This window comes from Neomonachus schauinslandi, chromosome 1 (genome assembly GCF_002201575.2).
Source record: "Neomonachus schauinslandi chromosome 1, ASM220157v2, whole genome shotgun sequence".
Lineage (NCBI taxonomy): Eukaryota > Metazoa > Chordata > Mammalia > Carnivora > Phocidae > Neomonachus > Neomonachus schauinslandi.
Window position 1 is genome coordinate 65615386 of NC_058403.1, and position 72089 is coordinate 65687474.

Below are 72089 nucleotides of genomic sequence, written 5' to 3' on the forward strand. Positions count from 1 at the left end.
ATTAAGGAGGGCATGGGTGGTGAGGAGCACTGGGTGTTAACACACAACTAATGAATCGTTGAACACTATATCAAAAACTAATGATGTACTATATGTTGGCTAATTGAACATAATAAAAAATAAATTAGTTTTAAAAATAAAAATAAAAAATTAAAATAAAAAAAACCCTTAAATTATAATTAGTTACCAATACTTAAAAAATCTGGAGAATTCACGTAAATCAGAATACCCAGTAACGCTGGGCCCACATTCCCATATGGTAACAACTGGTGAATCTGGAAGAGGCTGCTTAACTTCCAGTGGGGTATAAGTTCTCCTCCTATGCGGCCTACTTTGCTCATTGATTTTCATTACCTGCCAGGACCCTGCAGGCCCTTGAGTCTAAAAGCCTTGGCCTAGATAGTGAAGCATCAGCAGGTGGGAAGGAATAACCAAATGGAATAAGACAGGTGAAAGCTGTCTTTCAGAAGCTAGGGGTTTTGAGAATGTGAACCCAGCAAGGCACTTCCCCCAGGGCACCAGATCCTAAGGCAGAGAGCATTACCTCTTCCCTTCTGACTGGGCTGGAAGTGGTCCCAAGATCATTGCTTGGGGGTTGGAAGGAAGTGGATTGGTAGAGAGAGGGGAACTTGAGTGAGGGCTCAGTGGAGAGGTGGAAATTTGAGGGACATGGAGAATTTAGACAGCAGGGAGCGGAATAGTTAATATGTCCATGCAGTGGCTCACCCAAGATTCTGTTTTCAAGAGAATTCTCTGGCTTGTCAAGTGTTCATGGTTGTCCGGGAAAAAAAAAGTTAGAAAACAAATGCAAACTCGGTCTCTGTAATGCCTCTAGTTGTGTTTTCACACATACGGGCAGGGGGATCCCTTTGTACACCACTTAGGTATTGATCTGAGCGTCCTATTTAGTTCTGGGGGACCTGAGGAAAAACATTTCCTTGGATTAAAGGAACTTTGGGCAGGTTACTTGCTTCTCTAAAGCCTGTTTCTTCATCTGTTAGAAGGTTTAATAGTTTCCAGTTTTCAGAGGGTAAGGATTAAGTGAGTGAATGGAGGAATATGAAGTACATGGCTGAGAGCAGGAAGGAATAAGTGATTGCTGTGATGAGCAGCATGGGGGCTGGGAAGCTTATATAGGTGTTGTCCCTGAATCTTTACAATAACCATATAAATTAGGTATTATTTTCCCCATTGAAAAAAAAATGAGGAAATTGAGGTTTAGAGAGGTTTAGTAACTTACTCAAGGTTGCAAAATTAGTAAAAGGTAGAGTGGAGAGACTTACATAAAAAGAGCCAAAACCGCACCAAAAAAGTACACTGACATTCTAATCATATTCATATAGCATTATCAGCTAGAAATGAAAACAGATTCAATTCTATATCTTGCTAAAACCTTGAGATCACCAGCTGTGTGTCCCTAGGCAAGTGGCCTAACTTCTCTGAAACTCAGTTTCCCTATCTGTAAATCTTTGTACATTTATTATATAGATTAAATGAAGTAATGCACTTAAAGTACTCAGCAGAATAGCTAGCTTATAAGTGATCGGTTAACAGATATTAACTTTAATAATGTTTACTGGACCTGCACTAAGTATCAGGAATGCAGAAGGAATTAAACATGTTCCCTGCCCTTGTGGAAGTCAGGACAGGACATCCATATGAGCAGTGAAATTTTAACACGAGGAGGGAACTGTTATAATGAAAGAATAAATTATGTGATTTGGCAGGAGGAAGATACAGATATGGTGAAAAAGGAGGGAAGGATGGCAGGGAAGTTTCCAACTGTGAACTGTGGAGTGATCTGGATCTCAAAGGAACAGGGGAGTTTTGCCTACAGAAAAGGCAAGAAAGGCATCCCAGGCAGAAGGAATAGCTTGTGCAAAGGCAAAGAACACAAAAAGTCCTGAAAGGTCAGGACAGTGAAACAGTTCAAGTGTGACTAGAAGGTAAGTTATGTGGGTTGACTGATAAAAGCAAGAGAAAAGTTGGATTCAGGCTGTGAAGAGCTTTGTGTGTCTTCCTAAGAATTATGACCACTAGCCCATGAGAGAAAAGGGAGCAAGTCTTCAAAGCAAGGAAGTTTCATAATCAGATTGCTTTTGGTGAAGGGTAATGATGGGGTAAAGGATAGTGAAAGGGAAACAGCCAGGAGGTTATTGCAGTAGTCCAGACAAGAGGTGACAGAGACCCCAAAATTGGCCACCAAAGAATTGGAAGTGGGTGGTGAGGAAGAGGAAGTAGAGGATGACATAAACACAATGTGTGAAATCCAAGGTATGAAAAAGGCTTGCTCCCTTATTTACCACAGTCATCCCAAAGGACGAAAACAAAAACACAGAAAACCTCTTGTAAAAATAATCTCTTTTGTTTGTATGCAAATAGGCCACGCACAGTGAAAATGCAACTCAAGTATGATGACAAATACAATATTTTGTCTCCAATACGTGAATCGCAAAGATTGGTTTACAAATGCTGTCCTTCTTAAGAATTCCAACTCCTCACATTAAAACTGTAGCCAACCAGTACAAGGCTTATTTGAGATTATTTTCCATCTTAAACCAGATTTGAGGAAAGCTATTTAAGGCACTTTTCAAAAGAAGCTGTCCTTTACTCACATGGCTGAAGAGTAGGAAGAGCGACATCTTGTTTTACTGGAAAATTTTTCCAAGTAGCAACGTGTCTGTGTGGTGGTGGACCTTCAGAATCTTCCAGACAATAGCATGTGAAGGGCGCTGCAAAATTACATCTCAATGGTTTTGCACCATCAACTTGAAAATTGCAAATCCAGGTTGATAAATGCATATTTTAAGCATTCCCAGAAGTCTTACATGCATTGCTTTTGGTTATGGAGATGCCGCAGGGAAGTGAGCCTTTGAGCGTGCAATGCCGCCTCCCTCAACCCTGTTGTGAAATGGAAGCTTTAAAAAAATCCAGTGGTTTTTGGTTTGGTTTGGTTTGGTTTTTACAGGCTTAGTCATATTGGCTGTGTTCTATATGCCCCAATATATTTTATTTTACTTTGCAGAGCACATTTTATTTATGCTCTTATATAAATATTTTGCATAAAAAGGTGCTTTCACAGGGCATGCTTCCCTAAATTTGAAATATGCTGCCATTTGTTAAAATGTGTTAGTTTTGTTATGTATTATATTCCCTCCTCTGCACAAATAGGAAAAAGCATATGGACCGGATTCTTCGAGCCACTTTTACATTTAGAATACTACCTCATTTAATTTCTTCTAACTAAGATTTAAAGGAAATGGCAAATGTCAGATGCTGTGTGAAAGAGCTGACGGTTTCTCAGAATGTGTAAGCAAATGGGCCACTTTGAATTCAAAGATCACATTCTTCTGAATTTGGGTTTAATGTTCCCAGGTAACACTAAAGATTGAAAGGATAATACATTTGGAATCATATGTTTACTTTGTTGAATTCCACCATCACTGATGTTGGTAGTTTATTGGTATCAATTTTTAAACTTGCTGCTGTATGTGTTTCCTTTGTCTTGGAAAGATTTTACATCGTTTTGTTACTGGTTAACTAATAGGCCATCTTTTGTGTAAACTCTTCGAAGTTCTGAGATTCTATGATTGTATTGTAAACATTACTAGATAGCTAGAATATAGAATTATTAAATTAGAAGTATCACTTTAGTATCACTTTAGTTCTTTACTGTGCCATCCATGACTGATGGTCATGCAGACACAGTGACCATTTAAAATATGAACTGAAGAAGAACCAATATTTTTTAGAGAAGCCTATTCCTTTTTCTTAACTGTGACCTATACAACCTATTTAGAATCTACCACATGCTCTTAAGAAGTTATTTAATCATTAGGACATCCTACGTAACTGAAGTTTTCATGTTGAAAATCATTCGGTGGCGGGTCCCTTGACATTGTTAGATTGGTCTAGGTCTCCTGCACTCACCTGCAGGCTCTGGCAGAGCAGGGACCCTCTGCTTTTGCTCATCTTGTATCCTAGGACCAACGCAAGGCTTATGCTAAATTCAGGTGAAGCATTTATTGAAGGGATGAGGGCAAATTAAAAAGTAGAAATTCCAAGTGGTGCAATTATATCAGTGGATTTTAAAGGATTATTGGAAAATGGGAAATACTGTTCAGATACAAACATGGGTAGAAGCAAAGGTGAAGCATAAAATACATGTATTTGTTTGTCACGAGAGTCTATAGTTATTACCGGGCCCCATGGACACCCTGGAACCACCTTGAAGCTCTGCCCAGTCCCTTTTATGATGTGTTTGTGCACATAGCAGGCAGGCCCGGTGGGAGGCATGCACTGGATGTGGTCTTGCTACCATAATTCTGATCTCTAGTGTCCAGGGGGTGAGTTGTGATTCCCTCAGTTCCCCAAGCTGTGGTCCTTCTCCGGCTTGGCTTGTTTCCTGATCTGTGGTCCAGTTCCCCATTGGCCCCTGGGGCCTATCCGCCAGTGATGGGCCTTGTTCCACAGGGAGAAACAATGAAGAGTCTCCACCCACCACACTGTAGATATCACACTTCCCAGAAACTTCCGATACTGGGTGCCCCACCGCACATCTCTACCCCACTCTGCCGTGTCTCCACCAAATCCCCGACCCTTCTCAGAGCCTGGGTTTGGGATGGCTGGCTCCTTACCTGCCACCAGGGTTGCTGTCTTTAGCCTGAGTTCTGCGTCGTGCCACATTCTTCATCTTCCCCACTTGCTCATACTGCTAAAGTAACAGTTCATTTAAAGGTCACACCCACCCCAGGTACAACAGTACTTCTTTTTCTAAAATGTGCACATCCTGGGGCACCTGGGTGGCTCAGTCGTTAAGCAGCTGCCTTCGGCTCAGGTCATGATCCCAGGGTCCTGGGATGGAGCCCCGCATTGGGCTTTCTGCTCAGCGGGGAGCCTGCTTCTCCCTCTCCCACTCCCCCTGCTTGTGTTCCCTCTCTCACTATATATCTCCCTGTCAAATAAATAAATAAAATCTTTAAAAAATAATAAATAAATAAAAAATAAAATGTGCGCATCCTGATACTTGCCTTTTGACAACTTTTCCTTACCCACCTTTCACTACATGCTAATGTTATCTTCAGTCGGAATAAATGTACCTTGTTGCTGAAGTTCGGGTATGTTTTATTAAGCCACCATTTGGTTTTGAGAGAAAGTGCAGACAAGGATCTTTTGCATTCACTTGATAGAATCTGGTAAATAGCTGTTAGTGTCCCTTGCCTTTCTGATTCTCCTTAGAGGCCATCTAGGCAAAAATGTGTCACTGAGTCCTAGTTTCTGTGCTCAGAAGTTGATTGAATTTACATTAAGAAACAATACATGTTCCCTCTTTCTTAGCATGCATGAATGATGGGTGTGAATTTGCATCACGAGAAAGTGAATGAAATAAGACACCCCAGGGCAGCTAGGGACACCAGCCCAGGACTAGAGAGGGGCCGGTGCTAGAGGTTCTAAGAGTGAGGGTCTCTCCCTACCTTGGTGACCCCTGTTCAAGGATGTAAATACAGAGGCTGCCAAACTTTGCCTTAAAAAAGAAGGTTGAGAAGACTCAACCTCTAGTGCTTAACTGTATAAAATTGCTTTTAAATGTAGGCCAACACTGTATCTCCCCCTCAAAGAAAAAAGAAACTTACTACGTTTCTAAGAATGTTCCTCCAGAAACATGGAACTGAAAGCTATTTTTTATTGATCTGGCCCTTAGAAAACAATGGGGACTTTTTAACGTACCTAAGGAACTGATATAAAAACATAAAAACGTATGATTCTGCACCAGAAAGATGCAGAAAATGTCAAAATAGAGGGCAGAAGTACAAAACTAGAGATGTTTTGCAGCAATGTTTTATATATGGTATTTGATTAGAAGTGTGCAACATGGAGAAGTGAACAGTGGGCTGTGAAATTGATGCTAATTTTCTTACCCACTGGTGTAGAAGCCCTCTAAAATACCACGTTATTAACTTAGTTGCTTTACCAGGAATTAGTGCATGTGGTTAGTGTGTGTGTATGTGTGTATGTGTGTTTGTGTTTAATTAATAGACTTTATTTTTAGAACAGTTTTAGATTTACAGAAAAATTGAGCAGACAGTACAGAGAATTACATATACCCTCTCCCCTGCACACAGCTTCCCCTATTATTATGATCTTGCGTTAGTGTGGTATATTTGTTACAATTAATGAACAAATATTGTTAATTAAAACTCATACTTACATTAAGTGCCCCTCTTTGGGTTCTATAGTTCTGTGGGCTTTGACAAATTTAAAACACATATTCACCATTACAGTATCATGCAGAAAGTTTTACTGCCCTAAAAATCCCCTGTGCTCCGCTACACATCACTCCTCACATTCCGTGGCAGCCACTGATCTTTTCACTGTCTCAATGGTTTTGCCTTTTCCAGAACGTCATCTAGTTGGAAGTATACAGCAGGTAGCCTTTTGAGGTTGGCTTCTCTCATTAAACAATATGCATTTAAAGTTTGTCCATGTCTTTTCATGGCTTGATAGCTCATCTCTATTTATCACTGAATAATATTCCATTCTATGGATGCACCACAGTTTGTCTATCCATTCATTACTGAAGGGCATCTTAGTTGCTTCCAGTTTGGGGCAGTTATGAATAAAGCTGCTATAAATATTCATATACAGGTTTTTGTGTGGACATAAGTTTTCAACTCATTTGAGTAAATACCTATGAGTATGACTGATAGATAACATGGTAGGCTTATGTTAAGTGTTGTAAGAAACTGCCACGATGAGTTCCAAAGTGCCTATAACATTTTGCATTCCCACCAGCAAGGAATGAGAGTTCCCATTGTTCCACATCCCTGTCAGCATTTGGTATTGTCAGGGTTTTGGTTTTTTTGTTTTTTTCTTTTTTTTAGCCATTCTCATAGCTGTGTAGTAGTAGCTCATTATTGTTTTAATTAGCAATTCCCTAATGACATATGATACTGAACATTTTTTAATATGCTTATCTTCCATCTGTATATCTTCTTTGGTAAGGTGTATGATCAGATCTTTTGCCCATTTTTAGACTAAGTTGTTCTTTTTCTTGAGTTTGAAGAGTTCTATGTATAGTCCTTTATCAGGTATGTGTTTTGTAAATATGTTTTTTTCCACTTTCTGGCTTATCTTTTCATTTTCTCATTAGTTACTGTGTTTATGCTTTCAGGAGGAAGGGTTTTAGAAATACATTTTACAACAGCAGTAAAAGAAAAAATTTACAGCAGACGTTTTACACTCTCTCATCAAGAGGTATCAGGGAACCCTGTCTGTTAACCCGAACGAGTTTTGTTAAAGGGAAGAGGCAGGTCCTGGGAGTGGTGGCTGGCTCTCCTGTACTACGAGTTTGTGCAGCAGGGCTAAGAACAAGAACAGAACCACCCTGAGCTGCATGACTGCTAAACTCAAAACAGTTTAGGAACTATGCGTAGGGTCTGAATTTCTGTCCATGAATCCAAGTATGGAAGAGATAATCACTTTGCATATTTCCTTTATTTCAATCTAATCTCACCTGTGAGACCCATTCTGCCAGTTGGATAAGAGATTCCATCTTGATCATACAGGGGCGCCCCTCCCTTCCTGCAGCCCAGCCAGAATTCAGGAAGCTCACCTGATGCCTAGAAATTGAGGAAGGGCTTTAAATCCTAAGTCTGTCTTGGTTGCCATTGGCAACCTTACCATCTGAACCATGGTAGTCTGTGAAGTCTGGCAGCTCTCTTCCCCCAGGCCACAGTGGGGAATGAGGTTATCAACTGAGGCCCATGAGCCAAGTGCACTGCCATCCCTCCCAAAGCTTTTACCCCCTTGGGAGCACTGAGAAGGGGGTGCTTGGATCCCACTGCTCACAAGACCCAAATATCTCTGCCCTTCCTTCCTCTTGCATCTCAAAAGCACTCTCTTTTCTCTTCCTCTCTAGGACACCTGTATCTCTTCCATGGGCTTTCACCAAAATCCAAAAGTGCCTTGACTTTAGGTGTCTTCTGCTTTCTCCACTGCAAAAAAAATTATGTGTCAGTAAATTTCAGAAAACAGGGGCGCCTGGGTGGCTCAGTCTGTTAAGCGTCTGCCTTCGGCTCAGGTCATGACCCCAGGGTCCTGGGATCGAGCCCCGTGTCAGGCTCCTTGCTTAACAGGGAGCCTGCTTCTCCCTCTGCCTCTGTTCCTCCCCCTGCTTATTCTCTCTCTCTCTTTCTCTCAAATAAATAAATAAAATCTTGAAAAAAAGAAATCTCAGAAAACAAACGCTAACATTTCAATAAATAATGCTGCTACAATTATTTGTGGAATCCATCTTGTTCTATACTGGAACCACCACAACCTAGAATATTTTTAGATTGCCTCTTGACCAGTGACCACAGGAAGCCATTTACGTATAGCAAACAAATATATGGCTGGAATTGGAAAATTTGGGTGTTTGATCTTTCCAAATGCCCACAAATTTTTAGCTCTGCCCTTTCCCACCCCCAGAGTAGATCCTAGCTATGTGGATCCCAGAGGAATATCTCTTGGGCACAGTTGAGCAAGAACATCAGGAAGGTATCTATTTCCCTGACCCAGCTACCATCCATGGCCACTACCCTCCTGCTGCTTTTTCTTGTAGCTTTGGCCTCCTCAGACATGAGAACATCTGGGAGTGAGACATGGAGGAAGCAGCCCCACACAGAAAGCAGTTTTCTGGGGTTACTAGTAACTTCCTCCTTACTAAACACAAGGAACTGAGCTTCTTCATTTTGCTTAAACTCATCTCAGCATTTGATACTGTTGACCACCATCACTGCTGAACCCCATCCATCCTTGGCTCTGATGACCCTTGGGTAAGGCTTCCTTATCAAATTTTTGAGTGGCACAAGGCTTGGTGGGATGACTAATACAATGAAAGGCATATATGGGATTCAGAGTAATTCTGATTGGCTGAACACTGACACACAAATAAGATGGGGCCAGGAGGTGGTGATCTGACATGACATTTGAAAAAAAATCATGGTCAGCCAGTCCAATACAACTGTTTATGGGCTTATGTGATCTCTGACTCATTAATGAAAGTGATCTTATCACTGTCGGTTCCATTCCATGAGCCCTCTCTGCAAAGAGGTATATTGATAAATTCAGGGAGTCAGGTGCCAGTGGGAGAATCACAAGTTGATTAGAGTTCTAGAGACCACGTCATATGAGGAAGAGTTGAGGACACTGATACTATTTAGCCGAGAAAAGAGACTATTAAGGAAATTTATATCTGCTTTCAACTATTTGGAAGGTTCTGTGTAAAGGGGTTAAAAATGCATATACCAGTAGTCTTAGAAAACAGGACAGGAACAACTAGATGGTACTTACAGGGCTGGGGAAGGAGAGGTAGGAGATGTGGGATTATTATAAAGAAGACCTTTCTCTTATAACTGTCTTATCAGGTAGTGAGTTTTCCAACATAAGTGAGAAAGCAAAGGCTGGATATCGATCTACTAGAGATAATATCGGAAGGGTCTTTCCTTCACAGTGAGAGACAGGGATGACTTCTGAGGTCCCTTAGACAACCCTGCAATGCTAATGAAGTCACAGAGTAAGAGAATTCCATGGCACCATGTTATCCTTTATTTCTGCTGCTGACCTCACCCCTTATCTCCTATTAATTCGATGTTGCAGTGCATTTCACCCTGCTCTAAGCAGGAGCTGAAACGAGGAGCTGAGAGAAGATATGGAAAAGAGAAAACAATAAAACAACTGTTTTTAAAAGAACCTACTGTATGTCAGGATCTGTGTGAGGCACCATATATATGTCTTCCTATTTAATCCTCATAATAAAAAAAAATCCTCACAATAAGCTTATGAGATACTTAGGATTACTTCTGTGATGAAACTAAGGTTCAGAGAAGTTAAGTGACTTCCCCAAGAACACACACGTATCAACTGGTGGAGCCCGAGTTTGAACCCAGGTCTCTGTAATTCCAAAGCCCTATGTGAGGTGTTATTTTTACTCACCCTTTATTTATGGTAAATGATACTGGTTTTTAAAATTTTTCATATTGATATAAAGATTCCTTTTAAGATTAACTGACTCAAAGTAAGTGGAGAGAAAAATAAGTGTATAAAAAATAATACAGATTTGAGCTAGAATGACTGAAGTTTGGGAAATAATATTCCAAATATTTTGACAGCAAGACTTTCCGATTTATTCTATTTTATATTTGGACGGCTGAGTACAAGGAAAAGAAGGAAACTTGAAAACTGAGTGGACTGTAGATTAATTCTCCTGTGCCCTGATACATGGGTAATTTCATGTGTTACAATAAAGAAACTAAATGGACCCTTTCAAATAAAAAAAATATATATGATTGTAAAATCCAGAGGAAAACCCCAGGTGGGGCCTATCCAAATAAAGGGTGACGTTTCCAAGGTATGCACACAGAATGGCTGAGAGGAAGTGAAGACCCTGTGAGTCAGGGGCCAGGACCCACACAGGAGTTCTATGGCTTTGAGAGGCCCTGGAAGGAAGGTGAAGGAGTTGACAGGCCAGTTTGGGGAAGAATGACCATCACCCTTCCAGTGGTTAAGGATAATCTTTGTGGTCAAAAAAGGTCAAAATGAGAACTGGAAAGTCTGAAAGGAAGACAGAGAAGTAATAATGAAGACTAGGTAGCTGCATGGCATGCTCTGTGCCAGGCGATTTACATACAAGATCCCATCGGTCTTTCAGAACAATGCAGCAAGGATGCTGGTCACCTTTCCTGCGTGAGAAGACTGAGATGGGGAGATGTTTAGTAACTTGTTCAGGGCCCAGGGGTCAAACCATATTTGACTCTGGGGACCAGGTCTAAACCCATGCTATGCTACTTCCCCTGCATCACACGTCCTTGCTTGGGTGCTCCTTCTCAACCCAGACAACAAACAGCTTTCCCTTTGTTACTTTTAATTTCTCCAGCCCTGCAGGGCACCGCTAGCCTCCAAGAGACTGGAGGAGGCATGCTCAGAGGGAGCTGCTTCTCTCCTGAGTGCAAATGCTGCAGGCTCAGAGGCACATAATTGCCCCCCCCCCGCTACCCCCCATTGAGCAGAGGGCTTTTTAGGGCCTAATTGGGTTAGAAAAAGAAGCCATACATTTGGGGCAGGATTATTATATGTGTGAAGCCTGTCCCTGCGGAAGCACTAGGTTTGGAAAAATCCACTTGGCATTCACACAGCTTTCACTCTTCTGCCTGTGACTTGTTCCCGGGCTCGAGAGTACCACACACTTCCAGGAATAGGAGCCAAGGTAATAGAAACATTCTAGATTAGGAAAATTAGGATTAGATTAGGATAATTTAAAAACGGGCCGTGTATGTTAATTGGCTTCTAACAGGATCCATGGAGGTATACTCAAATGAACGGTTTGGGCGTGGGGGGTGAGAAGAGATATACCCAGTCTCTGGGTTCTTTGGTTGCAGACCATCTGCCAAGCCAGAAACAGTCCGGGGTATGTGGCTGCCCAATAAAACACTCATTAAACTGAGCTGAACCTTTACCTTCGGGCCTCAGAGGTTGCACTCCTGGATCTCTGTCAACCTTTGTCATGTTTGTGGCTGGGCTGTCTTTGGGGAGTTTCCTCAGGGCTTTACATTCACTCACTCTCCACCAGTGCATTTGTAGTCATTTTCATCGGTGGAAATGCCCACCTGCCATCAGAAGTTATCTGGAACCAGCCCCTGTCTGTGGTGCTATTTCTTTCTTGTCAGTTCCCCTTTCTGCATTTGAGTTCTAGCTTCAGCCCTGACATTATTTCTTTGTCTACAAGGAGTGTTAGGAGGTTATGGGGAGCTCACAAAGGCTCCTTTTCGTTTATTCTTAGTACCTTGCTTCTGTGTTCCTCGGGAATGCCCCTGGGCTTATGCATCTGGTCTCTGGGAGCTGCGGTGGATGGGCACTTGTGACAGGTATGTTCTCATGAAGCTCGTATGCCTGGGGAGCTTGGTGTTCGATAAAGCTGCGTCTGGGGCAGATGTTCAGAGGTGGGGCTGACGGCTGGCAAGGGAGTGGGTAAGAAGTGTTGTGGAGTACATGCGTAAAACTTTTGAGCATCAGGCTTGATTCTGAGACTGGCTACGGTGGAGGTAGGACATTACAAAAACGTGTCTCTTCCAGCCAGATCCCTTTGTCTGCTTTGGTGAGCTAAGAGACAGGACAGGCAGGAAACAGAAGGTGCCACTTACCAAACAACCAGCAGCCACCCTTGGCCTCAGGGTGCTGGGGGCTCCAAGTAGCTCTGCTGCAGGAGAAGCCATCCAAGGATCCTGGCCCTGCCTGAGCCCCTTGTGCCAGTGAGAAGTTCAGAGGATGGGAGCAAAACCCACAGCCTCTGCAGTGGTCTCTGTTTTCTTATTTGGCCTTTCTCTTCCTGTCTCTCTCTCTCTCTCTCTTTTTTTTTCTCTTTTTTCCATTTCTTCTTCCCATCTAAGTGCCCCATCACAATATTGGCTCCTCTTGGCACCAGAGACCAAGAGTTCATTTGAAAAGCAAGTCTTAGGTCAAAAAAGAGCCCAGGCAGTGGTTTCTCGTGTTCTGTATACCATGAACATATTTGCATTTGCAAATAGGCTTAAAATAGTGCCTCCACTAATAGTTATTTAAGGAGAGACAGGTGAAAATAATTTTTGGCCAAGGGAACTTCCCACTCCTCTCAAATTGTAATAACTGAGGAGATCGTCTATTCCTCTGACAGGCAACCTCCATCTTGGGACTAAGGCTCTGGACTTAAATGAGTCTAACTAAGTGCACAAACTCATAGTTCTATATTATTTCACCTGTTTGCTGTTGCGGGTACCATTAATGCTGTTTATATGAACTATCCTGTGTGTAAGCTTTTATAAATCTCTGTTCACTGGTGTGTTCTAAATATACTTATTGAGTGCTTAACTATGTCACAGGTAGTGGGTTTTTAGCAAGGAGCATAAAAGACATGGCCCTTGTACTCTTGAAGCATTTAGCCTAGTGGGAAAACAGTACTATTAGATAGTCACACTAAAATGATTGTATGGCAACAGTGCTTTGAAGACAAGGAAATGGCTCCTTGTGATTGTGCTCACTGTTTAATAACTATGTCTTTGACCTTGATATTTTGGTTACTCTAATAATCCTGGATAGCAGATGTCTCTTCCTGGTGGAGATGAGGATTGGATGTTATGGAGTTGAGGTTAAGGTGGGAGAGGAAAAAGCATAAAAGGTGAAAAGGTAAGCCAAGTCAGATTCTTTAGGAGAGAATCAAGATTCAAATACCATGTTTCAAAAATTGGATAGAGGTGGGAGGTAAGTTTAAGGATCTCTGGACCAGGAGACTAAAGCTGTGAAGAAATAGAACAAGAACAAAACATGTCTGAAACAAGCAAAGAGGGTAGTGGGAAGGTCCCTGAGTAGTTATCCAGAGTCCAAGCAAATGTTGACAATTCACCTTTCTTGGTCAGGCAAATAAGAATATCTAGGGGACAGGACAGAAGGATAGGGTTATAGGCTGAGCACACAATCCTTTATTGGACCTTTATCCTCATCTCTAACCTAATATAGAGACTTGTTTCCGAACCATAGATTGGAGTATACTCAGGGTGAGGTTTGGGAAATAGATGCCATTTCGATTATGTATAGAAGAAAAACGTGTCTTCAGCACTTTCCATCTCCCCATCAGAATAGGAAGGCTCCCATTCACTATTCTCCTTCTTTTTATGAGTATGATTTCATTCTGAGTTCCTTTTCTTATTCAGATAAATTAACTTGAACTTAACAGCTAAAAACAAAACAAAAAAAAACATTGCTCCCTTCTAGCTACCATTTGCATTTTAATAGGGGCTTTCAAAAATGCCTTAACCCAAGGAATGAGTAATTTGGGAATTCCAAGCCCCAGGGTAGGGTTGGTACACAGAATGGGGAGAGGGGACGTCCCTCAAATTGTGCCCTTGAAACATTGGCTTTCTCCCTTTGACCATGATTCTGGTTCTGAGAGAACAGGAAGGGGCCCTCTTACAGGGCCAGGATTGGTATAAATGCCTTTTAGTGAGTTCTATGGGTCTTATTTGTGGTAGGTGGAGCCCTTGACCAGATGTGCACAGACTCACCTGTAAACTTCGCAAGATGCTTACCCATAGGCACTTTTTGGAAAAGGGATGCTCCTTGACTCAGAAAGATCTGATTCTAGATATGACTAGGAGAACTGGACATCTTTCTTGTACACAGACGTGCTATAAGGAGACTGGAAAAGCTAAATGCTCTCAACATGTTATGCTCCTTCTTTCGGGTGAGTGAGGGGAATGGACTCTTGATTTTAATACTTAGTTACCTACAATAGCCGGGAAAGACTAAAAGCAGCCTCTCCTCCTTATGAGTCTACATAGACATTTCTTCTTTGTACCTATGCATCTTTGATGCTGCTCCCCTCATATCTGTGTGGAAACACCATGCTCCCAAATGGGTGAGGGGAAGGACAGCTAATCAATGTAAGGCAGTGTTAAGTATGAAAAACTCTCCACAAATGGGGGCCCAAGAGGATTTGCTCCAAAAAGAGATTGGAAACCAAGTCAGACATATGATCCAGCCTGAGTTAGAAAGAGACATGGCTGCTAGGGGAATTCAGTTAAGCTCAAGATGGGTGACACACATCCATAGCCAATCATCATCTCCTGTGTCCATCAGACACCAGGAAGTGTTCACATTTTCATCAAGGTGGCACTCATGCTCATCTCTTTCTTGTCATACCCACTTCCCCATGCTGACTCAGCCTCTTCATCTCAGGTCTATGAGACTTTAATATTGGCTTTCTTGATCACCCTAACACCAGCCCTCACCTCCTTCCTCAGGTCACGGACAGGCTTATTTTCTTTAAACTTTCATTACATAATTTTTCTGCTCCCAAACCATTAATCCCAAACTCTCAATGTTCTATCACATTAAATACAAACTCATCTGACATTCCAGGCTCCATTAAGTTATCCTACTCTACTTACAGAAATGAATTTCCCATTATTGTGCAAGTGAAAAAGTAAAAAAGCCCTGTAGCATCCACTGTGTTAGTCTATTAAACAAGAGTGATTCCTGGCACTCAGTTGTTGAATGAATCAATGAATCAATGAATCAATCAATCAATCAATACCTTATCCTCATCTTCACATCCTGTTGATTATAATCCTAAATATTGCTTGAACCTATCCACTTCTATGTCTGCTACTACCAACCTAGACCAAGTGACTATCTTCTTTCATTGAAATGACTGTAGTAGCCAACCGATTGGTCTTCTGGCATCTGTTCTGGCTTCCCTACCATCCATTTGCTACACAGTAGCCAAGTCGTCTTTTCAAAATGCAAAGCTCATTATGTCACTCCTCTAATTTCTTCAATAATTCATGTTGCACTCAGAATAAACACCAAAATCCTTTGCTGACCCCTAAGATAAGTATGGTCTGGCCCCTGCTGACCTCTGCAGGTTTGTCTCCCCACTCCTCTAGTCATTTAAGCCACATCAACCTTCCCTCATTCTCCCTCTTGCCTCAGTGCCTTTTCACCTGCTGTTCCTTTTGCCTAGAATCCTTCCAAGCCAATCCCCTTCACCTATATAACACTTATTCAATCTGTTCTGTTTACCTATTAGTGCATAATAAACTGCTCCCAAACTTAGCAGCTTCAAACAGTGAATATTTACTCTGCCTTACAATGTTGTGGGCCAGAAATTTGGGCAGGCTTTTGAGTGATTTTTCTGTTCCTCATGGCATCAACTGAAGTCACTTTGTGGTTAGTATTAATCTAGTAAATGGGCTAGTCTAGAGCTGCACTGTCCAATTCAGTAGGCACTAGCCACATGTGGCAACTGATCACTTAAAATGTAGCTCATTTAAGTGCTATAAGTGTAAAATACCTACAAGATTTTATAGAGAAAAAAGAATGCAGAATATCCATTAATAATTTTATATTGATTATATGTTGAGATTATAATATTTTAGATATACTGAATTAAAGAAAATATATCATTAAAATTAATTTTTATGTATTTCTTTTTAATTTTTTAATGTGGCTACTTGAAATTTTCAAATTACATATGTGGTTACATTATATTTCTATTGGACAGTGCTGACCTAGATCAAGGGTCAGCATTTTTTTCTATAACAGGCCATATAGAAAATATTTTCAGCTTTTCAGGCCATATCATTTCTAACATAGCTACTCATCTCTACTACTGTAATGGAAAAGTGGCCATAAACAATAATTAAATAAATGGGTATAGCTGCATTCCAACAAAACTTTATTTGTAAAAATAGGTGGTGGCCAGATTTGGTCTGCAGGCTGTAGTTCGCTGACCTCTGACCTAGAGGATAGAAGATTTTATTCCTATGTCTGGTGGCTTGGTAGAAATGGCTGGAAGGCAGGACTCAGGTGGGACTGTTGACCCAAACGCCTGCACATGGCCTCTTTGGCCTGGTGGTCTCAGGGTAGTTCCCATGATGTTTCAGAGCCCAAGAGAGTATTCCAAGAAAAATAGAAGCTATAAGCCTTCTTATGATCTAGCCTCTCAAATCCCAAACATCCTTTCTGCTGCGTTCTATTGGTCAAACAAGTCTCTGAGGCCAGCCCAGATTTAAGGAGAGGAGATTAGACATCACCTCTTCATGGGAGGAGTAGCAAAGAATACATGTCCATCTTTAATCTATCACATCATTCTTCAAATCTCAGTTTAGACTAGTCCTATAATAGGCATTCAAAATACCACGGACCTCTCCTTTGTAGCACTTGTCATCATTACAAGTTTACACTTATTTGTGTGATTATCTTGCTTCTCCACTAAACTATAAGCAACCATGTGACAAGGGGCTGTTCCTGGTTTTGGTCGTCATTATAGTCCAAGCACCTAGCAGGATGCCTGGCTCAATAAATCTTTGTTGAATGAATGAATGATATTAGGGCACTGCTTTTCAGCCATTAACTGTACTAATACCAATCCCACATTTCTCCACATTGCTCTCAAGTGTATCACAAGACACCCTGTCAGAAGCCTTGTTAAAATTCAAATACATCCCATTCCCAGCAACCTTATTATTTTGTAGTTCCAAAACTTCATAAAAAAGGAAACAAGCCTATCCTATCCCTCCCAGGACCTCAAAGGCAATGGTGGCTGCTCTAAGAGTATAGCTTCAGGTTCTGGTGCTCTGAGAAGTAATTCATGCAGCATGTCAACCAGAGGCAAGCCAAGGCCACGGGCACCTTGTGGTCTTCCCAGACCTCACTCACAATGCCAGCCCAGCAAGCTTGGCTTGTCCAGTGACAGGATGAACTGACAGAAGGCCCTGAGCACTGGGCTGAGGCTGACCTAATCCTCCCTCCTTGGAGGCTGTAGCATCATCTCCTGCTTTGCTTAAAGCAAGAACTCTTAAATGTGTCAGGAGGAGATATGTGTTGCCACCTTCCACACTGATCCTAGAGCTTAAATTGTAGTTATATGTGTACACCCTATCGTTCTTTTTAGTACTGGGTGAGGGAGCAAGGCCCACACATCCTTATTTCCCCCACAACCTGTAGAACAAGCCTGTCACTGAGTAAATTCAGTAAATGCTTGCATGAGAGCCGGTCTCAATGAACAGTTTTCCTAAGACATCAGCAACTTCAGCACTTTTTCTGGATCCCCTGATCCCCACTAATATTCTAGACAAAGTTGTGAAACAGGGACCATTTTTCTACCTTGAATTCTTTTTAAAAAATTTTTCTATTGTTATGTTAATCACCATACATTACATCATTAGTTTTTGATGTAGTGTTCCATGATTCATTGTTTGCGTATAACACCCAGTGCTCCATGCAGAACATGCCCTCTTTAATACCCATCACCAGGCTAACCCATCCCCCACCCCCTCCCCTCTAGAACCTCAGCTTGTTTTTCAGAGTCCATAGTCTCTCATGGTTCATCTCCCCCTCCGATTTCCCCCCTTCATTCTTCCCCTCCTGCTATCTTCTTCTTCTTTTTTTTAACATATATTGTATTATTTGTTTCAGATCTACCTTGAATTCTTGATCCTCAACTTCTACCTTGAATTCTTCTCTCCCTTCCTGTGTCACAGTATCTGCACCCCGTCCCACCCTCAGGCTGGCCACCCCCACCCCACATCCCTTCATACCATCTGGTGCCTGAACTAGATCCCACAGTTTCCTTCAGATCTGAGACACAAAAGATCCCTTCTTTATCCTCTTCTCTTCCTGCCTGAATTACATGTATTTCCCCAGAGTCCTTCTAGTTGAGACTTGCTGAAACACACTAATGTGTGCCTGGAGCTAGGTCCATGCTAGAAAACTGATAACCTGTCCAGGGCTGGAGTGGAGAGGAGCATTCTCTGCCTGGCACATAAAGGGTGCTCAAGTAATATTTGTGGAATGAATGGAAGCTTAGGACAGAAACTCCCCTGATAAGGAGGGACGCTTTGACTCCTCCTACCCCCAGCGCAGCCTCTTTCCCTTGAATGTGCCCTCTGATCCCAGGAGCCACTGTCACACTTGGCCTTTGGGATGTGCTGCTCCCCGGCTACCTTAAGAGTAGAGTAGGTAGAATCAGAATCCTTTCTCCTTGCTCCCACAGCCCAGTCGGAAACTGGCTGGAACTTTTAAAGGAACGACCCCAGTGTTAAAAAGAACACAATAGGGCGCCTGGGTGGCTCAGTTGGTTAAGCGACTGCCTTCGGCTCAGGTCATGATCCTGGAGTCCCGGGATTGAGTCCCGCATCGGGCTCCCTGCTCGGCAGGGAGGCTGCTTCTGCCTCTGACCCTCCCCCCTCTCATGTGCTCTCTTTCTCTCATTCTCTCTGTCTCAAATAAATAAATAAAAATTTAAAAAAATCTTAAAAAAAAAAAAAGAACACAATGAAGCTGTGTGGGTTTAAACCTCAACTCTATCATTTACTACTGGGTGGCTAGGGCAAGTTCCTTAATCTCTCTGAGGCTCCATTTCTTCATCTGTCATGTGGGGGTAAGTAATCCCATTTTGTTGTGAGGGATAAGAGTGTAGTCATTCAGCTGCTTCTCACTCACGGTCTATGATGGGCCAGGCATATATAGTAAAGAAAAGTGCTGTACGGTGGGTGCTCTTTGGTTTCTGTAGTGAACCTTCAGGTACATGGAGGCTACTTGCTTTAGGTTTTTGGCCAGTTCACCCACATACAGACCTTATTCTGAACACAGCTGACAGAAATCTCTTCTCAGAGAATCCCCCCCATAAATTCTTAGGTTCTTTCCTCTCCCATTCCCCTTTTTGCTCCCTCCCTTCAAAAGCCAGGGTTTCTACTTCTCAGGCCCTCTGGAGAAAGCAATGACTCGTGGTTGTGGTTGAGAGTTCATTCCTGAGGGAACAGAGACATTTCTGCTCTTCTTCAGAGCCAACAACATTGAAGAAACTGGTTTCCTAACCCAAGTCCCCATCTTCACACATATGCCATGGCTAGAGTTGAGAGAAATTCTTCACATGGGGTATAGAGGATCATGTCAATCTCAAGTATTTTAGCACCGTATTTTATTAGGGTCTCTGACAAATGAAGTGTCCAAAGTGTTGCCCAGGAAAGTGTCCAATCTTCAAATTAATGTTAGTAAAGTTTACTAGAAAGACTCCTTGCTGGGCCAGGGTTTTGAGGAGGGATGTGATCTCTGTCCCCAAATTCTTAAAGGGCTTTGTCAGAAGCTCCAGAGAATGACACCAGTATCAAGGAGAGGAAGTTACAGAGGGGCAGTTTCTTGCTCAGGGGAAGAGAGAATTTCCAAATAGAGAAATTAAAATGGTATTGATTTCCTTGTCATACCCAGTGCTTCTCCCTAGTGCATGAATTATAGGGATCATTTGTCCAAGCTATCGTGGGCCATACTGATTCATGTAATAATTTGAATTAAAGGTGATTTGTTAAATTTATAGTGAAATATAATTTGATTTTGTGTCCCTGTTCAACACATCACCCCAAGGAAAAACAAATCTTTGGTTAGGTAAGCTTGCTGATTTGGGGGGTTTGCAAACAATGGGAGATTCCTATATTAGATGGAAGTTCAGACTCCAAGGATTCTCAGTCCTCAGATTCTAGGACAAACAGGATGCTGGTGGTGATTTAGTATGAAGAAGTGCACAGGAATCAAATAGAGCACCCTCTTTCCAGGCTCTACCACTGAGTGCTGTCAGCTTTGGCCCAAGAGTTAATGCCCAAGCTCTGTAACCTATTGAAATCATTGGAAGGGAGGAAGAGAGTAATCAGGAGTAAGTGTGAGGTTCATATACTGAACACCTACTATGTGATTCAGCAACTGAATATATGTGTAACTCATTGTCACAAAGCACTACCTTTCTAAATAGTTACTAATTAACACTAATTTTTTAAAGATTAAAGAGCTCCTACAAATTAAGAAAAATTTGTAAAAAGTCCAAAGACTCACATTAAAAGTAGGTAGAAGAAATGTATGGACAGTACATGGAACAAGAAATGTTATCTCTTGGGGCGCAGGTGACGCAGTTAGTTGAGCGTCCAGCTTTTGATTTCATCTCAGGTCATGATCTAAGGGCTGTGAGATCAAGCCTGAGTCTGGATCCACCCTATGCGTGGAGCCTGCTTGGGATTCTCTCTCTCCCTCTCCCTCTGCCACTCCCCCCATCTCTCTTCCTCTCTCTAAAAAAAGAAAAGAAAAAGAAAGGTTATCTCATACATTTGAAAAGATGTTCAATCTCATAATAAAAGAAATTCATTTTAAAATTACAGTGAGCACCACCTCACATCCGTTAGGATGGATACCATAAGGAAAAAAAATAACAGGTGTTGACAAAGATGTGGAGAAATTGCAACAGGGCAATTGTGCACTGTTAATGGGATTAAAACATTATGCTGCTGCTGTGGAAAACAGTATGTCAGTTCCTCAAAAATTAAAAATAGAATTACCATATGATCCAGCAATTCCACTTCTGATGTACACCCAAAAGAAATGAAAGCAGGGCCTCAAAGAGCTATTTGTACATCCATGTTCACAGCAGCGTTATCACAACAGCCAAAAGGTGGAAGCAACTCAAATATCCATCAACAGATGAATGGATAAATAAAATGTGGCATATATATACAGTGGGGATGTTACTCAGCTTTAAAAATGAAGGAAATTCTGACACATGCTACAACATGAATGAACCTCGAATAAATTATGCTAAGTGAAATAAGCCAATCACAAAAAGACAAATTGATTCCATCTATAAGAGGTAGCTAGCGTACTTAAATTCGTGGAGACAGAAGGTGGAATGGTGGTTTCCAGGGCCTGGGTGGAGGAGAGAACAGAGTTAGTGTTTAGTAAGTAAGGAGTTTCAGTTTTGCAAGATGAAGAGTTCCAGACATGGATGGTGGTGATGGTTGCACAACAATGTACTTAATAACACTGTACACTTAAAAAATGAGTAAGATGGTAAATTTTATGTTATGTGTATTTTACCACAATAAAAAATACTTTTTAAAAATTACAATGAGATGTCATTTTAACTTTACCTATTGGTAAAGATCACAAGATAGAAAACATGCTATGTTGCAAAAGCTATGTGAAAATAGGCGTGCTCGTGTTTTGTTGCAGGGGAGCGTAAACATATAATCTTAGGGGAGAACGATTTTTCAATGTCTTTGAAAATTAAAATTGCAATTACCCTTTGACCCTTTGGTCAAGCCATTTCTACTTCTAGGAAGATAGCTTATTCCCACATACGTGTTTTGGCATATGATCAAGGTTTTTCATTGCAGCAGAATACTGGAAACAGCTAAATGCCCATTGATAGAGGCTGGTAAAATAAATTATTGTCACTCAATAGAATACAACAGAATATGCAACTGTTAGAATGAAGATACCCAGCATATGCGGATACAGAACAATCTCTAAGGTAGTGGTATGTGTGCAAAATTGTGTATAAATTGCTACCATTTGTGTTTAAAAATAAAATGAAAAAAGAATATGGGTCTATGTTTTTCATTTTGTTTTGCCTAAAATAACTGCAAGTAGAATCAAGAAGCTGTTAACAGGTAACAGTGGTTTCTCCAGTCATGTCTGTGGGGGAAAACTTGATAGCTAGGGCCCAGGGTTGGAAGAAAGACTTGCTTCCCACGATTTATCACCTGTACCTTTTTAATTTAGTACCACGTGCAGGTATGATCTATTCAAAATTTTTTAACTAAAAAGAGAGGTTATAGTCTAGAAGGGAAGAAACCTAACAGACACTTTTAGCCCAAAACCCTGCACCGAGTGCTATGGGAGTAGAGAGGAAGGGTATCTAGCAGAGCCCAAAGGGATCAGGAATGACTTCTAGACAAATCACCCCCAAGGAAGAAATTTCTGCTATTGGATCACAAATTGTTGTGCATCTTCTCCTGAGCATTGGTTTGTTTTATCCTAATGGACAGATCTGTAAGTTAATTCACTGATTAGGTTTTCATTTTCACTTTGGCTGTTAAAAAGATATAGGTCAAACTTGTGACCTGAATTATGCAGGGTGGGCAGATTTCTAAACGGTAAACATTTAGCATTGAACTCATACCAGGCTCCACTTTATATTCTTGCATTTGGTTTGCTTTTTGGCTGTTTCTATTTTTGGTCATTCTCCCTTATTCTGTGCTTCCCCGTAAGCCACTCTCCAGCCTTTTTGGTCTAAGTTGGAGTAAGTGGGTGAGTGAAGAGGGAGGGAGGGAGGGAGGGAGGGAAAGGAAGAAAGAGAGGATAGACGTTATAAAGCAATGCCTGCTGTTTTCCTTGGCTCATCATGTTCTCAAAGTAGGGTCCTTAAACCAGCAGCACAGCATCACCTGTGAATTTGTTGACATGGGTTTCACCGAGTCTACTAAATCAGAATCTCTGTGGACAAGGCCCAGATAACGGCTTTAACATGATCTTCCAAATGATTTTTATGCACAGTAAAGTTTGAGAATCACAGGGAAACCAAAGGCAAGTTGATTTCTAAACATAAATACTCTCCATTTGTCCCATCATACCCATTGTCTCGGTCAAGATAAGTAAGCTAGCTCTTCCAGTAAACAATCCCCCAAATTTCATTAGCTTGACACTTTTAGTTTATGTTTTGCTCATGTCACAGTCCAGTATGGATCACTTTAGGGCAGAAAGAGCTGCTTTATTAATTTATTCACCAATCCAGCTTCCTTTCATAGTGAGGCTTTGCCATCCTCTAGGGCCTTGGACTCCTCTGAATTCTCTGCATCCAAGAAGGCACGAGAGGGAGGAAAGAGAGAGAGGCTTTAGTGGCAGGTCTGGAAGTAACACGAGTCTTTTTTGCCCACAATTCCATTGGCCAGAACCCAATCACATGGCCCACCTAACTGCAGGGGAGGCTGGGATGTAGGGCGTATCTGTGGAGCTAGAAGGAGAAGGAAATGGCCTTGGTGAACACATAGCATGGTCTCTGCTACACGCATGGGCCTAAGTGAATCCCAAGCTCCACTTGTCATGTTTTGGTTTTTAGTCATTTTCTAATCAAGTTTTATCTTTTCTTTTTTTAACTCTAGCACTATGGGACTGAGTAACACTCTCCTTGTGATGGCCCTCCTGCTCTCTGGTAAGAACCTTTTGGCTTTATAAAGTCCTAGAATCCTTCTCTGTCTCCCAATGAACTGGCCACTGCAAGCCTAGGCCTGAGACTTGGTGGGTTTTATTTATTTCTATCCAGTTTTGCATAATATCACAGTAAAAAAAAAAAAGACTTTCCTGGAGAAGAAAGAAGCATCATGATAGAGAACAGGTATCTCAGCTGATGGCAGGCAGGTCTAGCCTGGGATGGTGCCCCACCCCTCTGTGCATCCTCCCCCTTTGCCATCTTACTCCCATGGTACTGGATGCACAAAGTAGGGTAGACTGGTCTGTCCAGCAGCACCCAGGGAGCTAGGGGAAGGCCCCTGCTCTGACACCCCTGAGGCTTAACTCTTTTGCTCCACACATACTTCCTCTGGTCTTCTCTGTTCCCATTCCTGACATTCTTGGGCTTTTAGAAAACAGCGGATGGGCTTCTAAAAGCCTTCTATTGGGGAGCATTGGTTTCCATATTCCCTACTGTCCTCTCCTTTTCCACACCTTCCCTACTAGTCGAGGCCCATAGATCACAGTTGCCCCTGCTTACTGGGAGGATCAAGAAGCCTGGCCCTGCTGCTCCCTACTTCAGTGACCATCAGCTAGGTGCAGCAGCTGACTCACCATAAAGTGAATGAAGCTGAGCTTCAGGGTTTCTCACGTACACAAGCCCTTCCCAAAGTCCCCTCCGAGCCTCCATTAGGGGCCCTAGCAGTGAGGTCACATGTCTTATTCTTTGGCAAAGTCTTCATAAGTATGGTATTTTAGCCACAACAGTTAGGACCATGTGTCTTTCCACTGTGACTTCTCCCTCCATCACATTCTCCTGTTGGATGGCACTGTAGTGGCCACAGGCATTTTGTATTTGAATTCTATATTCTGTCTCTTAACGAGCACTCCACACACACCCCCCCCCAAAAAAAGAAGTTTTAGAAAGGTCAGCCTCACAAAACTTTTATGTTCCCTGTTTGCTGCTCCTCTCTGAGTTTCAGTTTCTTCATCTATAACCTGGGGTTGGCCGAGGTTCCTGCCACACATCCTGTGACTGGGTGCCTTTAGTTTCTCCTCTCCCGCTGCCCCTTCCTGCTGCACATCGTCCCCACCCTCAGTACTGAGAGAGAAGCCATCCCAGTCTTGATATGGGGCACATGGGAGTGGGGGGGTGCGGTGAGCCTGAGCTTGGCCACGGCAGCAGGCAGGCTGCCCCTGACTGCCTGGCCTGCCCACGAGTTCACCTCCTCCAGATGGCCACGCGCCAGGCCCTCAGCCACTGTCCTCATGCCTGCTGTGTGTGGCAGGGAGTCAAGGCTCTAGGGGGAGATGCCCCCTCCGACTGATGCTGGTTGGGACAGGCCTTTGGTGATTTCTGTTTTCTGCTTAGCCCCTTGGAGCTTGTTGAGTCCATGAGTGTGAGGTCTATAGATGCGCTAACTGACCGCTCCACTAATATAGGTCAGAACAGAAGCTTCTACTTCCCAGGGTCAATAACCTGCTAACTGTAGCTCTTGGGGAGGCAAACTGTATGTGTGAGGAAGGGGGTAGGACAGGGCTCTGGAGAACATTGTCCAGCAGAAAGCCCTTTCCATTCTACTTCCTATTCTATTTACTTGACAAATACTTAAACATATCACCTACTTTGTGCCAAGTACTGTTTTAAGCGTTTTATAAATGATAACTTATTTAAACATCACAATACCTTGCTTATAGATGTAGAAACTAAAGCCCAGAGAGGTTAAGTAATTTGTCTAAGATCCGCATAACTAAGGAGTGGCAGAGCTTAGATTCACCCCACGCAGTGGAGATGCAGCATCTGTTCCCTTAACCTTGACATTATACTGCTTCTTCCGACTCCTGCTCATGAACTATTCATAAGTGGTAGGATTTGTTCTGAGACCCAAACAACTTTGGTAGATAGTGTCACTTCTGCCTCAGCCAAGTTCACAGGCTCCTCACGAGCACGTCCATCACCTTCCCTGCAGCCAGCACCTCATCTGTCCCTAATGTTTGGGTCCCCACTTTTCTCACTGCAGTGACCAGCCTAGCTCTTTTGACTCAGGAAAAAATGAAGAAAAATGGCCTAGAAACAATTTTTTAGGAAAGTCTGATACCATTTTCCCCCAAACTTTCTGACTCTGCACACTGAAAGTGAGAATAAAGCTGAGAAGCCCTATCACAACTGAGTCCAGATGTCACTTTTGCCCTTGCCTTGCCTTTGAAGTTTCAAAGTACCCCACCTGGATACTTCTCGGCCTCATAAAAGAGAATTACCAATATTGAAACCTTAAAAATAACCTCCTCAAACGGTAACTGCTTAAGTTTTACGGCAGGAAAAGAATCCGTGATTATATATTTGGCAGTATAAATTTCAAAACTGAGATAGGAAATGGTGACACCAGATTAGAATATCACATTGTCAATACTTCCCATGCTATTAAAAACAGCAATAACAAGAAAAACAACAAAACAGACACCATTCTTTTTTTTTTTTTTTTAAGATTTTATTTATTTATTTGACAGAGACACAGCAAGAGAGGGAACACAAGCAGGGGGAGTGGGAGAGGGAGAAGCAGGCTCCACGCAGAGCAGGGAGCCCGATGCGGGACTCGATCCCAGGACCCCGGGATCATGACCCGAGCCGAAGGCAGTCGCTTAACCGACTGAGCCACCCAGGCGCCCCACCATTCTTTTTTAACGAAGGAAAAGAATCAACTTGAATTGTATCTTTCTTCTCAGGACACATCCCTCTGCGTACTGGGCGGGTGAGCACTGACCTGGCCATAGGCAGGCATCCAAGGGAAGAAAGGAGACACAATTGGCCCAGTTAATCCGCAGCAAAAATGCAGGGCTGAATAATTTATTTGATGGCAGAGATAAAACAGTGCAGCAAAATAATTCTGTTTTCCTCTCTCCCATAGGTTCTGTGTCCTCCCCCAGTCAGGGAAATTAGACATCATAGTTGCTGCCCCTGCCCTTGAGGTGAAAACTGGATGAGAGTTTAAGACTGAAAAGGGCAGGAGGGCTTTGCTGAATTAGGTTACGATTTGTGCTTTGTATTTATAAAGGTAAAGGAATTTCTAAGTGCAACTTGCAGCAGCACCTTTAACTGTCAAGTTCTGTTTGCTGCTAGCCCAGCACCTCTGTAACTCTCTAAAGTTGGGGCCAGAGTGGTATTTGGAAAATCACTAGTCCACACGTGCGAAGGAAATTCCTTTCTAGTTTGACTTTTGATGACTTTCTAGCTTGACTCCCTTACAGTCTGGCGGTTCTCTGGGCCATAGTGCTTCCCATTTCTCTTGACCAATACCTCGAGTTCAATGAATGTACCCAGAGTGTCACTGAAAATCTTTCTTCACTTTAAAATTTACATAAAATTAGCTCAAACCCTCATTCCACATCTTATGGAAAGGTCCGCTGTCTCCCCCCAGATTTTTGCAGGTTCCTAGTGGATGACTGCATGGGTATTATGTTTATATGGTTACTTTTACCCCTATTTCCTGCTACTGTTGATAGTGGTTACTAAAATCACCCCCTGGAGGTGAACAGATAATTCAGACTTAATTCCAAAATTCCCAAAGAATTGTCATGAAGCCTAATAGTTCTCCTATGGGAGTCACTCCTTCGTGGTAAGCTACTGTTTCAGGGTCTTTTGAAATACATGTATGCTACCCGGTAGGGAGCATCTTACCCCCAAAGTAATTCATCATTCTAGTAGAGTGCTTAATAAGATCCAAAGAGTATGGACTGTCAGCCATGATAGTTTAGTGGAAGACAGTCACTGAATAGGATAAGTGTAGGGTTGTTTAGAAGCAAGAATGAAACTGGGAACAGAGACTTTTTCTAGGTGTGGGCTTATTTTCATTTATCTTGGTACTTAGATTGGTACTTAGAATGGTACTTAGAATGAACGCACTTTTGCTCTGAGGACTCATGTCCTGCTCCATTTGAATAGGGAATACAGAGGCTGCAATGGTAGATAGACTCCTTCAAAAAGGAGCAAGAGTTTGACAGACTGTAGTTTATTTTTCCCTTTGTGAGAGGTCTTAATATCATTTCCAGAATATGTAACTCTGGATTTTGCCACCCCCCTACCCCAGGACTGTTGAGATTTATGGAAACAAAAACAAACACTTGTAGCCCTTACTATAAAGGCAAGATTTTACCTCTAGAGCTGATCTATTCCACAGAGGTGACCCCTCGTATATTGCCAGGCCACAGGCCAAGTTCCAGGACCTCAAAACTATGAAAACAATTTTAACACCTTCTAAGAGTATTTACCCATTCTTGGTTTCATTTTCACTTTCTTTCATTTCTTCTTATAGATGTCTCTATTAAAAAATATTTAACTCATTTCTCCATTTATTATTTTTTTAATTTTTCATTATGTTCAGTTAGCCAACATATAGTACATCATAAGTTTTTTTGTAGTGTTCAACAAATCATTAGCTGTGTATAACACCCAGTGGTCATCCCAACACGTGCCCTCCTTAATACCCATCACCTGGTCACCTTTCTCCATTTAAAAATCACTTTTCTGTTCTTACTATAAAACAACAGACAAGAGGGGCGCCTGGGTGGCTCAGTCGGTTAAGCAACTGCCTTCGGCTCAGGTCATGATCCTGGAGTCCCGGGATCGAGTCCCGCATCGGGCTCCCTGCTCGGCGGGGAGTCTGCTTCTCCCTCTGACCCTCCTCCCTCTCGTGCTCTCTGTCTCTCATTCTCTCTCACAAATAAATAAATAAAATCTTTTAAAAAAAATAAAATAAAATAAAACAACAGACAAGAGAGTAAAAATAGTTATACATAGTTATGATCACAATATATATGCAAGTTTCTGAATATGTTTTACTCAACACTGTTTCATACATATTTTCTAAAGTTTCTAAATGATTTTCACTTTTATAATTTTTGAAATTGCATTAGTCCATTGAATGGAAGATGTAATTTGCTTTATTTTGTATGTATGTGTTTTTTTCATTTAGAAGTTATGGCCCCACTGTCTTCTTCGGTTGCTAAGGAGTTTAAATCTAATTGTCATTGTTTTATAGGTATTTTTTCTCCAGTTTTTAAAGAATGAGCTTGTAAGTTTGAAAAAATATTTTATGCTTTATGTTTAGCAGCTTTACCACAATATTTCTAGGTGGTATTTATTTTCATTTATCTTGCTTGGTATTCACTTTTGATCTGACCACTCATGTCCTGCTCAATTTGAATATTCACAATCTATCTCTTCAACAATTGTTTATCTACCGTTCCCTCCATTCTCTTCTCAAGAAACTCTAGAGCTTCTCAGACTAACTGTTCATGACTCTTAATCTGTTCTTCCACATTTTTACTTCTTTCTCTCTCTGTACAGCATGTCAACCAAGGGTCAGGAGGATCAGCATAGATGGGGGGGTTCCCTCTCATTGTTGAGGGAGCCCAGAACAAAAGTCTCCAGCAGTGTTATGGACCCTGGAGTAGGGGTAGGGAAGAAGGATGAGGGGAAGGGCTGGGGGTGGACATAATGAGTCATCATGAAGAAAAGTGTCTTCAAGGCTCTCCCTCCTCCCCAACATAAGGAGGCCTCGGCAGAGGCACCTGGAAGAAGACCTCTACTTGAGGCTTCAGATAAAGATATCTAGGAATGAAGGTGCCTGGGCTATGAATGTAAATATGTGAATGAGCATGACTGGCTACAGATCTTGAGTTTTGACTACAACTCCCGTCAGAGACTGCTGTGCATGGGCTGTGCACTAAGTCTGGTGTGGGGAGGACAGTTTTCCCCCAGGAAGCCTGCTAGGTAAAACCTTTGTAATTGCCTAGGGTCAGGACTAAAAAAAATCAACATAGGTTTTTAACTAGAAGTTAGATTACTCAGGAGAAACAGACAATAACCAACATACCACATCATGTCAGGTCATGATAAGTACTCTGATAAAAAATAAGTCAGTGTAAGGAATAAGGAGTGACAAGGATGCTATCTTCAATAGGATGGTCAGAGAAATCTCCCGAGGGGGTAGCATTTTATAAGAGACTTATATGAAGTGAAGAAATAACTATGAGACTGTATGGAGGAAGAGTCTTCTAGGCAGAGGGATTAATATGAGAAAAGGCCTTGAGATAGAGCATGCCTGTCTTTTGGAGGAATGACAAGGAAGCCAGTGTGGCTGGAGCTGAGTAAGTGAGGGAAAGAGGTTTGAAAAGTACCAGGGACCAGATTACATGAGACCTTGTAGGCCAGGGAAGGATTTTGGATTTAGTTCTCAGTGTGATGGAAAAGGATTTGGATTTAATTTTCAGTGTGGTGGGAAGTCATCAGGGAATTCTGAACAGGAGAATTATGGCACCTGAGATATATTTTAAAGGATGGTTTTGGCTTGAGGAACCAGACTTGGGGCAAGGATGAAAGTGGGCAATTAGAAGGCAACTGCAATTATCCAGTCAAAGGGTAATGGAAGCTTGGCCAAGGTTAGTATCTGTAGACCCAGTGAAAAATATTCCAATTCATAATCTATCTCAGTGAGGCAGAAGAACTGATCGAGTGGTGGCAGGAGAAGGAATGAAATGAAAAGATGGGAGGTGGTGGTAATAAGGTGAGGTGCTTGATACTGAGAGTTTTGGGGAGATATAGAGGCAGCACTTGGGTCTGGGGTCTGGTCCAAGGAGGAGATGGCTGAGGCAGAGTGGACAACAAGACCATTGGAGAGGAAAAGGACAAGAAAATGAGAGGCTCGACACTGTGTGCATGAAGCTGAAAGCACCTAGACAGGGTCAGTGAAGGAGAAGGCAGGAGAAGTTGGCTGCAGCAAGCCAGGTACTCAGATCTTCAATAAGGGGCACCTAGGAGGAAGATGAACAACAGCAGCCATGAGGGGTTAGGGGTAGTATAGCCTGATGGCTTGTACTTTGAAGGAGCTGGGTTGTTTTATTTTAACGTATAATGATTTTACATTATATGATGCTTCATAAACTTTAATAGATCATATTTCATAAAACATATAGTATATTTTTCTAATTTTACAAAATATATACAGATATGTGTAATATATAAATATATATAATTATCTATATATTTATATAGATAATAGGATACATGTTAAGCTTGAAATAAAAGCAAAGCTAGTTTTAACAGAAATATCATGTAGGCCATGAAAACTGCTGAAAAACCATCCCTCCTCCACAACAGAGGATCTTACTGTTAAAGAAAAAAAATATTAGATGACACTTCTTAAAGCACAGTAAAGAAGACTTTATCCAAGGGGTGGAGGTGCTATTGAGATAGGCGTAAGGACCACTGCAAAGGGATTTTACAGTGAGGGAGAGATATTTGGCTCAACTCCAAATATAGCATGGGCAGGTGGGAATTTATAGCCAAGGAGAAAGGTGGGGGCAGGGTGGGGGGTGGTCAGTGGATGGAAAATTACTAAGGGGAGACAAGGATAGGAGGGATTCTGCCCAAACCCACTTAACAGGATTCTTGCTAAGGACAGGCCAGGGTAATCAGACATCCCCTGGGGGATGGTGGAGGATAAGGAACCTAATCAGATTCAAGCATAATCAGGTAGCAAGGTTGGGGATTCTGGTTAAACTGGGTGCTTAGCAGGGTTCTTGCTAAAACTGGGTTTTACAAGGACGTGCACAGATGGGCAGAGGAGTGGATCAGGAGCCTGAATAAATTTTGATCAAGCAAAGAGTCTTTGTCATACCTAAAAGATAATATCTCCAAGATCTCTGGATAAATACAAAACCCCTTTTCTCTGGTTGCCCTGTTCTTTGCTTCATGCTGTCTCCTCACACTTCCCTTACCTATATTAAAGTTCAGCTTTGGTTATCATAGTTCTACATCTCCTCAGCCACATCTGTGCAGGCCCTCTCTTGGGTATTTTCTACAGATGGTTCAGATAAGTACTGACAGCAGCGAGTGGGGGAAACTTTCATTGAGATGGAAGACAGGGGAGGAAGAGAGTACCTGCTGCTATATAAAGAGCAGTATCCAGCAGACAGGTGAATATGGATATCTGGAACTCTAGTGAAAGTGATTGGCTGGAAATAAGCATCTGTGAATTAGTAGCTTAGAGTTTGCAGTTGAATCCATGTGGATAGGAGAGAAAAACCAGAGAGAGTGGAGAGTAAGGAGAAGATCAAGAACAGGCACTTGAGATAATCAGCATTTAAGGAGTGATCAGAGAAAACTGACGAGGAGGTCAGAGAATGGGAAGGAAGAGAGTTTCCAGAAGGAGATAGGCCAACACTGTGACATTCAACAGAATGGTCAAATAACATGAGGTCTGAAAAGAGCTTGGAATTTGGCACTGGTGGGAAGTCAATGACAACCTTTGAGAGGGAAGTTTTGGCACAGAGGTGGAGGGCAGAGGCTAGGGGTGGAGGCAGCAATTGCTACTTACTCTCTCAGGGAGTTTGACTATAAGAGAAAAAGAAACGAAAAGCAGTAGCAAAGGGAATTGTTGAAGTAACTGCTATGATGAAGGGAGAGGGTAGTAAGCAGGGTAACCAGCTCACAGAACAAATTAAATGGGACAGGAACAGATTTATAATATCATCAGTCTGAACAATTGAATAATTTCCTCCAGTATTGCTCAAACATTTAGTTGTAAGAACAGGCATGTAGATCAAAAGTAAAGTGTTCTTCGGATGAGTTCTGCAATGGCTACAGTGGCTGGTGACTATCCTGCTGGTCAGCACAAATACAGAACATTTCCATCATTGCAGAGAAGGCTTTCGGAAAGCACTGTGTTACAGGGTCTAAACTGGATAGAGCTGAAGTCTTGATGAAGTAAAAGAACAAATGTTGGTGGAGTAATAAAGAGCAAATCTTGGAGGAAGATATCTTGTGGACAGAGATAGGTACATTGGGGTTTAAGATTTTAGGAGCAGAGCTGTTCTTGGTGAAAAGGTTCAGGGTTATGTCATGGGAGAGAAGCTGCTGAAATAGCCTGTGGATAAAGACTTTTGAAATGGAAAAGGCCAAAGAACTTTGAAGCCAGGTTGTTGGTGAACTTATCCATGCTGAAGTAGCTCAAATGGATAGTAATAGTTGCTTGGAAAGAAAAACCTTACAACTACTGCCAAAATCCTCAGTGAACAAAGAAGTAATGACAAATGATTAGTAGCTAACAGCAGTGAGAGAGCTAGGCACCTCAAAATGGGAAGGATGTTGTTGCTCAAGTTCCTTGTGAAGTATGCTAAAACAAGCAGTGACTGAGGACAAGGGGTGTCCTTTAGGTAGGGCCAGATTTCAATGAAAGCATAACCTTGGGGGAAACATTTGATGGAGAGGCTGAAGATGCAGAGGAGTTTATTACAATGGAATGAGATTTCCAGAGGACCTAGGAAAGCTTTGAAGGAAATTTAGTAAAAGAAGAAAAATCTATGAGTACAGATAACCATAGTAACATGAGAAAAAGATGGTTCTTGAATGTATAAGACGTGCATTTGGGGTAGTGGCCAGGGAAGACTGAAGTCCCAGGTGTAGTCAGAGATCTCATAAGGTTAGAAGACTACAGTTTTTGTGTAACATTCAAACAGTATATTGCTAAGGAACAAACTTGTCTATCTGATTAGGGAGGTGTCTAGATGGATCTTGCGTGCCTAGCTCCTGACATCATCATAGCAACCAGTTATAACTAGACCCAGACCTTTTCTATTACCCAAGTCCTGGGCAAGGGAGAGAATCTCAGTATGTACCCACCAATGGAGTCCCAGTGAGTCCAGTAGCTGGGTGACCTAAGATGTGGAGTCATCACACGACTCCACTGAACCTGCTTAGGAAAAATAGACCATGAGCTAAATCTTCCCCATGTCATCAGGAATTAGCATGTGTACCATGTATAGCTCTGAGTGATGTCATGGAAGGCAGTGGTTGGTGAGGAACTATAGAGTGCAAATTATGAAATACTTTCAGTTCCACTCGAAATGGACCTCAGAGTGATTTCCACCCCAGAGTGAGGGGAGAAGGAGGAGGGACAGATAGGAACAAATTTTTCCTATCATTACCTTCTCTGTTCTACTTTGGAGACAGAGGTAGAAACACTCTCCTGCAACTTCTCAAACTGAGCTATTGTTAAAATTCAGATTCTGACTCAGCAGGTGTGGTGGGGGAGGGGCAGAGATTCCACATTTCTGACCAGCCCCCTGGTGATGCTCATGCCTTTAGAACACAGACCACACGTTTGATTGGTAGGTGAGGAGGGGGACAGTCAGATGGGTGTAAGGGAAAGCCCGTATAATGTGTGGGAGGGGGGACCCAAGTCAGAGAATTTAGACTGGTCTGTTATTGGAAAGAGTGGGTGGGAAGGAGAGCCGATACTGTGAGGTTCTGCAGAGAAATGGTCATAAATCAAGGAGAGAGAAGAAGCCAAAGGTGAAGTCATTTCTGGGCCCAGTAGGCAATAACATAACATTGACCGTTAACTGGCAGAATTTTCAACTATGAGTTTGGTTTCTCCCTTAGGTCATCTGCCCTAAAACCAGAATGAGTTTTCCCAGAGATATAGCTGCTAGAAGTTTTTACAGCAGGTGGCACTCTTACATTATCATTCAGAATTTAGCAAAGAAGCAGCAGGAGCCCCAGGATTGCCTTGTAAGGCAATTGCTGAATACAGTAAATCTTCCTTAGGTTCCCCTTTCACAGTTCCAGGTACTCAGGTGAATTTTCCCACCACCCTCCAATATGGGAACACATCCTGTACATATGCTGCATTTTATATTTGCCAAGTGCTTCACAGGGTTCTAGTGAACACAATGCAATAGGCAGTGATTTGAACTGGTGCTGACTCTCACAGGTGCCTGAGTCCTCTTCCCTTAGAATTCAAACGACCACCAACCCTTTTGATTATGTGTTCTCACTGGGCCACTCTGTGGACAGTTCAATTTTGCCAAGGGCATGTCACTCTTATTTGTCCTACTCCCTCTTAGAAGAGAAACCCATTGATCAGATCAATTTACTTTCTCCTACCGCCTCAAACACACCTCAAAGGAACTCCTCTCATCTCTCTCACCAGCCTACCTCCTCTTTCCCCCTTGATGTCAACAACTCTTCACTGAAGTCTGGAATGATGAAGCTTTATTCAAAACCCACCCTAACATTTTCCCCATGGCAGCATTTAACTTTATATTAACTAAGAAACAGCATTTCCCACTAACCCTGCACTTCTCACCCACCACTACTTAATTTCTTGGCCAACTCTCAAGTAATTCTGTAACCCAGAACAGGTCCACAAAACCCTGTAATCGAACACATTTAAGGAGCTAAGTGGCACACATCCCTTCCACAAACTTCAATATGTCCTCAGGGGTGAAAGCCTTTCTCTGAACTCTCCCAGCATGTCCTCCAGGGGTTGTAAAAATTTCCAGTGGCAATGCATACTGGGAAAAGCAAGTGTCTCATACCTGGGGTTTCCCCAATACTCCAAAAGCACATCCTCACCTTCTTATCTATGATTCATTTCCAGCATTTCATTCATGTACCTTAAATGGTCTTTGACCAGCACAATCCCAAAACAACCATCAGAAGGCCCAGTTCTCCTTCTGATCCCTGAAAGAGCTTAGAGAGGTCACTGAAAATAGAGGCTTTGGTTCACTGTGTCATTTCCAAACTGTTTTACATCCTTGGGCAAGCTGGCCATGGAAACAGCATTCATGAGGAAAACTCTATAAAGGGAACTATTTGAATTTCAAAGATATTACTCAATGTGATACCCAACTAGTAAGGCATAATGAGGGGGGCGGATATTAAATTTGTTACCATTATCAGAAATCTTTTCACTATAGAGGGGCAAGGAATAAGGGGATGGGGAGGGAAAGGGAGAGCTTTTGGTGATGGTGTAGAAGTAATGGAGCTTGAAACAGCTACAGTGAAGAGAATCAGTATTCAGGTTATAGCAAGGTTAACAGATGGGTGGATGCATTGTCTAACTCTGCTGTTTTTCCCTGGTCTGGGATTTAAATTCACAGAACCACAGTACTAGAAAGATTCTTGGAACACTTAGTCCACCCCTTCATTAAACTGATAAGGAAACTGAGCCTCATGGTGGTGCAGTTTGCACAAGGCCCATATTTATTTATCAGTGGAGTGAGGACAAATGTCCCATTCTCCAGATGCCAGTATGTAGGCACATTCCAGAGTTTAATACCTAGTTCTTCAGTATCATTACTGATAAGATAGCAGCTGGGTATTGTATAAAGAGAAACGGAGTTGTTTTTTTCTTCTTCCTTCTTGTTTCTCCTTCCCTAATCTCTACCTTTCCTTTTTTAGGTGCTGCTTCCATGAAGAGTCAAGCATATTTCAACAAGACTGGAGAACTGCCATGCCATTTTACAAACTCTCAAAACATAAGCCTGGATGAGTTGGTAGTATTTTGGCAGGACCAGGATAAGCTGGTTCTGTATGAGCTATTCAGAGGCAAAGAGAACCCTCAAAATGTTCATCCCAAGTATAAAGGCCGCACAAGCTTTGACAAGGACAATTGGACCCTGAAACTCCACAACGTTCAGATCAAGGACAAGGGCTCATATCAATGTTTCATTCATCATAAAGGGCCCAAAGGACTAGTTCCCATGTACCACATGAGTTCTGACCTATCAGTGCTTGGTATGTAGTCAATGGCGCATTCAGGTCCCTGGTCTTCTCAGATGAGACTGCAATGAGCAGAGAAATGTTGGGGTGGGGGGGGTGGTGAGGGAGTGGGAGGGTTGTGGGTGGTACCTGTAGAGAGAAGGCATGAGACAGCCATTTCTGGGAAGTCCATTTGAAGGGAATGCAGCGTTTGGTGATGGGGAACTGAAAATCCTTTGTACTTTTAATAGTTTGCTTCTGAAGGATCAGTAAGAATTTGCTTTGGGGACAACTTAGGGCTAACTGAACAAAGTTAATGTGGCTAAGGGAAAACCACAGGTAATTTGGCCATTACTAAGTTTACGTAACTCTACAGGCCTCAGATCACTTTTACATTCATTTTTTTCCTTTGGTCCAAGATTTGTCACCCACTAAATCTTTGCCTAGAGCTCCTAGCAAAGGTGACAGCTGATTGATTTGGGTTTTTCCTTCAGCCTCCTGGAGGTCACTTATGAGCTGTTTGCTGCCCAACCAAGAGCCCGGTAGACAGTTCTGTTAACATACGTATAGATTTTGATGCACAGTTCTGCTAACATACGTATAGATTTATGTAACCACCACTATAAATAGTATACAAACATGTCCATCACCCTAAAAAAATTTCTTCATGCTATTGCCTTATAATCATACCCTCTCCATACCCATAAGCCCTGTTTTGAATCCTACAGTCTTATCTTTTTTGAGAACATCACATAAATGGAGTCATACAGTATGTAACCTTTTAAGATTGGCTTCTTTTTTTTTTTTAAGATTTTATTTATTTATCTGACAGAGAGAGACACAGCGAGAGAGGGAACACAAGAAGCGGGAGTGGGAGAGGGAGAGGGAGAAGCAGGCTTCCCGCAGAGCAGGGAGCCTGATGCAGGGCTTGATCCCAGGACCCTGGGATCATGACCTGAGCCGAAGGCAGATGCTTAACAACTGAGCCACCCAGGCACCCCAAGATTGGCTTCTTTTATTTAACATAATGCCTTTGAGATTTATCTAAGTTGTTGCATGTATCAGAAGCCTGTTCCTTGTTATTGCTAAGGAGGATTCTATTTTATCCACTCAACCCATGGAAAGACATTGGGATTTTTTTTCAGTTTGGGGCTATTATAAATAGCTGCTGTAAACATGTACAAGTGTGAACATAAGTTTTCATTTCTCTAAGGTAGATACCCAGGTGTGGGATTACTAGATTCAGATTAACTTCTGATGAAACTGGAGAAGGCAGATCAACAGTGATTCTGAAACCACAGAATAAAGAAAAGGCAAAAATAGAAATAGAATGAGGAGTCCTCCCTTTAAGCCTTGTGTGATTCAAACTAGGCTGCAAGAGTTTTGGAACATTTTACCAAGTGATAAATAAGTGTTTTTAAGGTATGGCCAGATACCATTGAAGAACATGGTGTGTTTTAGGTGGGTCACGATCATTTTTTTATTTTAACAATTTTATATTTATTTTAATGTAGTAGGAAAAACAATAACTCACTTCTCCAACCTGCGATTGCACAGATGTTGTTAAGGAGGCCAAAGGAGGTAGCACCAGGGCAATCTCCTTTCTACAGACCACACAAAATACAAGCAGAGGACTTAAATAATGTGTTGTCACAGCAAAACTTAGAAAGGTGATATGCAAATCACTGGTTTTAGAGACAATAAAGTAAATTAGCAATTAGTATGCAGAACCTGAAAACTACATTAACTATTAAAGAATAACAGGATTTTGGCTAGCAGAAGGGGCTAGGTGCGGTAATCCTTGACAGCCATTAAAATCTGAATGGCAAACTAAGGCGAGAGAAGCTCTATGTTTATCAAGATCTTACATTTTCCCTAAAAATGGCTGGATTTGGCCTTCATCTTATAATACATGATGAAGAAAGCTTGACAGTCATGCCCAAAACCAATATTCTGAATTTCTAAATCCAAAGTCCCCATCCACTCACTTATCAGTATCCTACTCAGGTTTCTAGATGATATGGCCCAGAGCATGCCAGCACCATGAACTCTGTTAGTGTCAGTCCCTTTCTGCTTCCTTAGTCTGGCAAGCTGCAATGTACCCCATGACACAGCTGGGTTCCAATGTCAGACTACTTCTCCATCCCAAAACTCCACTCCTCAGAAAAATGGTCTCATTGTGAATCTTTGGTGACTCAATTTCAGCCCTCCTGTCACTCAGAAAGCACCCCCCACCCTGATTTGGGTAAGCAGGAAGTAAGCATGGCCCAAAACTCCATTCTTGAAAAATAAATGTGGGTTCCTTATGTGGCTCTCACCATGGGCTGAGGCCCACACTTTCGATACCCAAGAGGCTCCCAAGTGTGCCCCCAGTAAGTTCCCAGATCAGAGCCAGTTATTTGCAATTCTCTTCTAGACACTCTTCTAGACACATCTAAATTTAGACTGATTTCTTTTTTTGTATCTTTATTCTGCTTTCAGCTAACTTCAGTCAACCTGAAATAATGGTAACTTCCAATAGAACAGAAAATTCTGGCATCATAAATTTGACGTGCTCATCTGTACAAGGTTACCCAGAACCTAAGGAAATGTATTTTAAGCTAAAAACCGAGAATTCAACTACTAAGTATGACACTGCCATGAAGAAATCTCAAAATAATGTCACAGAACTGTACAACGTTTCCGTCAGCTTGTCTTTTTCAGTCCCTGAAGCAAGCAATGTGAGCATCACCTGTATCCTGCAACTTGAGTCAATGGAGCTTCACTCCCTACCTTACAATATAGGTAAAGCTGCTTCCCAAGACTATTTCTTTCATCAGGTGTTATACCCAAAATGTTGAGGCAGATCATTCAATGTTCCCTGCTTGCCGGGAAGCCTCCAACAGGGCCATTTTGTGGTACTATTAGGAAGGAACCAGATGGAGGGCTCCTCTCTTCATCTGAGTGCTGCTACAGGGTCCCGGAGACTGTGAACATATACTGCACTTGAGGAAGTATGCTTTTAGCCCTGAAACTGACCCAGTCTTTTGGGCTACCTTTGGATAGAAGATTCTGAAGTTTAAGTCAGAAAATGCAAGATTCCTCCAGGCTAGAATTCTTCCATTCATACACACACCCACAACCCCCCACACACAAACACACACACACATCATCATCATCATTATCTATACATACATACATACATACATACACACGGTACATGCTCTGAGTACAGAGCCGCTCTAGATGTTGTTGGCTGCAGACATGAAACCTAAAATGTATAAGACATGCTCTCTGCCCTCAAGTACCTTCCAATAAAATCAGAACTCCATGATGTACACACATGAAAAACTGGATTTTAAAAAGATTGAATTGGGATCTAAAGCATATCCCATGGAAATATGCAACTAAATTTAAAAACAGGAGAGAATGATAATCAGTTTTATAGACATTCAGAGGTAGGTTGGTTCCTTGAGAGCCAGGGAAGTCTTCCTAAAGAAAATGGGACCTTAAAACACCATAAAAGATAACTGGGCTTTAAAAGTACAGTGAAGGGGTGCCTGGATGGCTCAGTCGTTTAAGTGTCTGCCTTTGGCTCAGGTCATGATCTCAGGGTCCTGGGATCGAGCCCCATGTGCAGCTCCCTGCTCAGCCGGAGAATCTGCTTCTTCCCTCTCTTTCTGCTCCTACCCCCATCATGCTCTCTCTCTCTCGCTCGCTCACTCACTCTCTCTCAAATAAATAAATAAAATCTTTTTAAAAAGTAGAAAATATAGAAGTGTGGTGAAGAGATGACAGGTATCAGACTTTGGTTTCCTGAACAGAAAGAAAAATTCTCAGACAGCATCCAGGCTTAGAAGATGAGAGGACCAAAATCAATTAACAGTATTTGATATGGGCACAGGTGGTGGTGGTGGGCATATGTGTCAAGGAAAGACTAAGAGGCAGAAATTCTTGTGGCATGTTGACGGTGTAGTACAGGGTCCAGTCCAGCTGGAGGAAAGGGTTGAAACTAAGCAGTGTCTGCTAATAGAAGTCTAACATTTTAGGGCGCCTGGGTGGCTCAGTCGTTGGGCGTCTGCCTTCGGCTCAGGTCGTGATCCCAGGGTCCTGGGATCGAGCCCTGCATCAAGCCCCACATCGAGCCCCGCATCGGGCTCCCTGCTTGGCGGGAAGCCTGCTTCTCCCTCTCCCACTCCCCCTGCTTGTGTTCCTGCTCTCGCTGTCTCTCTCTCTGTCAAATAAATAAATAAATAAAATCTTTAAAAAAAAATAAAAGAAAATAAAAGAAGTCTAACATTTTAAAGTCCTGGCTTTACCCTGGGGAAAATGCATCCGTGTTTGAGACCCCACTTTTGAGGAGCAGTAACTGCAGGATTCTCTCCTGGAATAAAGGCACTCTGCACCCACACTGCCCCTATCACTGCTTCTTCTGATCCTGGCCACTCTCTTCCCACGCATCTACCTTCTGCTTACCTTGGCCCCTTCTCCAATCCTGGCCCTTCGGTTTTTCCTTTCCTAAGGCATCCATCCAACTCCTTGCTGCATCCTCTAACTTTGCTGCTTCCTTTCTCCTGCTGTCTCATTGTTCCAACATAACTTGGTCTACGGACACATTCTTACGGGCAGCCTCTGGAGCCAGTCCCTCTCAGTAAGCTTTACCAGTGGGCCAATCCCTTCTCTTGGTACTGATTTCCTTCCGCTAAGACTTATCTCTGCCTCGGAGAACCCAGTAAACAGGCCGCACAGAAGCCTGGTTGCTTCTACTGTAGCCTCTCTTGGCCTAATAGAAGCCTCTCTCTCTCAAAAAAAAGAAGCCTCTCTCAAGCTATCCCTGAGGCTCAGCACCTGTATGGAACCAGCAACACCACTGCACATGAGATGCCCTGGGGCCTTCTGCCATGGCTCCCACAGTCTACAAATGAATAGGGCCTTGCCATTCCTGTAGCTTCATCATGGCTCCCCCCTTTCTGCTCTTCCTCAACTACTGCCCAAACCTTCCCAGCTGCCACCATCTTCAGAAACATTTCAGCTCCAGCTGCCTCAGGAAGCCAGGGCTTGCCTCTCTCTATCCCTGTTCTATGGCTTGACCAGAGATAGTGTTGACCCTGAATCAAGGAATCTTTTTGGGTATCAAAAGGTAGCAGTCTCCATTTTATCAAGTATAACCCCCGTTTACTGGGAATGCTAAACAGGCTCCAGTGGGATAAAACTAGGACAGACTCAAAAAGTGTTGAATATGGCTTGCAATGCAGCAACTCCTTTTCCTAATGTCCCAGGAATGGGGTATGTGTCCACAAATTGCAGCTATAAACTAATAGGTCAGCTGGTATTATTTTCCTGGAATTTGAGATTAACTATCAGAATGAGTCCCATAAATGTCTGTAAAATGGGCCAGCTCTAAGCTTTCCCCTCAAAGTCTATTTTTCAACTTCCTGGAAACTTAGAAGTCTCCAGGCAAGGAAGAAAGTCCTGACCTCCCAGGAGCTGATTCTAACCCTGATTCCTCAGGGCACAAAGAGATATCAAATGTATCAAAGACACATTCTGAAAGCCTTGTTTCTTCCACTGTGGCCTCAGTGGAAAAAACAAACAAATAAGCAAAACTGGAGGTAGGCAGCTGTTGTATTTGTCCAAATGAGGTGTGTCTGGAGCCTGATCTAGAGATGACAGTGGATGGAGAAATTAGTACAAGGGAAACTTCAGGACTCCAGGCCTGGCTATACATGGGCTGAGGAAGCAAGGTGGCGCACAGGTGACTATGCATTCAAGGTTGCAGCATGGGGACCATACCCAGATGCAGAACCAAGGGCCAGGTTGACTTTCTTCTTCTAGATCATAGTCATTGTCATCCCCACCTCTGGGAAGGGAAGGCAGCTTAGTCCAGGCTTTTGGCCAGAAGCACTGGCTTGGTTCTAAGCTGCTAAGGCCCTAAGCCTGGGACTTTCTATGGCCTCATATTGTGGATTTCAGGCTCCTCTGGCAGTAGAGCCCTGGGGACTTGTTGACTTGTAAATGAAGACAACAGTAATTATAAACCTTTTATAATCGATCTTCCTGGCTGATTAAAAACTTGTGGTCATTTCTAGATGCACATACGAAACCCCCCCCTGCCCGAGACCCCATCCTCTGGATTGCAGCTCTACTTGTAATGTTGGTCATTTTGTGTGGGATGGTGTTGGTGTTCTTTCTAACACTAAGGAAAAGGAAGAAGAAGCAGCCTGGCCCCTCTCATGAATGTGGTGAGTCAGTGCTTGTCCCCTCTGCAGATTGCCATTTTGCAGCTACCTGCGGTCAGCTGCCTTCTGGAGCTCATTGGCCGAGCTCAGATTAGCAAAAAGTCAGCAAGTGGTTGGAGGAAAAGGTTTTCCCTCAGGGTTTGGAGCCTGTATAGATGGGACTCAACATTATTCTCAATTTCTAGGAGAGGCAACATTTCTAAACTAAGGTCTACAAATGTACTTCTGATTTCCAGACAAAACTGATAATTCCCTGCTTTAGCTACCTCACTTCATGAAGTTACTGTGAAAATTCAATGAAGTAAAATCATGAAAATACTTCTAAATGTTAATGACTATGGACCTGGCAGTGTTCAAGCAGAGAAGCTTGGGGGGGGTGGAAGGGGAGGATTAGATGACCATAAGATTTACTTTCATTTCTCTAAAAGTCTAGGTTTCTGAGAAAAAAAGTGGGATGAATTGTTCCCCATTGGCTTTTTAAAAGTAATATTAACTTTTATTGATTACCAAGTATTACATACCCATTACCAAATATGCTGAAAAAAAATATCTATAGTTCCACTAGTAAGAAAGAAATGGTTATACAGACAAGATTTTGGTTTATATCTTCCAGATTTTTCTGGAATCTATGTTATTTTCCATAAGTGGAATAATACTATAAAGACTATTTTTCACAGTTTAGATAATATCATATGTACTGTTTTCTAATTTATTTGTACTAAACATAGTAAGAAAATTTTCAGTGTCACTAATTATCATTCTAAAGCAACATTTTAAATGGCTGTGAGATATTCCATTTTGTGGATACACCTTAATTTATTTAACCAACTCCATATTCTAGGACAGTTAGGTTGTTCCCATAGTTTTGCTATTGTAAATAGTACTGCACTGAGCAGCCTTCTCATTGACTTTTGTAAAAGTGGCACTGTGCTTAATGGGGGACAAAGGGGTCCCTGACTTTATAATAATCTTATGCTCCTTTGTGGTTTAGGCTGCTTTGGGCGAAGTTGCAAGGTAAGGTTGGATTTTATCTCAGTAATGGCTGTAGTAGAAGTTTGGTTGGTGCTTATAATTAAGGTAACCTTCTTACTCGCTTTGGTAAAAAGCACCAGATGAGTAATGCTTCTGATCAGCATCTTATTTAAGATTTCAGTGTACTGATTTTAAGATCCACTAGAAAATAGGTGGATGACATTAGCAGTCACTCATTTCATCCTGCTATATTTTACAAACAAGAAATTGGGGAGCTGATTATCCAATTTCAAGAAATGAATACAAAGCTTATGGTAGAGTCATATTCAAACTGCCAAAACATGGGGTGTGCTGATATAATAATAGATTTCTATGATATAAAAGTGTAAAATGCAGAGCACAGGGCCAGATGTACAGATATATTGTGCTTATTGAAGCTTCGACTTTTCAAGGTGAGAATTATGAACTGTTTCTTTCAATCTCATTGCCATTTAGAATTAGCTAACTATGCAGAAGCACCTTCAGCTTGGAAATAAGCTGTTTCCTAATTTGCTTTCCATTCGAATGATTAGTTTACAAATGAAACAAAGAATAAGGGGTGGAGAAAAAGAGAGGAAGAATGTTTCTTCCCCCAAGAGGCAATCAGAAAAATTCAGGAGACAAGAGAGTTAAAGAAGATGTGTGTGTACACATGAAAGAAGCTGAAAAGGGGTTCAAGAAGCTTGTGTATGCATAGGAAATGGTCAAATTAGGCTATGAGTGGTAAAAGGCAAACTATAACAAGAGACTATAACATAAGACCTCTTCCCCACAAGAATGTGATAAAGAGTATTGCTAGGAAAGTTCGGTCAGATGGTCACCTGTGCTAATGAGTTTGGTCAAAGGGAAGAGTCTTGGGGCGCCTGGGTGGCTCAGTCGTTAAGCGTCTGCCTTCGGCTCAGGTCATGATCCCAGGGTCCTGGGATCGAGCCCCGCATCTGGCTCCCTGCTCCGCGGGAAGCCTGCTTCTCCCTCTCCCGCTCCCCCTGCTTGTGTTCCCTCTCTCGCTGTGTCTCTCTCTGTCAAATAAATAAATAAAATCTTAAAAAAAAAAAAAAAAGAAGAGTCTTAATATCATTGGAGGAGAAGATGTACCAAGTAACCATGCCATGTAGATATGTTTGTAAATTTGGGTTCTGTAATTCAGCAATGTCTGCACTTGCTTTGTGGATACTTCTGGCATTTTCTGTATGATAGACTGCATAATGCCCCCAACAAGATGTCCACCTCCTATTCACAGAACCTATTATATGTTATCTCACATGGCAAAAGGGACTTTGCATATGTGCTTAAGGTACTGACTTTAAGATGATGAGATTATCCTGGATTACCCAGGTGAACCCCATCTAATCACATGAGTCAGAGCACCTTTCCCAGGCTGGGTTAGAGAGATGAGATGGAAGGAGAGATCCACATCTTTTTTTTTTTTTAAAGATTTTATTTATTCATTTATTTGAGAGAGTGAGAGAGAGAGAGCACATGAGAGGGGGGAAGGTCAGAGGGAGAAGCAGACTCCCTGCCGAGCAGGGAGCCCGATGCAGCACTTGATCCCGGGACTCCAGGATCATGACCTGAGCCGAAGGCAGTCGCTTAACCAACTGAGCCACCCAGGCACCCGAGAGATCCACATCTTGAGACAGACTTAACCCACCATTGTTAGCTTTGAAGATGGAGGAAGGGGCCATGAGACAAAGAATGTGGGTGACCTCCAGAATCTGCAACTGGCCCTCAACTGAGAGCCAGCAAGGAAATGGGGATCTCAGTCATACAACCACAAGGAACTAAATTCTGCTAAAAAACAGACATGGAAGCAGTCATGATCCATCCACAGAGACACAAGCTTACTGATAACAAGTAGGAATTTCTCCAAAAATGGAGCTTCCCCCTAATCCAATATTAATCCGTTTCTCAGAGGAGGCAGCCCTCAAACTAACTCAGCATCAAAAGTCCTTTCCAGTATTTGTTTGGTAATTACAGTTTTTCAGTGCCCCAACCATCCACATTTACTCTGTTCAGGCTGTTAAATGAATAAAAGGGAAATGCCACCATTATTCTAGCTGGTTTCTAATCTCTCTTCTCTTTTTTGATTTGTCAAATAGGACAGATTAGATATGAACAATTGTAACCTTGAATTACAGTCTTTTCCCAGTCAGAAGTTACCCTATCAACTTACCCATCGGGAAGAGAGACTAAAATAGCTCCTCCTGAAGTTTTACTTCCTCATTTGGGTCTTGTGTGACTGAAATCTGTATGTAATAGAGCCCTACCAACCAACAGTTTTTACAGTTTGCTGCCCTCTACCAAACCTGGAAGAGTCTCTGCTCTTTCAGGAATGATTTCTTAAAGGGCAAGTGTCTTTTCTGAAATAAATAATTTTAACCACTATTTAGACAGAAACCTTCACAGGACTTAAAAACTAAGTTGATGATATCATCACATCTGGCCTTCAAAATGCTAAATTTGTAATCAAATCCACAAGTTTAGAATCTGCTTTTTTATTGTCTGCTTTCATTTTAAAACAGAAACTTTGTTTTTGAAATGGTGATGATTTTGTCATGGGTATGAAAGGACAATATAAATATTCTATGTTGGTCTACAGACATCTGAAATACTATATTAAGTTATAAGTAAGCATTTTTTTTTGCACTGAACTTTTTTCTTATTTTATTATGTTATGTTAATCACCATACATTACATCATTAGTTTTTGATGTAGTGTTCCATGATTCATTGTTTGCATATAACACCCAGTGCTCCATTCAATACGTGCCCTCTTTAATACCCACCACCAGGCTAACCCATCCTCCCACCCCCCTCCCCTCTAAAACCCTCAGTTTGTTTCTCAGGTCCATAGTCTCTCATGGTTCGTCTCCCCCTCCGATTTTCCCCCCTTCATTTTTCCCTTCCTACTATCTTCTTCTTTTTTTAAACATATAATGTATGATTCGTTTCAGAGGTACAGGTCTGTGATTCAGCAGTCTTACACAATTCACAGCGCTCACCATAGCACATACCCTCCCCAATGTCTATCACCCAGCCACCCCATCCCTCCCACCCCCCACCACTCCAGCAACCCTCAGTTTGTTTCTTTTTTTTTTTTAAAGATTTATTTATTTATTAGACAGCGAGCGAGAGAGAAACAGCATGAGAGAGGAGAGGGTCAGAGGGAGAAGCAGGCTCCCTGCTGAGCCGGGAGCCCGATGTGGGACTCGATCCCAGGACCCTGGGATCATGACCTGAGCCGAAGGCAGACGCTTAACCAACTGAGCCACCCAGGCGCCCCCTCAGTTTGTTTCTTGAGATTAAGAATTCCTCATATCAGTGAGGTCATATGATACATGTCTTTCTCTGTTTGACTTATTTCGCTCAACATAATACCCTCCAGTTCCATCCACGTCGTTGCAAATGGCAAGATCTCATTCCTTTTGATGGCTGCATAATATTCCATTGTATATATATACCACATCTTCTTTATCCATTCATCTGTTGATGGACATCTTGGCTCTTTCCACAGTTTGGCTATTGTGGACATTGCTGCTATAAACATCGGGGTGCACGTACCCCTTCGGATCCCTACTTTTGTATCTTTGGGGTAAATACCCAGTAGTGCAATTGCTGGATCATATGGTAGTTCTATTTTCAACTTTTTGAGGAACCTCCATACTGTTTTCCAGAGTGGCTGCACCAGCTTGCATTCCCACCAACAGTGTAGGAGGGTTCCCCTTTCTCCACATCCCCGCCAACATCTGTCGTTTCCTGATAAGCATTTTTTAAGAACAACTTTGAAAAAAAAATAGAACTTAACCAGATTTTAAAGTATCTAGAAGCTCAGTCAAATAAGAAATAGTTCAAGTAACTGAGAATGCATAGCCAGAAAAGAAGTCTTGGGGAGAAGAAAATGTTCTCTTCAAATATCCAAACAGCTGTCATAGGGTACAAAGATCTTACTTAACTGTGGCTCCAAAGGGCATCTCAATGCATGAATGTTATGAGAAGATGTAAAGAAATAAGACTGAGTTTTCCAACAGCTAAGGCTCTTTTAAAATTATGTAGAAGACAAAAACTTCTTCCTCCCATGAAGGATAAACTACTATAGGAATGTCCTTCCTACTGTAAACAACTAGAAATCAGACAAAATATGAAACAACTGTTTTCAGACATTGGACAATAAGCTGTAGAAAACTGTAGCCCCTGAAAGAAGGAAAAAGATGAGGTGAGCCCTATCATTGCCCCCAATTTACTGCCTGAAGTCAGTTTCCAGGCTGCTCTAAAAGTAGGGGGAGCCCTGATACCAAAACTGGAAAAAGACATTACAAGAAAAGAACACTATACATATATCTTGTGAAAATAGATGGCAAATTCCTTAACAAAATTACCAACTAAAATCTAGCAATCTGTTAAAAGTATGATACATCATGATCAAGTGGGGTTTATTCCAGGAATATTAGCTAGGTTCAATATACAAAACTCAAGAATAAAATTCACCATACTGGCAAACCAAAAAGAAAAAACATGTAATCATGTCAGCGGATACAAAAAAAAGCATTTGGCAAAATTAACATCCATTCATAATTTTAAAAAAGAAAGAAAAACTCTCATAAAAGTAGGAATATAGAGGAATTTCCTCAGTCTGACAAAGGACATATACCAAAATCCTTCAGTTAGCATCATATTTAATGATAAAAGACTGACTGCTTTCCCCATAAGATCAGGAATGAACTCTCACTACATTTCTTCAACATTGTACTTCAACTTCAACATCCTAGCGAGTGCAACAGTCTAGGAAAAAAATAAAAGGCATACATATTGGAAGGGAAGAAGTAAAACTTTTTTTTTCTACAGATAACATGACCATGTTTGTAGAAAAGCCTAAGGCATCCATAAAAAACTATTAGAACTAATTGTGTGGGCTCCTGGGTGGTTCAGTCGGTTTGAGTGTTTGCCTTTGGCTCAGGTCATGATCCCAGGGTCCTAGGATTGAGTCCCACATCAGGCTCTCTGCTCAGCGGGGAGACTGCTTCTCCCTCTGCCTCTGCCTGCCACTCCCCCTGCTTGTGCTCTCTCTCTCTCTCTGTCATATAAATAAATTTTAAAAATCTTAAAAAAAAAGAACTAATTGCATGTAGCTAAGTCTCCAGGTACAAGGTCAATACACAAAATCAAAATCAGTTATATTTCATGAAAAAATTGCCATTCTTTCCTTGAAAGAATGGGATTAAAACAATAAAAACACAGATCCCAGTATATAAAAGCAACACATTTACAAAAGAAATTTGCATATCTTAAGTAAATGGCTAGGAAACTCAAAAATATATTCAGCCCTTTGAATTTCCCTCCCTTCCCCTATGGTCCTCCGTGCTATTGCTTATGTTCCATATATGAGTGAAACCATATGATAATTGTACTATACAGTGGCTAACTGAACATAATAAAAAAAATATATATATATTCAGCCTCCTTCCTAATAAAATAGTTGCAAATTAAAAAAAAAAACAAAATCAGTTATATTTCTATATACTCACAACAAACAATTTGGACACTGAAAAAATTTTAAATACCATTTACAGTAGCATCAAATAATATTAAAAGCTTGGAAGTAAGTTTTTAAAAACAAGTAAAAGACCTACACACTAAAAACTAAAAGACATCACTATTGACAGAAATTAAAGTAGGCCTAAATAAATGGAGAACTATAACATGTTCATGGATCTGAGGAGTACATATTAAGATATCAATTCAGCCCAGGGGCACCTGGATGGCTCAGTGCCTTCAGCTCAAGTCATGATCTCAGGGTCCTGGGATCTAGCCCGGAGTCTGGCTCTCAGGCTCCCTGCTCAGTGGGAGTTGCTTCTCCCTCTCCCCCTGCCCCTCCCCCCTGCTTCTTCTTCTCTCTCTCTCTTTCTCTCAAATAAATAAAAAAATCTTTTAAAAAAATTATATCAATTCAGCCCAAACTGATCTATGGATTCAGTGAGATACCAATCAAAATCCTGGCAGGCCCTTCAGTGTAAATAAAAAGCTAATTCTAAAAGTTCTATGGAAATGCAAAAGACATACAACTGCCAAACAATTCTGAAAAACAAGATCAAACACAGACAACTTATACTATCTTATTTCAAGTTTTACTACATAGCTATAGTAATCAAGACAGTGTGATATTGGTGAAAGCACAGACATACCAACCAATGGAACAAGATGGATAATCAAAAAGTAAACTCACATGGTCAACTGATTTGGACAGAGGAGCCAAGGCAATTCCATGCAGAAAAAGATAGTCTTTTTGACAATGGTTTTGGGACAATTAGATATCCACATGGAAAAATATGAACCTCAACACACAAAAAATAACTTGAAATGGACAATAGACCTAAAAACAAGAGCTAAAATTAAAAGACTTAAAAAAATTGGAGAAATCTTTATGATCTTAGGTTAAGCAGATCTTAGGACACAGTAAGCACAAAGCATAGCATAAAAAGTAAAAATTGATAAACTGAACTTCATCAAAATTAAAAACTTTTGCCCTTTGACCTTGTTAAGAAAATTAGAAGTCAAGCCAGCCACAGACTAGGAGAAAATGTTTGCAAAATATATATCTCAAAAGGACTTATATCCATAATATATAATTATATAATACTACCCAGTACAGAAGACAATCCATTTAACAAAAGGCTGGGAGCAAAAGATTTGAACACATACTTCATAGAAGAAAATACACAAATGGTCAATAAGCACCATCCCACAGTCACAACACCATTAGTCATTAGGGAAATACAAGTTAAAGCTATAATGAGATACCACTACACACCCACTAACATCACTAAAATTAAAGGACTGGTAAATATCAAGTGCTGGAGAGGATGTGACACAATTGAAACTCTCATGTACTGCTGCACAACCCAGCAATCTTAGATATTTTCCCATGAGAGATAAAAACATATGTCCTCACAAAAACACACACAAAAGTTCATAACAGCTTTCTTCATAATACTTAAAGTCTGGCATCCTAAATTTTCCTCAGTTGATGAATGGATAAACAAATGGTGGTACATTCATACAAGGAAATACTGCTGAGCTATAGAAAAGAATAGACTACTAGTAACATGCAACAACATGGATGAATTTCAAAAGCAGTATGCTACCTCCATACTGTTTTCAAGAATGGCTGTACTAGCTTGCATTCCCACCAACAGTATAAGAGGGTTCCCCTTTCTCTGCTTCCTTGTCAACATCTGTTGTTTCCTGTGTTGTTAATTTGAGCCATTCTGACTGGTGTGAGGTGGTATCTCATTGTGGTTTTGATTTGTATTTTCCTGATGATGAGTGATGTTGAGCATTTTTTCAAGTGTCTGTTGGCCATTTGTATGTCTTCTTTGGAGAAATGTCTGTTCATGTCTTCTGCCCATTTCTTGACTGGATTATTTGTCTTTTGGGTGTTGAGTTTGTTAAGTTAAAATAGATCTTGGATACTAGCCCTTTGGAGATACCCAGCCTAGAAGAGGACAATCAATCAAAATGATTTTTCTTTGTAAATATTAAATCCAGAATTACATTAGGATATCAAATATCAAACATAAATTTAATAACTAAATTTTCCCTGAAGAATATAACAGGAGATGGTGCATTTTCTGAGCATTTTGTCTAAATTTGTAATATAGTTGTATCTTGTTTTGTGTTACCAATAGGTTTTAAACTTGTATAAATCAGAAACATTTAGAATTTTCTAAAACACTTCATTAAAGTATCTCTATGGTGAAAAAAAAAAAGCAGTATGCTAGGAGAAAGACACCAGGCACAAAAAGACCAAAGACCACATATTTATGATCATTTAGAATTTAAAATTCTCAAAAATGCAAAACTATTGTGACATTAACCAGATCAGTAGTTATCAGGGGGTGGGGTAAGGGAAAGATACTGACTGAGAGGGGGCAGGAGGGAACTTTTGGGGCTTATATAAATGTTCTATATCTTGGTGATGGTGCTAGTTACATGAGTGTATACATTTGCTAAACTCACCAAAATCTGTACAGAAAATTATTGGATTTTATTGTGTATTAATTATACCTCAATAAAGCTGATTATTTTTAAACACACACACACACGTGCACACACCTGAGAACTGCCAATGATAGGAAGTGTTCAAAACCATCAAGGGTGTTGTTTCACTCCCTAAAGTCCTACATGGATACCCAGGTTAACAACCCCTGCTGCAAGTGCCCAAAAGTACGATCACAACAGTCAACTGAAAGGAATTTAAACCTCAAGTTGCAACAGTGCTAAGCCCATTGCAACAGCAACTCAGGCTTTGGGAGGTCTAGCTAGTTAGAGATTTCCCACCTGGGCCCATCCAGGCCACACTGGTATGTACCAGCAGGCTCATCCATTTAGGCATCAACATCTCCAAGGTTTCCTTTTCTTCCTCCTTCTAAACCTTACTTTCAGAAAAGGATTGAAAACTTTTCCAATCACTAAATGATTGCTAAAACTAAGTTTGTTACCCCTCCCAGCAGTATTTTTATTTTAGTAAAGAATAGAGCTGTAAGTGAAAAACCTATTTCCAACATTAGAACTTAAGGCACAGTGAATAAAGGAAGGCATTTGCTTTTTGGATGCAAAAAAACTCCTCAGTTGCATCAAGTAAGCATCTATTTCCACATAAAAGGACACAGTGATTTCTCTCTGAGTCCTAGGACTTTGGATTCTCTTCAAACTTTCCCTCTTTTACTATCTGCAGGCAATACATTTTCTGAAGTTGTTTTGGTCTCTTTCAGAAACCAACAAAGTAGAGAGAAAAGAGAGTGAACAGACCAAGAAAAGGTGAGTCCTGACCTTCCAACATTGCTGAAAGAGGTACCATCTCCAGCGGATTTATAACTTCACCATCAGTTAAGTCTGAGGCATGCTGAGACCTCAGCAAACATGAACTAATGGAGAGGAAAAGGAAAGTTAGTATCTGGAAGGAAATATTCTAGCTATAAATGGATGGCAGGATGTCCAATGCACAATGCTCAAGGGGCACGGCAAGCTGAGTCAAGTTAAAGTAGAAAATTAATACCAAAAGGGTCTGTGTCATGTGCATGAGCTTTATATTATTCACCATGGTAACCCCAGTACCTATCATGGTGCCTGGACTAGTGGGAATCCTACATGTGTGGAATGAATAAATAAATAAGTGAGGAGTGATAACATGTTCCCTTTAGCGTCAGTGTCTTTGCACCTGCTGTGTCCTCTGCTTGGAATGTTCTTCTGCCACTTCTTTACCTCATTCTTCAGATCTTGGTTCAAGCTGCACTTCTACAAAAAACCAACCCTTTCTTAGAGTATGTTAGTCTGTTATCGTGTCATATGGATCCCTATGCTTTTTCTTCATAACACCAGGTAATACTTACATTTTTGTGTAATTACGTTATTAAACTATGAACTATACCAAACTTTATAGAGAGTAGAGATCATATCAGTTAAGCTTATCTTTGTATTGCCAGCACCTAACACAGTGCCTGGCATATAGTAGGTGCTCAATAAAGTTTTTTTCTATTGTGAAATTGTAGCAGCAGATATTTTTTAATTCATAGAAAATAGCCTTTTTATAACACTAACAATTTTCTGTAGTTATAATTTAATGGCATCTACTGGTTTACAGATAATAGGACTTTTTCATAAAATTTACACTGTTGTGGTTTGATAAATACATAACATGTTGGAAAAGAGTTTCATGGAAACGTAAATGCTATTCATCAGGGTTTAGCTTCTCTTACATTTGCTTTCAGCTGAGCAATATTATAATTTGTTTGATTTTTATTTATTTTTCATTTATTTGCTTACTTTCCAGATTCTTTACCTAATCAAATCCAAATAAGCAACACTAAATATGGCCCAGGGGAAATGTGTATATCCTTTTCTTTATATTCTCTTTTGTCCACATACTAGGGGCTATAGAAGACAAAATGTGGTGAGGTGCTTTTTTTAAGAGTTCAAGTTTTCAGTTGTTTTTAAATTCAGTTTATTCAAACTAAAAACAAAAAAATTTCACCCATTCTCCCACCCCTCACCCCTCACTTCTGGCAACCACCAATCTCCTCTCTGTGTCTATGAGGTGGGTTTTTTATTATTTATTTTTAGATTCCACATATAAGAGAGATCATATGGTGTTTGTCTCTGTCTGACTTACTTCCCTTATCATAATGCTCTCAAGGTCCTTCCATGATGTCACAAATGGCAAAATCTCATTCATTTTTATGGCTGAATCATATTCCATTATATGTATATACCACAATTTCTTTATCCATTCATCTATCAATGGACACTTAGGTTGTTTCCATACCTTGGTTATTGTAATAAATATTTGTTGAAAGAATGAATGTATGCATGAAGGAATACATAAAGATTCCTGGTGATCAGTTGTTTCACAACATGATGAAATCAGATTATCTGTATCTCCATCTTCCCCGAGGAACAGGGCTCTCAAGAATATCAGGGCTCTGGCCACACAGTCATAGGGTCAGGCAATCCTAAGTCAAAAGCCTGGTCACAAAGATACTGTCATAAGCCCAGGGTCAACAGACCCAGAGTGCTCAGCATCTACCCAAATACGCACGCTGCTGTGAGTCTAGGAATCCTGGAGGGTAAGCGCAGGTACTGAGATCTTGCCTGCCCTCTTAGACTCAGTTCAGGTATGGTCCTGCAGGGAGAAGGCAGCAAGTAATCAACATATGGCAGGGGCAGGTCCAGTCAAAAATAAAGGGTAGTTAATTGAAGGAAGCATGAACAGCACATCTCCACCTCTCTCTTCAACAGTTTGTTTCTCCTTATTGCTATTTCAATGGCTCCCTGTATTCTGCCCTATCACTGAAATCTAGAAAAAGAAAGTGGCTCTATTGCAAATCCTCACCCAATTCCTTTTCTGTTGTTGTTTTTCCAGAGTACAATACCATGTACCTGAAAGATCTGATGAAGCTCAGTGTGTTAACATTTCGAAGACAACTTCAGGCAACAGAAGTACTACACATTTTTAATTAAAGAGTAAAATCCATATGACCATCCATTGTTTATATGCCTTCGCTTTCAAATTTTGGCTTACATTTTTTCTTGTCCGTTAATATTATTATTACCATTAATAATAGCAGGGGCTCCAGGACTCCTTGTAAGTGAGATGACCTCCCTATAATGCCAGTTCTGCTCCCTATGCCAGGAGCAGATTTTAACTGCTTCTTTTCATTTTGGAGCACACTTGTAGGCCAAGCTCACCTGACTGGTTCCTGGCTCAGGACTGATGTTTAAGACTAACACCTCCTGTTTCAGATTCAGCCTTCTTTTCTTAATTCTATAAATTGTGTTTTATGTAGAACTCCCAATTACTGGAATAATGGCTTTTATCTATGCTTAATTCTAAAACAGTGCCTCATTCCATCTTGTGTATTTGTGACTACCTCTTCAGTCTGGGTGGGAGTTATGTATGTTATGGCTTTATAGTGCTGTTATTAATATTTTGAAACATAAAGAGATGTGTACTATAATAATGTAATTACTATGTCCTGAGAAAATTTACCCACTTCTCTGTGAGGGTCAGTAGGAAAATGGTGGGTTGGTGTGCTGACAACAATGAGCAGACCGACTCAAAATTTGGAAAATTAGGAATGATGGAGATAGAACCAGCTCTGAATCCTGGAGCCACTTCTATCTGGGCTGCTGCTAATCTGAGGAGGATCCACCTGCCCAACAAGCTATTGATAAGCCTTAGCAGAGAGCACTGTGTAAAGCAGGAAAGCACTATGCACTGTGAACCCTACTTCTCTTCTTGAAATAAGTGACTGAGATGATGGCCCAGGGCAATTGTTCAAGAGCCAATATGAGAGATCACAATACTCAAAAGAGAGAAAGAAAAAAAAGGGAAAGCTCTTAACCAACAGAGATGCACATGAATGTCCTATCTGTCCAGCCCTCTAGCAAGCAAAAGGTGAACAGACTGTCCAAAAGAACTTCAGACAGACAGCACCTTCCTTGGTGGTTGGTGAGAAGTCTGGATAATACTCAAGTTATCGTGATGCTCCATCTGGCTGGAGGCAGAGCTGGGAGGGAGAGCTATCATCTTGATAATGGGATAAAAGGAAGGAGGCTTAGGACTCTTTCAACTCATGGCTGAGAAAGAAGGAGCTAGAGTGGAATTAGGAGGACCAAGATGCAAATCATCCAGAGGCCAACATAGTTGGCAGGTGTCCTAGGAAGGGATCAGCTGGTTCAGAGCAGGGCTCGCAAATTTGTGTCTGATACTGTCTATGTCATTCTCAACGATGGGAAAACTGGATGCACAAGAGGACTATGCTAGCCCAGTAGAAATGAGTTAGGTGACCCTGGCTCTAAGGCAGCATCACTAATGGACAGAGCAGCCTCAGTCCAAACCGAGACAGAACTTTGGGAGGCCCAACGCACAGAAATATTTCTTCTTATTCTACATAAAGGAACCTAGAAGATTGTAGACAGCTGTGCTAGCCATGCTTGCCTTGTAATATTACCATTTGTGTGTTGTGCCCTGCCTCTGCCTTCATTAGGCTGAGGTATCTTGTTGGCTCCTAACATGTTTTATACAGTGAGCTCTTAATAAATTTTTCTTAAATTGATTTAAAAGTCTCCATTTTCTGCTTTACTTCAACAGTGCTACTCAACTCTCGTAGCCCAACATTACTTCCTCTGTCCTCCTAACGTATTTCCTCCCTCTTAATGTCTCCATGGAAGCCTCATTCTCCAGTCACCTTGGCTAGAGTCCTCTGACTCATCCTAAACCCTCTCCTCTTCCCTTTTCTCTTAGCCATTATATAAGAAAGGGGGGTTTATATAATTCTAAATGTTTATCTCAGTTATGAGACATAAAAATATCAAGCAAAGGAGGTCCTTTCTGAGGACAACTGGGAAATCTGGAGTTAGGAAAACGATACTTGCTTTTCAGTTTGTAACTTTTTATATTCTGTAATTTTAAATTATGTGCTCATATGTACATTAAACAAAAACTTAATGTAAAATATTCCTTAAAATACCTTGATTACAAAATGAATGCATATAACTATATTGTATATTTCTAAAGTTGCCAAGAGAGTAAATCTTAAAAGTTCTCATCACAAGAAAAAAAAAGTTTGTACTTATGTGTGGTGATAGATGTTAATAAAACTTACTGTGTCAATCATTTCACAATGTATACATATATCAAATTATTATGTTGTACACCTAAAATTAGTACAATGTTATGTGCCTATTTTACCTCAACTAAAAATAAATAAATGAATATATATATACACTTAGCATATAGCATGCACTTAGCATATATTGCTACATGTAGCATATACATATATGGCATGTGAGAAGACCCAGGAAAAATCTGGAAGAAAGAAAATTCCAGGGTCTGTGAGGGCAACAATATCTCTAATTTTTTTTTTAAAGATTTTATTTATTTATTTGACAGAGAGAGACACAGTGAGAGAGGGAACACAAGCAGGAGGAGTGGAAGAGGGAGAAGCAGGTCTCCCGCTGAACAGGGAGCCCGATGCGGGGCTCCATCCCAGGACCCTGGGATCATGACCTGAGCCGAAGGCAGACGCTTAACGACTGAACCACCCAGGCGCCCCAATATGTCTAATTTCTTAACCAATGAATCCTGGAAACCTAACAGTACCTCAAAGCTATTTGTTCAAAGATTGAATGAAGCATTAATGTGCCCTCTGGTGAAAACATCCCTCCTTTGTATGTTAAATTCTCCAGATTTTCGATGTTCCAAATCTGGGGAAAGAAAAGCCAAGAAAAGTTAAGAGGTCATTAAGTATAATAACAGTACTAGTTAACATTCCTGGTACTCACCTTGTATCAGGGACTCTTCTAAACTGTTAAACTCATTATCCCATTTATTCCTCACAATGACCCTGTGATGTAGGTATGTGGATAGTATGACCATTTTGCTGATGAGGAAACCTAGACATGGACAGGTCAAAGCAATTAACCCAAGGTCACTAACTTAATAAGTGACAGAGCTGGGGAAAATTTTGCAAAGCATCACTCTTTCTACCTCTTTGTTTCCCAGCCATAGAAGAGACAACACTTTGGCTGGTTGTAGGTTGAGTGCCTATACCACATCCTGCACTAACAGCCCTCCGAGGCAGTGCCTCCAGAGGATTCATCACTGAGTTTTCCAGAAGCCATTCCATCATCTCATAAGGCCAGAAGCTGTGGATGATAAGGCACATGATATGATCGATCAGCAGAAATGAGTTTTTGGCACGTGATGTAATGAGCACTGGGTATCATATAAGACTGATGAATCACTGACCTCTACCTCTGAAACCAATAATACATTATATGGTAATTAATTGAATCTAAATTTAAAAAAGAACACAGTAAAACTTGCATAGATGGGGAAATTTTAATCATATTTCCCCCACCCTCCCCAAAGGGTAGAATAACTAAATGGATTTTGAGACAATGAATTTAGGAAGAAACTATTTGCCATGCAAGTTTAGATGTGAAAAACTTTTCTATTCATCATTAAAGAAAAACTGGCAAACCAAAAAAAAAAGGGGGGGGGAAGAAAAGGAAAAATGAGTTTTTGCTCAGAGGGAAAGCAAACTACAACGGCTGCCTCCATCTCCTCCCCCTCCACCCCTACCACTTACTCTTTTGCAATCCACCCTCCTCCCTCTGCCATTCTGAAGCCAGTTTAATCCACTCGGTGGTCTCACATTTGTTAACCTGGGCTAGAAAGCAAAGGGTCATCTCTGACTACTGCTCTACAACCTTTCCCTCAGTACCCACTGCCACCCACCTCCCTGCCACACTTGGTTATCACAAGACCAAGCAAATATTTCTCTGACTTCAGCAACCACCCTTTCTTTTCTCATTCAGGTCCTTATTTCCTCAATCCAAGAACATGACAATCACTACCCAACTGATCCCAGTCTACTGTCCTTCTTATCCTGCATTCTGTCCAAAACATCGAAACGAACAAGAAGATAAATAGTGAAAAAAGGTCTCCTCACATTCCTTTTCCCTAGCCACATAGAGACAACTATGATCTCCAGGTTCTTACATATCTTTCCATAGACACACTATGCCTGTGTGTGTGTGTGTGTGTGTATGTGTACATATACGTACATGAAAATAGTGTACATACGTATATACATATACATACATAAATGTATGTGTGCATGTGTGTGCACATATTTTTCCCCTTATTCAGGTAGATTTGGTTTTATTCTATACCTAACTTAACAGCCTAAACATAAGACTTCTGCTAAGATGATTAAGAAAGAAACCAGCCTTCAGTATAATCCTTCATATTAAAAACACATTACTGTATCAGTTTTCAGTCTCATCCATATACCAGCATTATTGTGGATCTTATAATAAAAGTGAGATTCCATTGGCTTTCACCATGTCTGCCTGTTCACTCCATAAGAAAAATACTTACAGATATGGAGTCCTGCACTATGCTTAGACACAATTTTTTTTTTTTAAGAGAGAACATGTGCAAGCAGTTGGGGGAGGGAAGGGGCAGAGGGAGAGAGAGAATCTCAAGCAGGTTCCACACCCAGCACAGGAGCCCAACACGGGGCTCAATTTCATGACCCTGAGATCATGACCTGAGTGGAAACCAAGAGTCAGATGCTTAACCAACTGAGCCACCCAGGCATCCCTTTAGACACAAATTTTTTAGCCTGTTCCAATTTGAACAAGTTACACCCTCGGTCTGGTCTACAATAGTCACCCTGAACTGGATCTCACATTTCCTGTGTATCATTTTTTGTCTTTTGTGATTTACTCCCTCACTTTGGTGGTACATATATGCCAGTAGCTTTCTGAGAAAGGATATATGGGAAATTAATTTAATAAGATTTTGTGTATCTGAGAATGTCTTTATCCTACTTCCCACTTAATCATTTGCCTTGATATGGAATTTTGGATTGGAAATTATTTCCACTGTTTTAGTTTCCAGTGTTGTTCTTGAGAAAGCTATAGAAATTCTGATTCCTTATTTTTTTTTATGTGGAAGCTTTTAAGATCTCTCTATGTTCAGTGTTCCTAAATTTTGTAATGAAGTGCCTATTCATCTACTGTGATTTACACTGAGGTAGCCTTTTGTATTTGAAAATGCATGTCCTTCACTCTAAGGAAATTTTCCTGAATTATATCATTGATTAATTTTTCTCCTCTATTTCACTGGTCTCTCATTCTAGGATATGGATTCCAATGTTGGATCTCCTAGACTGATCCTCCCATTTTCTTATCTTTCTCTCCTCTTTTCCATCTTTTTGTCCTTTGTTCTATTTCTTAAAGATTTCCTCAAGTTTATCTTCCAACCTTTCTGTTGTATTCTATTTTATTTTATTTTATTTTTTTTATTATGTTATGTTAGTCACCATACAATACATCATTAGTTTTTGATGTAGTGTTCCATGATTCATTGTTTTCGTATAACACCCAGTGCTCCATGCAGTACGTGCCCTCCTTAATACCCATCACCGGGCTAACCCATCCCCCCACCCCCTCCCCTTAGAACCCTCGGTAGGTTTCTCGGAGTCCATAGTCTCTCATGGTTCGTCTCCCCCTCTGATTTCCCCCCCTTCATTTTTCCCTTCCTTCTCCTAATGTCCTCTATGCTATTCCTTATGTTCCACAAATAAGTGAAACCATATGATCATGACTTTCTCTGCTTGGCTTATTTCTTCTTAGCATAATCTTCTCCAGTTCCATCCATGTTGATGTAAAAGTTGGGTATTCAACCTTTCTGATGGCTGAGTAATATTCCATTGTATATATGGACCACATCTTCTTTATCCATTCATCTGTTGAAGGGCATCTCGGCTCTTTCCACAGTTTGGCTATTGCAGACATTGCTGCTATGAACATTGGGGTGCATATGGCCCTTCTTTTCACTACATCTGTGTCTCTGGGGTAAATACCCAGTAGTGCAATTGCTGGGTCATAAGGTACCTCTATTTTTAATTTTTTGAGGCACCTCCACACTGTTTTCCGAAGTGGCTGTACCAACTTACATTCCCACCAACAGTGTGAGAAGGTTCCCCTTTCTCTACAACCTTTCCAACATTTGTTGTTTCTTGCCGTGTCAACTTTTGCCATTCTAACTGGTGTAAGGCAGTATCTCAATGTGGTTTTGATTTGAATTTCCCTGATGGCTAATGATGATGAACATTTTTTTCATGTGTCTGTTAGCCATTTGTGTGTCTTCTTTGGAGAAGTGTCTGTTCATGTCTTCTGCCCATTTTTTTTTGACTTATTTGTTTTTTTGGGTGTTGAGTTTGAGAAGTTCTTTATAGGTCTTGGGTATCAGCCCTTTGTCTGTAGTGTCATTTGCAAATATCTTCTCCCATTCTGTGGGTTGCCTCTTTGTTTTGTGGACTGTTTCCTTTGCTGTGCAGAAGCTTTTTATCTTGATGAAGTCCCAAAAGTTCATTTTTGCTTTTGTTTCACTTGCCTTTGGAGATGTATCTTGAAAGAAGTTGCTGTGGCCGATGTCAAAGAGGTTACTGCCTGTGTTCTCCTCTAGGATTTTGATGGATTCCTGTCTCACATTGAGGTCTTTCATCCATTTTGAGTTTATCTTTGTATATGGTGTTAGAGAATGGTTGAGTTTCATTCTTCTGTATATAGCTGTCCAATTTTCCCAGCACCATTTATTGAAGAGACTGTCTTTTTTCCATTGCATATTTTTTCCTGCTTTGTTGAAGATTATTTGACCATAGAGTTGAGGGTCCATATCTGGCTCTCTATTCTGTTCCATTTGTCTATATGTCTGTTTTTGTGCCAGTACCATGCTGTCTTGGTGATCACTGCCTTGTAATATAGCTTGAACTCGGGCAAAGTGATGCCCCAGCCTTGTTTTTCTTTTTCAACATTTCCTTGGCGATTTGGGTCTTTTCTGATTCTGTTGTATTTTGCTATCACATTTTAATTTTTAAGAGCTCTTTTTTGTTCTCTGAATGTTTCTGCAAGGAGTCTGTTCTTAATTGTTGCAATATCATCTCTTGACTCTCTGAAGATGTTCATGATATGTTGTTTAAGTCTTATTTTTCCTCCCTTATCTCTGTGTCCTCCAAGTTGTTTCTTTCTGTTTGTTTGCTTTGGTCTATATCATCCATGTTGGAGGATTCCTCAGATGTCTGCTGATGCTTGAGTGTCTGTTCATGATTAAGAGTAAGGAATTAAAAACTTGTTTGGAGGATCTAAGTCTGTGGATGAGCTTGTTAAATTTAGCGTTACAGTAAAGGGAGCTAGGTGGGCCTTTGCTGGGAAACCATATTTAGATCTTTCCTCTTCTGCTGGTAGTTTTCCAGTATCTTGCCTGGAAGGTAGAAGTTTGGCTGTCAGCACTTCGGGAACCAAGTGAAAGAAAAGAGATGTGTGTGTGTGCATGTGTATGTGCACATGTGATAGTGGTGGGGTCTCTGCAGGCTTTATTCAGTATGAATAAATGTACTTAATCTATATGCTTTCAGTATGGTAAATCCATCCTCAAATGTGTGAGATGTTTCCCAGTTGAAACACTCCCTGCTTTACCCTTTCCAGAGAACGAGACTCTAGACTTTTGCCAGGGTGGGAGAGGGAAGTTACCCAGTGGTGTGAAGTGGGAAAGGAGAGCTCAGCTATAACTTACTATCAAACAAATTTTACCTAGTCTTCCTTATTTTGGCCCTTATCTTTCCACCCAAACTTCACCCTCAATTGGTTCTCAATCCTGCCAGTTCCTGAGGATTTTGATAATTCTGGAGTATAAACTGGATTGTTTCTTGGGTTTCTGCACTGACACATAAGACTGTCCTGCCTTATTAAGTTAGTTACCACTCATCCATCTATTTTTTAGACTCCAAACTGTCATCTTCTTTCCTATTCTTGTACTGTTAAATTTTTCCACTTAAATTAAAAAAATAATTTTTCTTTAGTTTTAGTGGAATTTCAGAAGGTAATGGAATTAGATGTGTATATTTAACCTACCATTGTACCTGGAACTCCACTATTCTAGGACTCTACCATTGAGGGCCTTCAGTCTAACATCCAAGTCATCAACAATGTGACTTGAAACTAACTCAACTCTTTACCAATCTTACTTTTCCCCTCTCCTCATCATATTGGAAAACCATGATACTGCCAGATTTAGCTACTAATCTGGCATTAGTTATATACCCTGTTATACACCCTGTTATTATCAAGTTTGTTTCCATTTATGCTATTTTGCATCTCTGGAATATTTTTCCCCATCTTCCTCTGTTTATTGGACTCTTGTTCACCATTAAAGCCTGGCTCAAATCCACTACCTCTGCTGGGCCACATATCTAACCACCACCCAGGCTATGTAGTGACACCATATCCTTGGATCACAGAATACCCCTTCCAGCAATAATTCATTCCTATCCTAAAACATTCCTTCCCCACCAAGTACCATGATTCTGGCCATTGGCCAATATATAGAGGAGTTCCAAGTTTCCTAGGGGGACTTCAAGCCACCAAATAAGCAAGTGTTATTTTGTTATACACAGCCTTAGTCTTAAACCACTTGGTCTGGGTAGTTTGATGCTCTACATGCCAACTTCCCCCAACCATTCTAGGTTTGGCTTTTGATCACCCGATTGCCTCCTGTCCTTGCCATACCACTTAGACCTGACAATCATCTCCTTCTCCCAGGTTAAAATCTTAGTTTCCCCATTTTAAGTATGACTTGGATTCACTCCCTAAAAAAGCTGCTTCTGACCACCCAGCATAATCATCCCTTGACCCATCTCAGCCTTCTGAGCCCATTATTTCAGAGCAGTCACACCAGACCAGATCTTCCCAGCCAACAGGAAGCAGGATTACAGTCACATGGCCCTACACAGGAGGTAGAGGTGTGCCCTGTATCTACTCCTCAATTTTAGTAGACATCCTCATTAACTTAAGTAAAACCTCTCATTTCATGGAATCATATAATTTTAGAGCTTAGAAGAACTCAAACAGTCCTTGGCCCTCATGGGAGGTGGAAGCTGGATACCACAGGAATTGAGAAGCAGGGTCTGGAGAGATGTGCAAACAGAAAACGAAGACTCATACAGAGATGGGTAAGGTGGTGGCAAGGCTAAAGTAGAATAGAGAAGGAAAACTGTCTGTTTACAGCAACATTTCTGAACCTTGCTACACTTTAAGTTTGCCAGCATGTAATAAAACATTTCTAATTATGTGAGCAGTTATTTTTGTCTGTTCCTTATATATTTCCTAAGAAAATATTTGTCTGCAAACAGTGCATTAACAAGCATTAAGGATAAAAGGTACAGATAATGAATGAAATGGCAAAGAGATCAGAATCAGTAGTTTACACGTCTTATGAAAAAGCACATAAGATTTCCCACTTCTCACATTACTTCCTATTAACCCACACTTTTGCTTATAGCAATTAATAAATTGTCTTTAGTGAATGAGAAGAATACATCTCAGTTTTTGTAGGGCCTTACACCTGTAAAATCTAAATCAGAATCACAGAGTTGGGGAACCATAGATGCTGTGTCTTGGGTCAAGGCTCTTTACTAATGATGTTTTCAGAGAAAACTAAGTACCCGTGCCTTCTTCATCCTGGCACCATTTACATTGTTCCCTATTCACATACACACAAGAACAATGTAATATTTTTTTTATAAACAAGTGTAACATGACAAAGGTTAGAGGACTTACTACTTTTTAAATGTTTTATTGTGAAAAGAAGCCCTTTAAAAATATATGTGAAGTTATTTCAGAAAGTAGCTCTCCACCCTGGCTGTAGTATCAGCTTACTCCTACCCATTGCATGAGGCAAAGTGGTCTCTTTTCCCATGATCTGATTGTATGGCACTGTTCTTGAGATTACACTGTGAACCCATACGTTTCCAAAATATAGAGAGTACAAAGTAAAAAGTCACTAAATTGTCCTAACAGTCTATTAGACATGGAAGAAACATAGGAAGCATCCAGTAGAGCTCTTCCATTTTAGGTGGCAAACCAGGGCAGAGAGGAGAGGGATTAACCAAACATCAAAGAAAACCAGCCCCAGAACTCAAATTCCTGACCTTCAGGTTGGTGCTTTCCACTTTATCCTCTGTGCTTCCGCTAGCTGGAAGAGCTAGGGAATGGGTGTCAACAGATGATAATACAGCAAGAGCATGGACTTCGGGGTCAGATAGACCTGACACTGCTATAGTTGGCATGTGACCGTGGGCAACTTAATCTCTCTGATTCTAGGTTTCCTTATTTGTAAAATAGGGTTAATAATACCTACCTACTTCATGAGATCAAGTGCAATAAAAAAAAAAGATGAAGATTATACAGTTGAGAAGAGAGGAGAGAAAAAGAGAAAAGGCAGGGAGGGAAGGGGAGGGATGGGGAGAAGAGGGGAGGAGAGGGGAAGGATCCAGGAAACAAGCAATGTGTAGCTTGTGGCAGTAGGGTGGATTAGGGGTGGTGAATGAGCATTAGTAGTGGGAGGATGGGAACATGAAGCCATCATAGACTAATAGTGGTGGGTGTGGATTCTTTCATATAACACTCAGCCCAGAAGTCCCTCCACACCCTACTGAAAGCCAGAAATGCTCCTACAATTCCTTCTATATCAGCTTCACTTGAAGCGAAGTCCCTTGCTCAGCATCTCAACCCAGGGACTGAGATGATCCATGCAATCCCCTTACATGCATGGGACCTTTCTCTTCTTACTGCTGAAGACAAAGTCATGTTTTTAAGACCTCTATCTTTGTCAAGATTATCTCCAGACTCAAGAACACCTACTTCTCTGTCAAGGTGGCAGAAAGTTCTGCCCTTACTAAATATAACATGAAATTCTGTGCAGTCAGGCTGAGAGACAAAGGGGGTCTCTCAAGGGCCAAGAGCTCCCAGTCCAGATTTTGGAAGACCTTTGCCTTAGAGGGCAATCATGCAGAAAATGGTTTTGGAGGGTAAGGGTGTACAAATTGGAGGCAGGAAAACCAGTTAGAAAACAGGCACAATTAGCCCCTGTAAGTTTGGCATTTCTAAGTTGCTGAACAAAAAGAGCCTCCTTACATTTCCAGACTGGATCCTGGTGCCTGGGCTCATCAGATCAGGGACAGGGTAAGTATACTGCACTACAGAAGCAAATCCAAACAACAGGGGAAAGGAAACTTAAGGGAGCTGCTTTAGGAGAGATAGACCACAGGAGTTCTCTGCACTCAATCAGAATGGGATGAAAGAAATCCTAAACTATGTTGGCAAGATGAGATGATTCAGGCACAGCTACCAGACTAAAAATAGTAATATAAGTCATAGTCTTTGAATAAACCCACGATTCTATGGTCAGTTACTTTTCAACAAAAGAGGCAAGAATATACATTGAGTCTCTTCAACAATGGTGGTGGGAAAACTGGACAGCAGCAACAAAAGAATGAAGCTGGACCACTTTCCTACATGACACAAAAAAATAAACTTAAAATGGATTAAGGACCTAAATATGAGACCTGAAACAATAAAAATTCCAGAAGAGAGCACAAGCAGTAATTTTTCTGACATCGGCTGCAGCCAACATTTTTCTAGATATGTCTCCTGAGGGAAGGGAAACAAAAGCAAAATTAAACTATTGGGACTACATCAAAATAAAAAAATTTCTGCACAGCCAAGGAGACACTCAACAAAACGAAAAGACAACCTATGGAATGGGAGAAGATATTTGCAAATGACATGTGTGATAAAGCATTAGTATCAAAATATAGAACTTCTAAAACTCACCACCAAAAAAGCCAAATAATCCAATTTAAAAATGGACAGAAGAGGGGCACCTGGGTAGCTCAGTCCATTAAGCATCTGACTCTTGATTTCAGCTCAGGTCATGATCTCAGGGTCGTGAGTTCGAGCACCATGTTGGGCTCCGCACACAGGGTGGAGTCTTCTTGAGATTTTCACTCTCCCTCTCCCTCTGCCCCTCTCTCCACTCTCTCTTTCTCAAATAAATAAAGAAATAAAGTCTTTTTTCAAAAATGGTCAGAAGATATGAACAGACATTTCTCCAAAGAAGACATCCAGATGACCAATAGACACATGAAAAGATGCTCAACACCACTCATCACCAGGGAAATACAAATCAAAACTACAATGAGATATCACCTCACACCTGTCAAAATGGCTAAAATCCAAAACACAAGAAATAAGTTGGTGAGGATGTAGAGAGAAAGGAACACCCATGCACTGTTGGTGAGAATGCAAACTGGTAACTGATACAGTCACTGTGGAAAACAGTATGGAAGTTTCACAAAATATTAAAAATAGATCTACCATATGATCCAGTAATTCCACTACCGGGTATTTACCCAAAGAAAATGAAAACATTAATTCAAAAAGATGGATGCATTATTTATTGCAGCATTATTTGCAATAGCCAAATTATGGAAGAAGCACAAGTGTCCATCGATAGATGAATACATAAAGAAAATGTGAGATATATATGTATATATGTATAATAGAATATTATTCAGCCATAGAAATGAATGAAATCTTGTCATTTGCAATGACATGGATGGAGCTCGAGAGGATAATGCTAAACGAAATAGGCCAATCAGAGAAAGACAAATACATTATTTCACTCATATGTGGAATTTAAGAAACAAATGAACAAAGGAAAAAAAAGGGACACACCAAAAAACAAACCTTAACTATAGAGAACAGATGGTTACCAGAGGGGAGGTAAGGGAGGAGTGAAATAGGTGAAGGAGATTAAGAATACACTTACCTTGATAAGCATTGAATAAAATATGGAGGGGTTGAATCACCATATTGTACACCTGAAACTGATATAACACAATGTTAACTACACTAGAATTAAAATTTAAAGAAGGGGGGAAAAAACTAGGTTTTTTAATAAAATGGAAACATTAAATATTCAGTAATAAAACTGTTATCTCTCAAAAAAATAATAAATAAATAAATCACAGTCTTTTTGATATAGTCACCAAGATGAAAAGATCCTTCTTTATATCATAGATCCAGTATGGGGGTAGGGCAAAGGTGATTTCAGAAATGAGACCCAAAAGACACAGAGCAGGAAGCAGAGGCTCTTTGCTTCCAGAGCACTGGCTGCCAAATAATTAAAACTCTTTAGGTTCATATTTGCAACCCACAGCATATACCTGAAGGTTCTTATTAGAACATGCCAGGGTAGGGTTGCCATGCTGACTGGCAACACAAACTAGTTACATGCTGTTTTCACCAGTCCACCTGCCACTTTTTAACTGCACACATCAAGTATGTGCCCTCAGGCTTCAGGCCTCACAACCTTTGTAGAACAGTTGAGCTGTATCCACTTGATGAGACAACATCAAGTCTATTCCATTAAAAAAAAAAAAAAAAGCCAACCCAAACAATCAAAACCTAGTGGGTTTCTTTACTGATTTACTTTTTCCTGTGGTTTTCAATTTATTTGTTGAATACTCTTAAGAGTCATAGTCTCAGAGTTTGAGACTCTCATTGTCAATTTAGAAAGAAAAAAAAAAGGAATGCTTTTTTAAATGTTAAAAATAATTTATTTTTAAATTCTATTCCTGTGTCTAAACCAGATATGCATATTAACATATGTGAATGTCTTTAGGGTTTAAAGAGTCTTAACTGGAAAAAAAAAATATTGTGGCAAGACTTAAAGAAACAAGGTGACAGGTCAATGAAAATTTTAAGAATTTCATTCTCCCTGAGTAATTGCTTATATTCAGAACTTACTAGATATAGTTTATTTGCAGCAGGAAGTATAGGTAAGTTATAAAGAAACATTGCATCAGGGTCTTAACAATTTGTTTGGTCAAATCTTCCCCAAACCATGTAAGGAAGGGATGCTGCATCATTGTTGTCATTGTCGTCTTCATCTTCATCATTATCATAGCTATTTATTTTTTTTTTAAAGATTTTATTTATTTATTTGAGAGAGAGAGAGTGAGAGACAGAGAGCATGAGAGGGGGGAGGGTCAGAGGGAGAAGCAGACTCCCTGCCGAGCAGGGAGCCTGATGCGGGACTCGATCCCGGGACTCCAGGATCATGACCTGAGCCGAAGGCAGTCGCTTAACCAACTGAGCCACCCAGGCGCCCCCATAGCTATTTATTGAGCATACACCATGTCAGGCACTATGTTAACCAGTTTATGTATATTATCTTGGGAAGAAGGAAGAAAGGCTGCATCATCTTGCAGAAGTTTAAGAACTCATTTGAGAAGGGAGAACCAAAAGGAAAGCACAGTGATGTAAAATAGTATCAGAATTTAGAGAAGGGGGAAAAAAGTATGAGAGCAGCAATGAACAAGTATTTTATTGTATTGGGGCAGGATGGGGAGGTGTAGTCCTACCTTAAGAGTCTGATATAAGTGATCATGAGGACAGAACTGGCAAAAAAAACTGATAATACTGGGAAATAATTCCTAAAGAAAGAATTCAGGTATGAATATTCAGGAATCACAGAACTATTGCCAAAAGAGTAAGTAGATTTTGAGGAAACCAGATTACCTCTCCCCCAGCTTATTGTTTGATTCATGTTTAACCTGAAGATGGAGCCAGTCCCAAGAAAGCAGATCCAAGAGATAGATCATGGCGATGTCATGCAGACCCTGTTTCCAGCCACAACTTTGGTTATGTGAGCCAATAGTTTTCTCTCTCTATCCTTCTTCTTCCCTCCTCCCATCCTTTTTTATTCCTCAAGTTGGTTTTATTCCTTTAGTCAGACTTTCTATTCTTAATTGATACATCACAGAAGGGAAAGGCTTGGTCCAGCTGAGTCCAAAGGTATAATCAATATCTTCAAGCTACTCTCTTCCTCTCCCCTGCTTCATTTTGGCTTGGATTTTCTTTGTATATTGACCTCCTCTCCTATTACAGGCATATTCCTTCAATACAGGTAGGAAAGATGGTCACAAGAAGTTCCAGCTTATGTTGTTTGGAGAATCTTTTTTGCTAACTCCAGCAGAAATATTCTTGAGAGGATGTTGATTGGGTTTGTTTGGGTCACAAGTTCACCCCTGAACCAATCACCATGGCCAGGGACTTCTGACCTTATTAAACAGGTCCAAGTATTGGTCTCACTTCTCCCTCCCAAAAATCCCAGGGGAGTGGAGTCAACTCAAACTGGAATACAACAAAATGTTGTATGGGGAAAAGTGGTGTAAAGGATATTGGTGCCCCACTCAGGATCCCTTTATCTGGCCAATGCACCCATCCCCTGGAAGCTGTGAATGTTGACCCTAAACAACCCGTAGCTGCCTTCTCTCTCTGAGACTTGCCCTTGGCCAAATAGGAACTTCCTCCCCTAATTCTCTTTAAAATTTGATTTTGTTCATTATGATTTTTTATTAATTTTGATTTACTTAAAATGTTGCATTAAAATAGTATTCATCTTGATTATTGAAATTTTGCCACCCTTCAAATTTTGCCCTGCTCCCCTCACCCTAGTCTTGGCCCTGGCTAAGAAGATATCACCAGCCCTCCATCATCCCCTATGAGGCTAGACCTCAGTCAATGATTGACTGATATAAGGTACAAAAGTTCGGCCCCATTGCCTCAAAACAGGGCTATCTCTGCAGTAGGAGTTTCCCATGGGATTAGATCCTATAGTTAGTCTCCAGCTAGGACCACATTCCTGCTGGTTTTTATTCCTGCCCCATTTCTGCTTTCCTCAGTCTCTCTTTCTGAGAGCATTCGCAGCAAGTTACATGGATAAGAATCCCTGTCTTCAGGGAACCCTACTTAAAACAATTGATACCAGGAAGGGTTCTAGAAAGTACACACTAAAGGTGAGTTTCTGTAGTTCAATTACTCACCAGCTGGATAACAAAGAGAACTAGGTTTTGATACTGCCTGGATGCTGTGGTAGTAGATTATTAAAACTTACCTGTAGTGAGCTATTATGTGATCCAGACACAAGAAGATGCATTAACTGGTACAATGTCCTAGCATTAAAGTCACCTAGAATCTCTAAAAATTCCTAAACCCAGACCACATATAAGATAATTACATCACAATTTCTTCAGGGGAAGGACACAGGCACCAATATTTTTAGAAGCTCCCAGGTGATTTCAATGTGCTGACAAATTTAGGAACTACTGTCTCAGGCAATTGTGGAGTATGGGAGCAATAGTGACTGTAAGAAAGGACTGTGGAATCGGATAGCTCTTGGTACTCACTAATTCCTTGCAGAGAGAAAAATCACAGGTTCAAGTTTATTAATGAACAGTTTTAAACAGTGGAAACTGTCAGAGTATCTCCTTGACAACATTTAAAGAGACACTCATTTCCTACAGCTGGAGGGGAGGCATGGCTGAAGAGTAGGCTGAGGATATATCAAGAACTTCGAAATGCCTGAACCCTCTAGGCCTACAAAACTGACCAACTCCCTTGTTGAAAGATACAGCCCTCCTGCTGCTTAAAGACTACAAGGAGATCTCAGTGAGGCAATGCTTTACCAGTAGGGTTGCCAGATAAGACGCAAAATGTCCAGTTAAATTTGAATTTCAGATAAATAATGAATAATCTTTTAGTATCCCAGTCTTCTGTATCCTGTATTTTTATTTGCTAAAGCTGGCAACCCTATTTTTTTTTTAAGATTTATTTATTCATTTGGGGGGGGAGGGGCAGAGGGAGAAAATCATCAAGTAGGCTCCATGTCCAGCCCAAGAGCCTGACGTGGCGCTCAATCTCACGACCCATGAGATCATGACCTGAGCCAAAACCAAGAGTGGGACGTTTAACCGACTGAGCCACCCAGGCATTCCTGGCAACCCTATTTTTAAGGCAATTCTTGCCCTCTTATAATCTGCCCCCACTTCCATCTGGCTACTGGACACATCATTAAGATCAAATCTAGGTAAAACCTGACTAGGAAGTCTGAGGCTTGCTAAAGAAACAGAAGAGAAAATATACCAAAAGAGCTGAAGGACCTGGCTGGCAGGTACTGGCAGGAACTGGGAAAGTATTCCTGGGAGTGAGTCCTGGGGTGCTGGATCAAGGGAGGAAGAATGAAAATCTAGATAAAGGATTTAACACCTGGCTGTAAAAGGGTCCTAGCGTTCTAATATATTACTGAAATGGCACTTGAAGTTTGGAAAAAAACATGGCCCATTGTAAATGAAGTAGAGGTGTCAGAACTGTGACGGCAAACTGTGGATGGAGAAAAGGCTCAGAAGGCTTAGAGAATTAGAGATGCTAAAATGAGCCTACTATATAAACCTGGAAAACCTATCACTGTCTATTGACCAGGAGGGCCTGGAAGACACTTCATTAACCAAAGCAGTAAAAAATAGGCTGGTGAGAGGGGACATAAGCATTGTTGAAAATCCAGTAATATTTGTTCTATGTAGATGAGGACTGACAGTAGAAGATGCTGTTATAGAGTGGGATTTACAATATCGAGGATGACATGATCCTGGAATACTAGAGGGCAGGGGCAGCACTTAAACATCAGAGGTAATGGGCATAATTAATGTGATGGGCAGCAAGTTTGGAACACAAGGCAGGGAGCCTCAGTGATCCCTAGAGATGACTCATAAAAATGGTACCCCTGGGGCGCCTGGGTGGCTCAGTCGTTAAGCGTCTGCCTTCAGCTCAGGTCATGATCCCAGGGTCCTGGGATCGAGCCCCGCATTGGGCTCCCTGCTCAGCGGGAAGCCTGCTTCTCCCTCTCCCACTCCCCCTGCTTGTGTTCCCTCTCTCGCTGTGTCTCTCTCTGTCAAATAAATAAAATCTTTAAAAAAAAAAAATGGTACCCCTAGGGGCAAGGAA

General features: G+C 41.0%; 1 protein-coding gene across 1 annotated transcript; it reads left to right on the forward strand.

Annotated features, from left to right (window-relative positions):
- The first annotated feature begins 11647 nt into the window (after window positions 1-11647).
- CD86 (CD86 molecule) lies at window positions 11648-55942 on the forward strand. Its single transcript, XM_021692458.1, has 7 exons — window positions 11648-11903; window positions 23493-23542; window positions 35804-36139; window positions 38585-38887; window positions 42172-42324; window positions 52100-52145; window positions 54247-55942. Exons 1-7 carry the CDS (start codon window positions 11887-11889, stop codon window positions 54338-54340), a joined length of 999 nt encoding a protein of 332 aa, XP_021548133.1. The 5' UTR covers window positions 11648-11886; the 3' UTR covers window positions 54341-55942.
- Window positions 55943-72089: the final 16147 nt, after the last annotated feature.

Excerpts from the sequence above, each read along its gene's own strand:
- CD86 (XM_021692458.1), top strand. Across the intron at positions 36,140-38,584 it reads TTCTGACCTATCAGTGCTTG|CTAACTTCAGTCAACCTGAA; the intron begins GTATGTAGTCAA and ends TTCTGCTTTCAG. Across the intron at positions 42,325-52,099 it reads TGGCCCCTCTCATGAATGTG|AAACCAACAAAGTAGAGAGA; the intron begins GTGAGTCAGTGC and ends GGTCTCTTTCAG.